This window comes from Capricornis sumatraensis, chromosome X (assembly GCF_032405125.1).
Source record: "Capricornis sumatraensis isolate serow.1 chromosome X, serow.2, whole genome shotgun sequence".
In the NCBI taxonomy this organism is placed as follows: Eukaryota; Metazoa; Chordata; class Mammalia; order Artiodactyla; family Bovidae; genus Capricornis; species Capricornis sumatraensis.
The window spans coordinates 18,724,882-18,796,970 of NC_091092.1; the positions used below are offsets into that span (position 1 = coordinate 18,724,882).

Sequence of the window (72,089 nt, forward strand, 5' to 3'; positions counted from 1 at the left end):
GCAGGTCATGTGGTCTGATATTCCCATCTCTTTAAGAATTTTCCACAGTTTATTGTGATCCACACAGTCAAAGGCTTTGGCATAGTCAATAAAGCAGAAATAGATGTTTTTCTAGAACTCTCTTGCTTTTTCCATGATCCAGCGGATGTTGACAATTTGATCTCTGATTCCTCTGCCTTTTCTAAAACCAGCTTGAACATCAGGGAGTTCGCAGTTCACCTGTTGCTAAAGCCTGGCTTGGAGAATTTTGAGCATTAGTTTACTAGCATGTGAGATGAGTGCAATTGTGCAGTAGTTTGAGCATTCTTTGGCATTGCCTTTCTTTGGGATTGGAAAGAAAACTGACCTTTTCCAGTCCTGTGGCCACTGCTGAGTTTTCCAAATTTGCTGGCATATTGAGTGCAGCACTTTCACAGCGTCAGCTTTCAGGATTTGAAATAGCTCAACTGGAATGCCATCACCTCCACTAGTTTTGTTCGTAGTGATGCTTTCTAAGGCCCACTTGACTTCACATTCCAGGATGTCTGGCTCTAGGTGAGTGATCACACCATCATGATTATATTGGTCGTGAAGCTCTTTTTTGTACAGTTTCTGTGTATTATTGCCACCTCTTCTTAATATCTTCTGCTTCTGTTAGGTCTATATCATTTCTGTCCTTTATCGAGCCTATCTTTGCATGAAATGTACCCTATCTCTAATTTTCTTGAAGAGATGTCTAGTCTTTCCCATTCTGTTGTTTTCCTCTATTTCTTTGCATTGATGGCTGAAGAAGGCTTTCTTATCTCTCCTTGCTATTCTTTGGAACTCTGCATTCAGATGCTTATATCTTTCCTTTTGTCCTTTGCTTTTTGCTTCTCCTCTTTTCACAGCTATTTGTAAGGCCTCCTCAGACAGCCATTTTTCTTTTTTGCATTTCTTTTCCATGGGGATGGTCTTGATCCCCGTCTCCTGTACAATGTCACCAACCTCCGCCCATAGTTCATCAGGCACTCTGTCTATCAGATCTAGTCCCTTAAATCTATTTCTCACTTCCACTGTATAATCATAAGGGATTTGATTTAGGTCATACCTGAATGGTCTAGTGGTTCCCCCACTTTCTTCAACTTAAGTCTGGATTTGGCAATAAGGAGTTCATGATCTGAGCCACAGTCAGCTCCTGGTCTTGTTTTTGTTGACTGTATAGAGCTTCTCCATCTTTGGCTGCAAAGAATATAATCAATCTGATTTCAGTGTTGACCATCTGGTGATGTCCATGTGTAGAGTCTTCTCTTGTGTTGTTGGAAGAGGATCTTTGCTACAACCAGTGGATTCTCTTTGCAAAACTCTATTAGCTTTTGGCCTGCTTCATTCTGTACTCCAAGGCCAAATTTGCCTGTACTCCAGGTGTTTCTTGACTTCCTACTTTTGCATTCCAGTCCCCTATAATAAAAAGGACATCTTTTTTGGGTGTTAGTTCTAAAAGGTCTTGTAGGTCTTCATTGAACCGTTCAACTTCAGCTTCTTCAGCGTTACTGGTTGGGGCATAGGCTTGGATTACTGTGATACTGAATGGTTTGCATTGGAAGCAAACAGAGATCATTCTGTCGTCTTTGAGATTGCATCCAAGTACTGCATTTTGGACTCTTTTGTTGACCATGATGGCTACTCCCTTTCTTCCAAGGGATTCCTGCCCACAGTAGTAGATATAATGGTCATCTGAGTTAAATTCACCCATTCCAGTCCATTTTAGTTCACTGATTCCTACAATGTCAATGTTCACTCTTGCCATCTCCTGTTTGACTACTTCCAATTTGCCTGGATTGGATGGATCTGACATCCCAGGTTCCTATGCAATATTGCTCTTTACAGCATTGGACCTTGCTTCTATCACCAGTCACATCCACAGCTGGGTATTGTTTTTGCCTTGGCTCCATCCCTTCATTCTTTCTGTAGTTATTCCTCCACTGATCTCCAGTAGCATATTGGGCACCTACCGACCCGGGGAGTTCCCCTTTCAGTATCCTATCATTTTGCCTTTTCATACTGTTCATGGGGTTCTCAAGGCAAGAATAATGAAGTGGCTTGCCGTTCTCTTCTCCAGTGGACCACATCCTGTCAGACCTCTCCACCATGACCCGTCTGTCTTGGGTGGCCCCACATGGCATGGCTTAGTTTCACTGAGTTAGACAAGGCTGTGGTACATGTGATTAGAGTGGCTAGTTTTCTGTGATTATGGTTTCAGTGTGTCTGCCTTCTGATGCCCTCTCGCAACTCCTACTGTCTTACTTGGGTTTTTCTTACTTTGGACGTGGGGTTTCTCTTCAAGGCTGCTCCAGCCAAGCACAGCTGCTGCTCCTTACCTTGGACAAGGGGTAAGGAGCAGCCACGGCTACCCCTCCTGACCTTGGATGTGAAGTAGCTCCTCTTGGCCCTCCAGTGCCCGCATAGCCACCGCTCCTTGGACGTGGGGTTGCTCCTCTTGGCCGCCTTCCCTGACCTCGAGCCTGTGGTAGCTCTTCTTGTCCACTGCCCTGAGCTCGGGCATGCAGTAGCTTGTCTCTGCTGCCACCCCTGACCTCCGGGATCGGGTAGCTTGTCTCGGCCGCTGCCACTGACCTCGGACATGTGGTAGCTCCTCTCGGCTGCTCCTGTGCCGACACAGCCTGGCACTCTCAGTCGCCGCCCTGACCTTGGGCGAGCAGTAGCTTCTCTTGGCCATGCTTCTGCACTGTCCATCACAGCTGGCACACTTCTGCACAGTCCGTCGTAGCAGGTTTGCCCAAGGCATATTGTTTATAGTAAGCAAACAATTTTTAAAAAAGAACAAATGTTCATCAGTAGAGTAATGGTTGAGTAGATTAAGGGATGTCATTTTGTAGAGTATTACCTAGTTATTGAAAAGAATGAGGCAAATCTCATATATTGAATAGAAAATATTACTGCAAAGAATTGTTAAATCCAAAATCAAAGTATACAATAAAATGTCCAGTATAATACCATTTTTGTTAAAGTTTCTTTTTTAAAAAAGGCAATAAAAGTAGAGAAGTGACATGATTAGATTTGCCTATTAGATCTAATCCTAAATGTGAAAATAATGTGGCATTTAAAAATCCAGTTTTGTACTGGATAACACAGGGGTGATCCACACATTTGGAAAGATCATTAGAGAAATTATTAATAGTTATTATTCCTCAGGCCTATGAATTTTGAAAAATGTATCCTAAATACATGAAAAAAAATGGAGCAATCTAGAATAACTTTGGATTCCCTCGTGGATCCCAAATATTCTTGCCTGAGAAATTCCATGGACAGAGGAACCTGGTGGGCTACAGTCCATGGGGGTCACAAGACTTGGACACAATTGAGTGACTAAACCACCACCAGAGTAACTTAGAATTATAGTCATACCAGAAAAGATGAATGTTCAAAAAAATGAATAGAAAAACAAAGGAATAATAGAATGATAGCAAACAGGCATATTCTCAATTTTTAAGTTAAGTGGCCTAAAAAAAAAAGCCAAATGCAATTGCTAATGATGGAAGTAGAGAGAAGGAGTAAAAACTTGTAAGATAATGCTTAGCTAGGAAATAAAAATGTTTAATAAATAAAGTTTAGAGCTGTTTGAGTTTCATGATAGTGCAGATCTTTGATATGAACAGATTCACTATATGACATATGTGAAAATAAATAAGTGGTTAGAAAACTGTTTTAGTGAGTAGATACAGTCACTGCAAAAACGGTGTTTTGTGAGTGAAATATGTTATAGAGGTATGCAATACTTTGGGGAGTTGTCAGTGTCTCAGGACTTCTTTCTTTTATATGTCAAAGGTCATCTATATACAGAAAGAAATAAAAATAAATATTAACTATAGTACACCAAATGGGTAATGATGATTTTTATTGATTAATATGAATACAAAATATTTTAACTTTTTCTTAATACTCTTCTGTTTTCCAACTGTATCTGCAAATGAAATGTAGTCCTTTTATAATCAGAAACAAAACAAAACAAAAAACATGAATTATTAGCTTCTATGCATCACTGGGGAGCTTTCCTCATAGCTCAGTCGGTAAAGAATCTGTCTGCAATGCAGGAGACCGGGGTTCGATTCCTGGGTAGGGAAGATCCCCTGGAGAGGAAATGGCAACCCACTCCAGTGTTCTTGCCTGGAGAATCCCATTGACAGAGGAGCCTGGCAGGTTATAGTCCATGGGGTTGCAAGAATCAGACACAACCTAGTGACTAAATCACCATCCATCACTAGAAAAGGATTTCCATTGTGTGGAAAAGGATTGTGTCAATGCAATGTTGGTGAGAGTGTAATGTAGAGGAACAAAACTTGCCACCCTAAAATGCTCTTCAGGCTGTAGATTATTTCAAGCTGAAAACAAGCAGGGCCCAAAAGACTCAGGAAGAACCTTAGACCTTCCTCCTAACTGCATAGAGAATGTGGAGAAAGCCAATTCCAAGAAGTGAGATATTATTAATACCATAGATAACTACAGTAAAACTACGTGGGCTAAACAGGGAGGAACCTAGAAAAGTCTGTTAAAATTCCTCTCTGGGTCTCATCATTTTTGTTGATGTGTTGTTCAGTCGACTCTTTGTGACCATTGTTTCTGTGATGGAGTAGCCATCATAGCCAACAAAAGAGTCTGAAATGCAGTACTTGGATGCAATCTCAAAAGTGACAGAATAATCTCTGCTCATTTTCAAGGCAAACCACTCAATATCACTATAATCCAAATCTATGCCCTGACCAGTAATGCTGAAGAAGTTGAAGTTGAACAGTTCTATGAAGACCTACAAGACATTCTAGAACTAACACCCAAAAAAGATGTCCTTTTCATTATAGGGGACTGGAATGCAAAAGTAGGAAGTCAAGAAATACCTGGAGTAGCAGGCAAATTTGGCCTTGGAGTACAGAATGAAGTAGGGTGAAGGCTAATAGAGTTTTGCCAAGAGAACACAATGGTCATTGTTTCTGTACGGCCCAGCAAACATTTGTTTACCAATCATTTGCTTTTTAATTTCCATGTCAATTGCCTTACTCTCCCTTGAAGTCTTAAACCACTACCCCCAACATCCTCTTTTGTTTTTAGCTGAAAATGGTATAAAGGTGAGGTTTTCAGCCTTTTTGGCAAGTTACTCAGTTTTCCTGGGTCTCTTCCATATATACATGTTATTAAACTTTTTTTCAATTTTCTCCTGTTGATCTGTCTCATGTCAATTTCATTTCTAGACCAGCCAGAAGAACCTTGAAATGTAGAGGAAATTTTTTTTTCCTTCTTGACAGTAAATAGGTGACCCCTTTTTAGAAGGCAATTAGCTGTATCAATAAAATGTTTTAGCTTAAAAATCTTCAATCCAGCAATTTCACTTTTCTGTGTGGATGTCAGTATATATAAGGACAATTATTGCAGTGTTATAATAGCAGAACTTTGAACAAACCATATTCATCAATGGGTTGTTGGTTAAATAATGTAAGCTATGTATCATTGGAAGGACTGATGCTGAAACTGAAACTCTACTTTGGACACCTGATGCAGAGAGCCAACTCATTAGAAAAGACCCTGATGCTGGTAAGATTGAGGGCAAAAGAAGGGGGCGACAAAGAATGAGACAGTTGGAGTCCATCACCACTGACCACCAACTCAATGGACTTGAGTTTGAGCAAACTCTGGGAGATAGTGAAGGACAGAGAAGCCTGGTGTGCTTCAGTCCATGGGGTCACAAAGAGCCAGACACAACTTAGCAACTGAACAACAACAACAACATACTAAGGAATAAAGGGAAGACAATTAAAAGAACAAGTAAACAATGACACGGAAGGCTGTCCATAGTATGTGGTTGAATTAAAACAAATTGCAGAATAATGTATTTGTAACCTTATTCACTATATGTGTACATGTACACAAACATACAAAGACATATTTGCATGAGCATAGAAAAAGTCTTGCCTGGAGAATCCCAGGGACGAGGGAGACTGGTAGGCTGCCATCGATGGGGTTGCACAGAGTCGGACACGACTGAAGTAACTTAGCAGCAGCAGCAGCAGCAGAAAAATCTAGAGATATAGAAATTAAACTGTTCTGTTAAAACAGTGGTTACTTCTGTAAAGGTTAGGGGAAGGGTGGAGAGTGAATATATATTCACTTTATATATTTATATATTGCTTAAGATTTTCTTTTTTAGTCATAAACATGTAAAATCTTGTTAAAAAAAGAAGAGTTTTATCCTGAAAAGGAAATCACTACACATGCACACACACACACACCACACACACACACACACAAAATCAGATAAACTCTTTCCCATCAAAGTGTTAGAAGTTGATTGGAACCATAAAATCTGACCTGAGGAATCAGATGCAATTTAGCTGAGGGTCTCCAGAGATGCAAAATCCTACCACCTAGGAATGAATGAATGAGTAAATGGCATTTTAGATTTGGCACAGTAGAAAAAAGAGGTGAATAGTTTTGGGTGAACTGAGGCAGAGGGTGTTCCTAGTGTTTCCACATTATATCACAACACATGAAAGACAACTAACATATTCTCTCAGAGGGTTTAGGGAATCATAGGCTATATTATATAATTTATCTTCAGGGCTAGTTCCAGGAAACCACTCTAAAGTCTTATGTACTGATTCCAGCCAGGTTTATAAAGGACTTCCAGGATGACCAGTAAAGTCTAATAACATGGCTAAATTTTCCATTGAATTGAACCTAAATATTTGAATAGATAGCCCTATAACAATATGGTTTTCAATATGTACATTCTTCATGGAACATTATGCTGTGAGTTCCTATTAATTAAATTTAACCTAGACAATACTTATCAGCCCACCACCTTCACTCTCCACTACCAAAAAAGAGAAAATAGAAAATAAAAAAAGATGGCTGTAATTTGCTCAGACATCCTGGTTTTGTTGAAATGATTTTAAATCCTTTGTTTCTTAATCGATACTTTCCCCTTAGTAATTAAAGCATGGCAATAAATAAGGATGAAGCCTTTTATATTACTTGACAATGACAGGGTCAGGCTCTCAGTCTCAAATTCATCAGCTTGAGATGAGAAGCAGCAGCACAACGGGGGAAACCCATCTGTCTTTATTAAGACTTGGCACCAATAGAGAAAAGCTCATTTAGTAAATGGCAGTTCCCATTCTGCAAAGCGACAGAAAATTTACTGCACTGTCAGCAGGAAAAAAATAATCCACTCAGAGAAAGTTGTTATATTCAGTTCATTCGCTCAGTTGTGTCTGACTCTTTGCGACCCCATGGACTGCAGCATGCCAGGCTTCCGTGTCCATCACCAACTCTTGGAGTTTACTCAAACTCGTGTCCATTGAGTTGGTGATGCCATCCAACCATCTCATCCTCTGTCGTCCCCTTTTCCTCCCACCTTCAATCTTTCCCAGCATCAGGGTCTTTTCCAATGAGACAGTTCTTCACATTAGGTGGCCAAAGTATTGGAGTTTCAGCCTCAGCATCAGTCCTTCCAATGAATATTCAGGACTGATTTCCTTTAGGATGGACTGGTTTGGATCTCCTTGCAGTCCAAGGGACTCTCAAGAGTCTTCTCCAACACCACAGTTCAAAAGCATCAATTTCTTCGGCCCTCAGCTTTCTTTATAGTCCAACTCTCACATCCATACATGACTACTAGAAAAACCATAGCTTTGACTAGGCAGAATTTTGTTGGCAAAGTAATGTCTCTGCTTTTGAATATGCTGTCTAGGTTGGTCATAATGTTTCTTCCAAGGAGCAAGCGTCTTTTAACTTCATGGCTGCAGTCACCATCTGCAGTGATTTTGGAGCCCAAAAAATAAAGTCTCTCACTGTTCCCATTGTTTTCCCATCTATTTGCCATGAAGTGATGGGACCAGATGCCATGATCTCAGTTTTCTGAATGTTGAGTTTTAAGCCAACTTTTTCGCTCTCCTCTTTCACTTTCATCAAGAGGCTCTTTAGTTCTTCACTTTCTGCCATAAGGGTGGTGTCATCTGCATATTTAAGGTTACTGATATTTCTCCTGGCAATCTTGATTCTAGCTTGTGCCTCCTCCAGCCCAGCATTTCCCATGATGTACTCTGCATATAAGTTAAATAAGCAGGGTGACAATATACAGGCTTGACATATTCTTTTCCTGATTTGGAACAAGTCCTTTGTTATATTAGGGAGATTTAAAGAGAAAGCATTTTAGTGATATTACAGAGGATAAAAATTTCTACCTAATAATACATGGCAAAGTAGAAAAAAATGAGTAAATAAAAAATTAGGTCATTGTTCATAGTGCCTTTCCCTTCCCTAACACACTTACCTTCTAGACCTATGCCTATCTTTTCCATCATTTATGGCCAGAAATAAACCCCAGATCTACCCAAAGCCCTCCATAATTTCAATCCAAACTGATTTCATCTTCCTGCCACCAGATTCTTCGAATGGGCATAATTTAGCACACTAAATTTACTATATATTTTCATCCTCTAATTATTCAAGTACTGGTTTGCTCTGCCCAACTAGGTTTCAAGTTCCTTGTGGAACATTTAAGATACCTTAGCACTTGGCAGGGTGCTAGGCAAATAATAAGTGTTCAACAAATGCTTGATAATGAAATTTTTTCTGCTCTAAATCTCATTATCCATGATGACCATCTTCATTGGACAAGAAACTGAAAAAAAAAAAAAACCCAATAGCTCAATTTCTTAAATAATTTACAAGTATTTACCAAAGTAATACACACCCAAGGTTAAAACATAATACAGTACAGGAGGGCTTAGTGCAAAGCAACAGATATCTGTTCCACCACATCACATCTCATATTTATGTACCCACCCCACCCCCCAGGAAAGCCCCCTCTATTTGTTTGGCTGTTTCTTCTTGTAGTTACCTCCTATAATTTTAAAAGATACATGCACCCCAATGTTCACTGCAGCACTGTTCATAGCTAAGTCATGGAAGCAATCTAAATGTCCATTGACAGAGGAATGAATAAAGAAGAAGTATACATTTACAATGGAATATTACTCAGCCATAAAGAGAATGAATTAATGCCATTTTCGGGAACATAGATGGACCTAGAGATTATCATACTAAGTGAAGTAAGCAAGACAGAGAAAAACAAGTATCATATAATGTTGCTTATATATGAAATCTAAAAAAAAACAAAGATACAAATGAATGTATATACAAAACAGAAATAGACCCAAAGACATAGAAAACAGACTTATGGTTATCAAAGGGGAAAGGGGTGGGGGCAGGATAATATTAGGAGGTTAACATATACACACTACTATATATAAAGTAGATAACCAATAAGGACCTACTGTATAGCACAGGGAACTAAACTCAGTATTTTATAATAACCTATATGGGAAAAGAGGCTTCCCACATAGCTCTGTCAGTGAAGAATCTGCCTGCAATACAGGAGACCCTGGTTTGATTCCTGGGTCAGGAAGATCCCCTGGAGAAGGAAATGGCAACCAGTATTCTTGCCTGGAGAATCCCATGGACAGAGGGGCCTGGCAGGCTATAGTCCATGGAGTCGCAAGTGTTGGACACGACTTAGTGACTAAACAACCAACCATATGGGAAAGGAGTCTGAAAAAGAATATATATACATAACTGAATCACTGTGTTATACACCTGAAAGTAACATGACATTGTAAATCAACTATACTTTAATTCAAATAAAGAACACCAAGGTCAATATCATTCTCAACATTTGTAGGTTACTATTTTCTCTCTGGAAGCTTTGAGGATATCTTTATACTTTTTACTCTGATATTTCATAATAATATACTCTAAAAATTTATTTGATAATTCTCTCTACTTTGTTCTCTCTTGAATTACTATTAGTCAAATGTTGAATCTCCCTAATTTTCCTTCTGTATATCATGTTATTTTCTATCTCATTTTTCTTCTTTTAGTCTTTCTGTGCTTTCTTTCATATTTCCTCAACTCTCCCAACTTCCCTTGAATTACATCTCAATAATCACATTGTTTTAATTTAATTTTTTAATTTGACCTCTTATTATTTATTTTCAGATATCCTATTCCTATTATATAAATGCAATGTTTCCTTGAATCTCTCTGAGTATACTAATTAGGGTGTTTTGCCTCTCTTCTCTTTTTTGTCTCTCAAGAGCCCTTAATTTTTTTTTTCTATCTGTACATCATTCTTATGTTGAAAGTTTTCCTTAAATATTTGGTGATCATTGATTCTTTTGTTCACATGGAAGAATGAGACAGTAAAAAAAAAGTGTTTGGGAACTTCATATACATGAATAGGGAGCTAGTCATTTTGTTGTTGGATTTTCTAAATGCAAAAAAAAAATGTGGAGGCCTTTTCTCTTGGACCTCTCAATCTCTTTAAAGAATAACGTATCAATTTTTGGAGCTCATGGAGGATATTTCTGACTACAAGGTATTCTGTTTACCAGACTAGGTAGGGGGGGCGGATAATGGAGAAATCTATAAAAATGACTTATTTAAAAAATCTATAATAATTTATCCCTTCCCCCACCCTTATGCCTTACATCTCACTCATTCTTTTTTCAAATGTAGCATTTATGCAGAGAAGGGTGACTTTCTCTTTCACTGTATTACCCCTCTGCAAGTATTGTAAATTGTAGCTTCTTCTATACGACTTTGTCAGTTCATACACCTCCATCTGCTTTCCAGCTTTTATCCAAGTTTCATCCACTAATGGCTCCTTTTCCATTCTCTTCATCATCATGAATTTATATCTTTTGCATTCTTTTGCTGTCTTGAGATGAAGAGGTAATATATGTATGTAATCAATCTGCTGTCTTTAACTTATTGAATTGCATAAAACTGTTTTTTGTTTTGTTTCTTTTTGGCCATGCCGCACAGCTTGCAGGATCTTAGGTCCCCATCCAGGGACTGAACCTGGACCCTTGGCAGTGAAAGTGCCAAGTTTTGACCACTGGACCACTGGGGAACTCCCTATAAACCTGTTTTGATTTAAGTTTGAGCTCTTACTTTGTTATTTACTTTGTTTCTTCTGGAAGTATCATATATATTGCTGTGATGACATTCAGTTGATTTAGTAATAAAAGCCCATTTTATAGGATACTGAAACATTAGAACAGTGAACTTCAATATAGTTCCTTCTTAAGCAGAATTTTATTTTTCAGCTTTGTTAAGATGTAAATAACATATACCTTTCATGTATCACAGGCTTGGCATGGTGAAGGGGCTTGAGTAACTCAAAGAAGCTATGCCATGCAGGGTCACCCACGATGTGCCAATGGGTCATAATGAAGACTTCTGAGGAGGCTTTACAAATAACTGATGAAAGAAGAGAAATAAAAGGCAAGGGGGAAAAGTAAAGATATACCCAACTGAATGCAGAGTTCCAAAGAATAGCAATGAGATATATGAAGGCCTTCTTAAGTGAACAATGCAAAGACATAGAAGAAATTAATAAAATCGGAAAGACTAGAGATCTCTTCAAGAAAACCAGAGATATCAAGGGAATATTTCATGTAAGGATGGGTACAATAAAGGACAGAAATGGTAAGGACCAAACAGAAATAGAAGAGATTAAGAAGTTTCAAGAATACACAGAAGAACTATACAAAAAAGGTCTTAATGACTTGGATAACCACGATGGTGTGGTCACTCACATAGAGCCAGATATTCTGGAAAGTGAGGTCAAATGGGTCTTAGGAAGCATTACTAAGGACAAAGCTAGTGGAGGTGATGTAATTCCAGTTGAGCTATTTCAAATCCTAAAAAATGATGCTGTTAAAGTGCTGCACTCAATATGTCAGCAAATTTGGAAACTCAGCAGTGGCCACAGGACTGGAAAAAGTCAGTCTTCATTCCAATCCCAAAGAAAGGCAATACCAAAGAATGCTCAAATGCTCAAAGTACAATCGTGCTTATTTCACATGATAGCAAAGTAATGCTCAAAATCCTTCAAGCTAGTCTTCAACAGTTATGTGAACCAAGAACTTCCAGATGTACAAGCTGGATTTCGAAGAGGCAGAGGAACCAGAGACCAAATTGCCAACATCTGTTGGATCTTGGAGAAAGTAAGGGAATTCCAGAAGAAAACATCTACTTCTGCTTCATTGATAATGCTAAAGCCTTTATATGAATCACAACAAACTGTGGAAAGTTCTTAAAGAGATGGGAGACCCCTTACCTGTCTCCTGAGAAAATTGTATGTGGGTCAAGAAATAACAGTTAGAACTGGACATGGGACCACTGGTTCAAAATTAGGAAAGGAGTACGACAAGGTTATATATTGCTACCCTGCTTATTTAACTTATATGCAGAGTACATCATGGGAAAACCTGGACTGGATGAATCACAAGCAGAAATCAAGATTCCTGGGAGAAGTATCGACAAGTTCGAATATGCAGATGATACCACTCTCATGGCAGGAAGTGAACAGGAACTAAACAGCCTCTTAATGAAAGTGAAAAAGGAGAGTAAAAAAGCTGGCTTAGCAGTCAGACAAGCGCAGAGACATTTCTGGAAATAACATCGTGATGGCTGGCCAAGGAGAACTCCAAGTTCAGTTCAAACTTGTTTTGGTTGGTGATGGTATTACTCGAAAAACTACATTTGTGAAACATCATCTGACTGGTGAATTAGAGAAGTATGTAGCTACTTTGGGTGTTGAGGTCCATCCTCTTGTGTTCCATACCAACAGAGGACTGATTAAGTTCAATGTATGGGATACAACTGGTCAGGAGAAATTTGGTGGACTGAGAGATGGCTATTATATACAAGCTCGGTGTGCCATTATAATGTTTGCTGTAACATCGAGGGTTACATACAAGAATGTGCCTAACTGGTATAGAGATCTAGTATGAGTGTGTGAGAACATCCTGATTGTGTTGTGTGGCAACAAAGTGGATATTATGGACAGAAAGGTTAAGGCAAAGTCAATTGTCTTCCACTGAAAGAAGAATCTTCAGTACTATGACATTTCTGCCAAAAGAAACTACAACTTCGAAAAGCCCTTCCTCTGACTTGCTAGAAAACTGATCGGAGACCATTACCTGGAGTTTGTCACCATGCCTGCTCTTGCCCTGCCAAAGTGGTCATGGACCCAGCCTTGGCAGCACAGTACAAGCATGATTTAGAGGTTGCTCAGACAACTGCTCTCCTGGATGAAGATGATGGCTTGTGAGAAAGTGAAGCTGGGGCCCAGCATCAGAAGTCTAGTTTTATATGCAACTGTTCTGTGATGTCAGTGGTGCAGCGTGTTTGATACTTTATTGCATAGCTAAACAGAACATGTGCTTAATCTTTGGACGCTGAAGGAGATGGATGGGCTTTGGAGTCAATGTGGCAGTTTAAAAAGAAACCTTCATTTTTTTGGACCTGCATATTAAGGTGTTTTGGAACACAGTTGTTTCCTCCTTGAGTTTCAAATATATGACTGCTATAGTCACATGACAATATTGAGAGGTAGAATCTTGTTTGTTACTGTCATTCCCATTCTTTTTTGTTTAGAATCAGAATAAAGTTGTATTTCAAATATCTAAAAAAAAAAAAAAAAAAGCTGGCTTAAAACTCAACATTCAAAAAATTAAGACCATAACATTCAGTCCCATCTCATCATGGCAAATAGATGGGGAAAAAGTGGATACAGGGACAGATTTGCTTTTCTTGGGCTTTTCTTGGACTGCATGAAGATCAAAATACTCAATCCTAAAGGAAATCAGCCCTTAATGTTCATTGGAAGGACTGATGCTGATGCTCCAGTACTTTGGCCACAATGCAAAGAGCCTACTCATTGGAAAAAACCCTGATGCTGGGAAAGACTGAGGGCAGGAGAAGGGGAGCAACAGAGGATGAGATAGTTAGATAGCAGCACCACTTGAACAAACTCCAGGAGATAATAGGGGAAGCCCGGTGTGCTACAGTCCATGAGGTTGCAAAGAGTTAGACATGATTTAGCGACTGAACAACAACAAACAGATATATAACATGTGACGTTTAAGGTGTACAATGTGAAATACATGTCTGCATGTGTGTTAGTCTCTCAGTTGTGTCCGACTCTTTGTGACTCCATGGACTGTAGCCTGCCAGGCTCTTCTGTCCATGGAATTCTCCAGGCAAGAATACAGGAGCAGGTAGCGATTTTCTTCTCCAGGGGATCTTCTAGGGATAGAACCCAGGTCTCCTGCATTGTAGGCAGATTCTTTACCATCTGAGCCACCAGGGAAGCCCCAATGTGTGTGTGTGTGTGTGTGTGTGTGTGTGTGTGTGTGTGTGTGTGTATGTATAAGCACAAATATATCGTTCAAAAAACAAAGATCATGACATCTGCTCCTATCACTTCATGGCAAATAGATGGGGGAAAACTGGAAACAGTCTCAGATTTCATTTTCTTGGGCTCAAAAATCAATGCAGATGGTGACTGCTGCCATGAAATTAAAAGACACTTGCTCCTTGGAAGCAAAGCTATGACAAACCTAGACAGTGTGTTAAAGAGCAGAGACATTACTTTGTTGACAAAGGTCTGTATAGTCAAAGCTTTGGTTTTTCCAGCAGTCATGTATGGCTGTGGGAGCTGGACCCTAAAGAAGGCTGAGCACTGAAGAATTGTTGCTTTCAAACTATGGTTTTGGAGAGGACTCTTGAGAGTCCCTTGGACTGCAAGGAGATCAAACCAGTCAATCCTAAAGGAAATCAACCCTGAATATTCATTGGAAGGACTGGTGCTGAAGCTGAAGCTCCAACACTTTGGCCATAATGCAAGGAGCCAATTCATTGGAAAAGACCCTGATGCTGGGAAAGATTGAGGGCAAGAGGAGGAGTCAACAGAGGATGAGATGGTTGGATGGCATCACTGACTCCAAGGACATGAGTTTGAGCAAACTCAGGGAGATAGTGAATACAGGAAAGCCTGGCATGCTATAGTTCATAGGGTCACAAAGAGTTGGACATGACTTAGCAACTGAAAAACAACAGCCATATAGATTTATAAATAAATATACATATATTTCATATATATATATATATATTTAAGGTGTGCCATGAGAGTATGATTTGAAATATACATGCATGGCAGACTTTAAGGTGAGCATTTCCGAGGGGTAGCTGCTACATGACTAACCTAGCTTTCCAAACCATGGGGAAAATAAAAATCCAGCACATAATCAATTGAAAACATTGACAGATTCAATCTATACTTAGTAAACTCATTTGGCCAAGGTCATCAATGTGAGTGGTGAAAATAGGAGCAGTACTTGGACCAATCACCACATGTAGTCCAAGTCAGAGAGTGCTATTATCTCATTATAAACATATAACAAGAAGGTAAGAAATTACATTATCACAGTGCTAGAGCTTAGCTACCGAGGCTGCTGAGGCTGGGGGTGGGGGGACCCTTCTTTTAAAAAAGGAAATAAGCAAGCTCTGAATTTGAATAGCGTGAGCTAGGTTTTACTGGGTTAAAGGGTTATTTTTAAAAGGGAGAATTAGAATTCTAATCATGACAATCCAACATTATGGATTCACTTTCTTATTTTTAAGGTCTTGCAAGCCCTTCTAGAACTTTGACATTTTTACCCCCAGGGGAATCAGAAGTGAGCCAGAAAGAGCTGCTGATTTGCAGAAAGTAAGAAGTGGATCTTAGATAGAAAGAGCTTTAGTACCAGGGCAGAAGTATGATACAGTGGTTAGGAGCATAGGTTTAGACTCAGGCACACCTGGGTTAAGATTTTAAGCTCCATCACTTACTAGTTGTGTGATCTTGAACAAATAATTTAACCTCTGTAAAATTCAGTTTTCCCTTCTGTAGTTTCTAAAGTGAACTAAGCTCTGTCAAGCTGTGGTGCCTCTGGACAGGCAACTCCCTCTGCCTTCAATACCACTCACCTCCTCTGCTGCTGCTGCTGCTAAGTCGCTTCAGTCGTGTCCGACTCTGCGTGACCCCAGAGATGGCAGTCCACCAGGCTCCTCCATCTCTGGGATTCTCCAGGCAAGAGTACTGGAGTGGGGTGCCATTGCCTTCTCTGACTCACCTCCTCTAACCCTGACCAATTCTTACTCATCCTTCAGATCTCTAACCAGGAAGTCACAATTCCCTAGAGTTACGTAATGCTCTCCTGTATCTCCTCCCCAAGGATCCTAAATACAACTTCAAATATAAGAAATGTATGATAATTGGTGGTTTTAAAAAATTTGTTTCTTCCACACATTAGGAGCCAGCAAACAAGGGCCTGTGGGCTAAATCTGACCCGTGACCTCTTTTTAGCTCCCAAGAATGGTTCTGCATTTTTATAGAATTGATTTTATAAAAAGAAGAATATGCAACAGAGATCTTAAGTGTCCCTCAAAGCCTAAAATATTTACTATTTGGCCCTTTACGGAAAAAGGTCAGCATTTGCTGACCCCTGCCATAGATCATAAACAATCTGAGGGTAAGGACTATTTTTCATTTCATAGTATGTCCTGTTCTTAGCACATAGGCACTCAGATATTCACTGAGGGAAGGAATGAATTAACGTTTATAACCAGCATTTTTTAAAAGTATAATTAATGATAGAATCAAAACACAACTTTATTTTGTCTCCCAATGTCCAATAAAATATACTCCTTTGGTATAAAATTTCTCTGACCTTGGATGGAAACATGGACAAGGCCTGTGACTTTTCTGTTCATTCCTTCAAGAATAAACAGTCCTAAAATCACTCAAAATCACAAAACACAGTCTTGATTCAGTAATCAGGATATATTCAGTCTAAGATATTAATCAAATTCTTCAAGTTTTACTAAGAAATAAGGTCTGCCCTCCTACCCCACACTGAGGCCTATAGGTGTTGGCCATCTGTCTTTGGAGAAGAGGGGGATGATAGCTTTTCTTCTTTCTCTCCCCACTTGCCAGTTCTGATTTGGACCCTCACCAATGTGGAAGCAGGAAGAAGGACAAGAGGTAAAGGGATTGGTCATCTCTTCCTCGGTAGAAGAAATGGCTTCCCACTCTCTAGGTCTCTGGATCTTCTTTGGGTTCTTTAAATGTCCTCATGACTGAGGATCCCTTAGCGATACTATTTGGGAGACCTGGGTTTATAATTTATATCCAGGTTGGTAGTTTACAGCTCTTTCCTCCACTCCTAGGAATCCAACAGTTATCTCCAGCCTTTTTTTTTTTTCTCTTGCTGGGGTCTCTACATCTAGGTGGTTCTATTAGACCGTGTCCAGTGTGACCCCACATTTGTTCTCCCTATCTCTAGCATGGCAGACTTTTGATTGATTCCCAGGAAATCCTCAAACATCCCTTGCCTGATAAATTCTTATTTGTAAAATGAGAATAATAATATCCAAACTACAGAGTTGTTGCAAGGATTAAATGAAATTCTCTACATTAAATGCTTGACATGGAGTAAGCACTGAAGAAATGTTAATCTGCTTCCTCTTGCCACAATATATAAAACATGTGCATGCGTGCTAAGTGGCTTCAGTCGTGTCTGACTCTGTGCAACCCTATCAACTGAAGCCTGCTAGGCTTCTCTGTCCATGGGATTCTTGAGGCAAGATTACTGGAGTAGGTTGCCATGCCCTCCTCCAAGGGAGGAGGAACATGGGAATCTCCAAGGCAACTTCGCAACCCAGGGATTGAACCCATATCTCTTATGTCTTCTGCATTGGCAGGCTGTTTCTTTATCACTAGTGCCACCTGGGAAGTCCCATATAAAACACAGTAATGGCACTTAAACTACAGTTGGATGAATTACTCATAATGGTACATATACCCGGGATAAATATGTCTTATTTAAATATATTCTACTTAAAGCTTAGACCGCCCCCCATTAGAAACTCAGACCTAGATTCCAAGACTGATGTTAAATCTCCACAAAAACTTCAAAATAATTCAGTTGGTGCCTAAAAAAAAAAAAAATTTCCCAAACCTGGGGAAATACATGTACACATACTGTTTATAAAGATGGAATTATTTAAATATCACTACATCCTCTCATGTTTGGTTTCAATTCTACACATATATTAATTACTATAAAACCTAAGATGAAAAAAGTCTTGAATTGAGCAGGAGATCTGATTTCCTTAAATGTCCTATGAAGAGGCTTTTACTAAAACAGGGAGTCTTCGCTAATCCTACAGATTCATGAGGAAACCTCGAAGGGGTTAAAGTGGAAGCTTAGACCAACTTTGCTTCTGAGCTTCTCTCTTATCTCCTCCCTCTGAGGCTCCCAGCCGCTAAGGCAAAGCAGAGCTGATTCACTACCTTCCCCGCACTCTCTAAACTGTTGCCTGCGAAAGAGGAACTGGGGACTTAACTATTCAGGCTGCTTCCAGTCAAGTGTTCCGGATGGTATATACACATCCAAAGGGACAATTCTCTTGGCAGTTCGGGGTTTACAAGGAGCAGGCATCTGAAACTACGCTCTGAAGCTGTAAGTGGCAACCGGCGTTTTAAGTCACTAATAGAGGGTGCTTTTCTCTTTTGCGCTGGGAAGATCTGACTCTTCAGGAGGATGAAGGAGAAAGCGTATTTTGCATGAACATAGTCCTGTTTCTCTGGCAAAACAAGGCTTTCTTTCTATTTTCCAGATATTCCAAAGATGTTCCTGAACAACTTGCCCGTCGGTGTAAGCTTCAAAAGGGATCCTTAAAAGGCAGCCCCATTCATCCCATGAGCCACGAGAAAGGTAAGAGAGACTTGGAAATATGATGATGTTATTTATGGTGAAAATGCGGTTACTTATCCGCAGGTGTGACAAACCGGCACTGTCTGCCGCGGAAGATAACAGCAGCTCTCACTTAAAACGCTTATTACTTAATGGCTTCAGCGATTGAAGAAGCGCTTGTGGCTGGAATTGTTTTTTCACAGGCTCCTATGGAACTAGATTCTCTAACAGTCCCCACCCCGACCCCCTTAGTTTTTCTCTCCCACACCGGGCAGGTAATACGAACAGAATGCGTTAATTCCTTAAAGCTATTGCAAGAGCCAAAACTCTCTTCTGAGTTGTTTCACTGATCATTTTCCTTAGCTATGTGGTGAGATTTCAGCTCTGAAATTCTATAAGCAGGTGTCATTTGGAAAAATATAGAATTGCCAATTATTTCAGAACTTTATCACATTAAAGACAAGCAAAAGGAACTATGGGGAGCTCCTTGAGGACCAAAACGAATCAGGTTACACATCTCTAAATCCCCAGCACTTCGTAGGGGGCCTGGTAATTGGTTTGCACTCAAAGGTTTGCTGAATGTGTCAGTCTGAATATATACAGAACTTTGTTTCTCTTATTAGAAATAAGTTTCACCCTAGGAATTCCTCTCCATGTTGATGGACGGGCAAAGCTTCACATTCTCTTCTCGTTTTAAGGAGCAAAATTCATGGTCTGGGTATGTATGTTATTTTGCTTTTGTGAGGTTATATATACTGTGCTGACACTGAACATAATCGGAGACTTGGCCGATTCAATGTTCATACCAAAATCATGATTTTTGGTTTTTTTTTTTTTTTTTGGCCAAGAGTTTTATGTACCAAGTTAATGACAAAACATACAATCAGAAAATCAGAGGTGCATTCACATTGCTTGTAGGTGTTTTGATTTACATTAGAAGTAAACCAGATGTCCAGGCTAATGTTGGACATTGGCCAGTTATTAAGTTAATCTCTTTCCATTTTCCCTTCCCCTAATCTCCCCTCCCACTTTCCTTTCTTCCTCTCTTTTCCAATGTTTTCCTCCTACCCTATCTTCATCTGTGCCTCTTAACCACTCATTTCCTCCTGCCTCTTATCAGCACTTCTCACGCCTTCTCACATTTTTCCTTCCTTCTCCCCTCCTTTCCTCCATCTCCCTTCTTTTCCTAATGCCTTTCCTATTTTCCTATTCCTCACTCTCCTTATCCCTTATCAGCTTTCCATTACTTTTACAAAGACTAGAGACTGATTTTCATTTTATTAGCTTTCCAGAAAAAAATGTAGGATACTATAATCTTACAAAGGTCTTTCCACAATAACTAGATTTTTAAGAATTAATAGAATTTTGGCTTCTTTTGAAATTGCATGGTTGTTTTTCTTTTCAAATGGTCCAGACCTTTTAATAGAGCAATCACATTGTCTGTGCAACTCATCAATTAGTTAGCTAAGAGAGCTATGGTGATCCTGTTTGGAAAGCTTTTATGAGAAGTTGTCACAGATAAAGGAACAGATTAAGAAAGAGGACCCCCTTCACCCATATCTAACTTTTCATCTACTCATTTCAAAATCCTTCAGATTTAAGGAATTGAACTGATAGACCTCTCTGAATTGAACAGGATGTTTGGTGTTCTGCAGACACAGAGGTTTTAAGAAATATATGGTTAGTTTTCAAAACCCTCAAATGAAATGTTTAAAGAAGTTGACAAACTGTTTATGAGAGTATTGTTATTTACAGATTCTTCAAGCTTCATAGAATTCTAATAAATATTTAATAAATCATTAGATCTTAAGGAAAATTCAGGGTTGATTGTGTTAGAGGTAGTATTATGAATTGTTAATGAAAAGCATCTATAGACACAACTGAACTGTCTAAAACTTCAGGTCATAAACCCACTCCATGTATAGTTTTCCTTTAAAATCATGGAACTGAAATAATTCAAGAGCAAAGTTTCTAACAAAGTGATTATTCCTTTTTTTTTTTTTTTTTTTTTGGCTGTTGCACACAGCTTGCAGGATCTTAGTTCCCTGTCCAGGGATTGAACCCAGTTCCACAGCAGTGAAAGTGCCAAGTCCAAACCACTAGACTGCCAGGGAACTCCCCAAAAGTGATTATTCCTTAATTCTAGGTTATACTCAGAAATTTAAGTCTTCTTTGCACAGTAAGAGATAGAAGAGTTGGGGAGGGAAATAAAAAGGGAGTTTCAGGCACTTCCCCAACCTTTATTATCTATTGAAACAGAGATAACACTGTGTTTCTCTCCAGATTGTCAGTGTTAAGTGCATTTCTTCAGTCATATCCATGCATTTATTCAGTAATTATTGAGCAGCTATTGTAAGCATGGTTATATAAGGGATCACGTGCATACATGTATGCTCAGTCAAGGCTGACTCTTTATGATCCCATGGACTGCAGCCTGCCAGGCTCCTCTGTCCATGGAATTTTCCAGGCAAGAATAGTGGAGTGGGTTTCTATTTTCTCCTCCAGGGGACCTTCCTGACCCAGGGATTGAACCTGTGTCTCCTGCATTGGCAGGCAGATTCTTTTGCCACTGAGCCACATGGGAAGCGAATGGAAGGTTGAAAAAGATCCTCAAGGAGTGTATAAATTACAACTTGGGAAAAAACACAGCAAATAGATACTTACAATATTAGGTGAATGTAACTTCTCTAGGAGGGATAGAGAGCCTGTGGAAATTAGGATTTGATAAGAAATCAAGGTCAGTTTCATGAGCTGAACTATGAAGAATGGTACCATTTCCCCAAGCAGATATATACAAAGATAGAAGGAACAGATCAAACAAAAAACATGAAGGCAGGGAAATAGGTGTCAATGAGCATTACAGCTTGATTGGAAAGTAAGGTAATGGAAGGAATTAAAGTCAGCCAGGACCAGGGCATGGACAACCTTGAATGCCAAGCTAAGGAGAATGGAATAAAGTTAAATGGTAATATGTGGGCTACCAAATATTTATTCCTTTTTCATCCTATAAGAATAGTTATAAATAAATCATATAGTGATGCAATGTACAGTAAAAAGCACAAAACAAAGAAGATATATAGCTTGACACTTTTTTTTATAAAGTTCAAAACAAAAATAAAAAACATAGTGTTTAGGCATGGGGTGTGTGTGTAAATAAAAGCAAGGTAATGATTAACAAAATTCAGAATATTGAATTTGATAGGGAGGAGCATAGGTAGGCATCATGTAAATTATTATTCTCAATCTTACAGTCAGTAGGTTCTTGTTCACAGGTGTTTGTTCATGGGTGTTACTAAGTAAACAAATAAAAGAGAACTTGGAGGCACCCATGACGACAGTGTGCCTAACCAGGGAGTCTGACTTAACCAAATATGTGTACTTGGAGGTCCATGGGAGACTAAAAAGACAGTAACCTACTATTGAGACTTTTCCCACTTGGACAGCACTAACAGTGAGTGTTGATTTTCCTACTGCTTGTGTTCTGGAGGCCAGGTGAAAAAAGTGTGCCTCCATGTGGGCTGCTGGGGACTGTCACAGTCCTGACTCTCAGGCGCTCCATTCTATTTGTAGAGTGGTGCTTCTCAGCCCTGGCTGCATATCAAAACCACGTGGACCTTTACATACTACAGCTGTTTGGGCCTCCCCCTACACAAACCTACTGCATCAGAACCTCTGAGGAAAGGCCCCAGATAGACATATTTTCAAAAAGTTTAGTAAGTGATCCTAAGGGCAGCAGGGACTGGAAACCATTCCTTGCAGAGTGTACTTAGAAACTCTGAATGGGTAGCTTGTCACAAATATAGATTTCAGGGTCCTATCCAGAGAGACTCTGATCTAGAGAGCAAGGGGAAAGGCCTAGAAATCTGCATTTGTAAGACAAATCTTCCAGGTGATTCTGATGAAGGAACATCCTTCAGAAACACTGCCCCAAAGGTTCCAAAATCCTAGGGCCTCAGGGAGATCACTCTGTGTATTCGTTCGTTTCCTAGGGCTGCCATAAACAAAGTACTACAGACTAGGTGGCTTAAAACAGAAATTTATTCTCTTAGATCTGAAGGCTAGAAGTCTGAAATCAAGGCATCAACAGGGCCATGCTCTCTCTGCACTCTGTAGAGTAAAATTCTTCCCTGACTCTTCTGGCTTCTGGTGTTTACTGGCAATCCTTGCCCCCCCCGTGGTTTGTAGGTGCATCATTCCAGTCTCTGCCTCTGTGTTCCCCCTGTATACCTTTGCTTTCTCTTCTTATGAGGACACCAGTCATACTGGATTTAGGGCCAACCTAATGACCTCGTTTGAACTTGACTACATGTGCAAAGACCTCCCCCCCTTTTTTTTTTTTTAACAAATAAGGTCACATTTGCAGGTACTGGGTGTTAGGACTTCAACATGACTTTTTTGGGGACACAATTCCATCTGTGGCACTCTTAAATAGTTTTTAAAAGTAGGGTCCCCAAACAACCAACAGAACAGTTTAGCTTTGTTCTTTAGCTGGGATATCTAGATAGAAAAACTGATAGTTAACTCTCAAAGCCCGATATGCAAAGGGTCACCTGAAAATCTTATGCTTAGAATACGTATTCCTGGGCCTTGATCCAAAATATTAGAACTCAGTAGGCCTGGTGAAGGGCCTAGAAGTCTACATTTTAAGTAACATAGGAGGTTCATGCATCACATTCTTGAGAAAAACTGGATTTAGGAGAATAAGGAAGGTCGAGAATCCAGTGGTCTGGGGAGAAAGAGCTCCCAAGAACAGACCTTGAAATCTGCATTTGTAACAAGCTACTCAGATGAACCACTGCCTTTGGGGCTGGTGTTTTTAGGGAACAAAAGGATACCTATGTAATTACCTTGTCCACTTGTTAGTGAATCAGAAATCAAAATAGATGTACATTTAAGTATTGCAAAAAATGTTTCCTAGCCTATAGTTCCAAAGACAGTAGAAAGATACCCTGTCCCTTTGCTCTTGTTTCTGTGAACCAGGTGGTTCTGCACAGGCGATAGAGGCCATAGGTAGGTAGGCTAAGAATCATGCAGATTACAGAAATTACAGTAGCATGAGCTAGTAAATATAAACTTTAAGCTGAAGTGCTCCCAGGCCAGGGGAAAATTCAAGATTATAGGAAGAGTAATGTGATTGTTGGAGCTATTTCTATTAACACTCCTTGGGCATGTTAACAAGTGACAGAACTGGGCTACCTTGTCAGCTCTTTGCCACTGTTGCACATGGAAGCTTAACAGGTGATGGTAGTTTATGTTTTGTTTTTTTTTTTAGTCACCTATATTCAAAATTCATGTTGGGAAAAACAAGCTAAATTATTTTGGAAGCCTTCAACAGCAAATAGTTGACCCTATTTACACACTGGAATGTTTTTGCCAATAAAGACAACAGTCCATCTTTACCATTAATGAAAGATGAAGTTACTTGCTCAGAACAAACACACCCTTTCAATTACTTCTGATCTACAAATACTGGGGAGTGGGGGTGTATTCTTACCCCACAGTCCTAAATGAGAGACAGAGAACACAAAAACAAAATTGGGGAAGCCTAAATTCCTGAAAATTTCATAATTTGTTAAAGTGACCCATGGCACTGGGACCTGGGGTTTGAAAAAACAAATCCTTAGATACAGATCTTCATTTCAGTGCTAGGCTTTCTCGGTTAAACTAAAGCAATGGTTTTCAGTCCTGGCTGTACTTTAGAGTCATTTGGGGAACTTTTTAACAATACCAGTGCTTGGACCCCACCTAAGACCAGTAAAATCTCAATCTCTAGAGTAGTGAGCAGGCCCAACTGTGGAGATTATGATTCAGAAAGTCTAGATTGGGGCCCAGGGTCTATATTTTAATAAGTACTTCAGAATTTTATGACCAGTTAGTTTAGAAAACACTGTCCTACTCTAGCCAAGTTATTAGCTGCTGTCCTCTGACTGGAATTTTTCTTTAACCTTGTAACAGGTATACTACTTAGGAAAAAAAAAAAGCATTCAAAATGATAAAAACTCAGGATACCATTCTAAAACTAAATTTCCCATCTAAAACCATTTTGCAATATATCAGTTAATTTTTATTTCAAAAGAAATCACCATCTCTGTTTCTTAGATACCCGAATCTTTTATTTTTGTTTTTGATTTTCAGGAAAATAAATCTATTGAGGAATTTGAAGAGTCAAATCTTCTGAGCCTAGACCTACTGCTGTCAGCATCTCTGAGACCTCCTCCATCTGAGAATTACCAGGTCTGACAACACTTTCCCTCCAGCCTACATTGAGGGAGGTCAACAAAACTGCAGAAAAGTTGCATTCTCTAGACTTCCAACCCTCAAGCTGTGGCAGTTGGGAAGACACCTTACAAGCTCCATCCTTATGGGGGATTCAGAAAGACAAGAAGGGCAAAAACTCAGATATGCTGAGCTGGAAATATACAAAAGCTTTTAGAAAATCTCCCCACAGAAGAATCCAATTAAATTCACATAATTAATGCACACATTAGATAAGCTGTAGATAAAATAGAATGCTTTCTCCCTCCACCAAAATATAGAAAAAGTCTGATTTAATACTCAGATATGCTTGTCCTCATACCAGTATTATAAAGCAGTTTTGCCATATTTATTTTAATCAGTATAGGAGTAGGACTGTGGAAAATAAAATATTTTATTTATATTTTAAGAAAGTGGTTAAGAAGTTCTGATAAAAAAAACTATTTGGGAGAGGGGTGCTGTGCTGGAAAATAGAGACGGTGTGGCAACTGCCAAATTAGAATATCATTTTCTTGCTTATGCAATACTGACTTGGCTCTGGTTGTGATTGTTTGATTGTGTTTGAGATTGTTAGAACACCTCCAGCATATTCAGAGACAGTCTAAGTGACTGTGGAATGCTTCAAGGGCAATAGAAATCAACTAGAAATAGGTACTAATTCAAGTCTTGAGTGATGACGGAGGTGCATTTCAAGTACCATGGAAATCTCACTGGACGGGCCCATTTCCCCACCCTGGCAACAGAGGTTGACACTACTTCAGATAAGTATTCCAACCTGTATATGTATGTGGGCTTATTCCTGAGCCTCTTGGCCATTCTCCTCATCCTGCTCTTCACGATGCTCCTTCGACTCAAACATGTCATCTCACCCATCACCTCTGAGAGCACAGAAAGTGTTCCTCAATTCACAGACGTAGAGATGCAGAGTCGGATTCCTACTCCTTAAAGCCAGGATGAAGGTGAGCTTTACTGGATCTCAGTGAACCCTTATATGTTGATGTCCAGGAAAGCTGACTTCATTTCATGTAGCTTCCTGTGTAAGGAATCAACAAGTTGTTCACTTAACAAGTTGTTCCTCCTTTCCTTGTGTTATTCTTTATCTTGACTCTGCTTGTGGGATATCTAAGAGGTTTGACTCCTTCCTTGCAAGGAATATAGGAAATGGCAGCTGCTTGGGAAGGTAGGTTTCCATGGTAACCAAAGAGAGGCTGGGCCTTGAGCAACCCTCAGATCACAGAAATTCATATGCAGCTGTTGTTTAAAAAACAAACAAATATGACCCTGGAAACTCCAAGAACAAGGAAAATTTGCCTTTGAAAGGATTGATTGTTCAAGGAGGTTACCCCAAGAAAGGAACAAGTTTTAATTTAGCAGTTAGACCCAAAAGAATCACCTCTGGTTACATGAACTTAACTCATGTTGGAGGTTAATGGAAGGGACCACAAAGTCAAAAGAGTAGTGATTTTATCAACTATGGCCATCAGGTTTGTCCCAGATGAAAGCAGTCTTTAAAGACACTGTTTCAATTTTAAAAGCAATTTGCAAAAGTAAGTTTCTAGTGAACAAACTCACCTAGAGAGGGAAAATGTGCATTTTATATCTGTGTTATTACTATTACTGGACTTTTAAAAATTCAAAAAATGGTAGATATATTACAAAAATCTGGAACAATGAGCTTTCCTCAAACCAAGGGAAAATTAAGTCAAAATATGCTTATGCTAATGAACATTATATGATACATGCACCTTCTTTGCCCTTTTCTCCTTCCCCATCATGCTCCAGGATTGAGTTGCACTCAAATTTAAGCTTTGTTTAAAGATGGCCTTGGCAAAGAAGACTCAACTGCACTTTAAAGCAGAAATGAAATAGTCTTGGTATTCTGTTGTTGAATGATTGTGGCTTTGTACAAAACACTCAAGACTGGGGTACCAGGTTTTTCTTTCTGAAAAATGATCTGAGAGCTATTCAGTCATCACTAGACTCCTCTTAGATCTGAGTGTAAGAAAAACAGAGACAAAAGAGGAAAGGACTAAATAATACCCTCCAACTAATCTTTATTGAGATCTGTGTCTTCAAATGTCACATTTGTCTTTCCCAGAAAATGTTCCTCCTTTCCTGATCCCTGCCAAAAGATGAAGTGTTTCACTTATTACCTATAAAATAAATATATTTTGAAAACTTGCATTCTCATAATCAGCCCTAGTGTGCCAGTAGTGGGAGACAATTTGATTTTTTAATAATTTACTTATTACAAATTAGAAATTAGAAGGCTGGTCATACTCTTGCCGCCAAAGAACTAAAATACCCATGTTAATTTCTACCTGCTTTTAAAAAAAATCAGTTCTCGCTTACACCTAAAATATGGTCATCAAATTTCCACCAGGTGCTCCCTTGGGAATTGTGACAGTGAGACAGAAGTGGAATGGATGTTAGGTTAATGGCACCTCTACCAGACATGCTCTCGAGTTTGTTGCCAATTTAGATTGGCTCCTTTACTTTTATCTAAATCTAGCATGATGGTGAAATTCCCAAGTGCTTTCTACTTTTATACACAGTCATTTGCCAATACTCCCCTCTCCAAGGGGCTACAAAGTGTGAAATCCCCACATGCAAAGCTAAACTTAGCAGCAAGCCTGCCTCTGGCACACCTGTTACAATAGCACACCATAAGAGATGGCAGCTGCATTCTGTACCATTTAGAAGAGATGAGCAGGTAGGCTAAGAATCGGATAGGACATGCACTTCCCCTTTTGGCATTGTCATTTCCAAAATGCAAAGTGATTCATATTATTTCCTTTGGGGGTTTAAATTGTCTTTAGTCACACCCAGACCCTATGTACCCTTTAAAATGATAGTTTTTGGCAGCCATACATGGACTTCATCAAAGGATGCCAATATACCCCAGAACTTTTTAAGGACACACATCTCTCCTCATTCCAGGCTCTGCCTTTTGTGCTCACAGTATTTGAATGCACTTTACAGTTAAGAAGTCAGTGACTGGATAAATGAAGGAACTGATTACATTTTCAACAGCAGTGAATAGCAAGATACCCAATGCCTTGTTGCTGAATCTGATGAAGAGACAAACTGCAAATCTAGTCCCTGCCCATCTGATCTCCCCAACCCAGATTTCAGGACTTTAAAACTGCTCCTTAATCACTGACTTGGATAAAGATTCCTAGTTTATGATTAGGTTACTCACCTGGAAAACAACCACCCTCTTTCATCACAACCACCCCATGGGATCCAGATCTTCACTGAGCATTAACCAAAGTACATGGCATGGATTGCACTAAAATAGCAGCATAACCTCTCACAATTTCCAGTGATAACATAAATGGAGATGTATGTATGCAGATGTGTCATTATGGTGACATACATGGTATTTAGTCTTTGGAAAAACAAACAATGTTTTCATCATAGCAAACCGTCTGTGAAGAAAATAACTTTTCCATTTATATTCATTTTTATTATATCCCCCAATGTATTAATTAACATATATTACTGCTGAAAGAGGCAGCTAGAGCAATCAATGGGCATAATTTGAATTTATCCATCTATGCAAAGTGCCGACTAGGCAATTCCCTCCCTCACCCCTACTCTCCAAAAAATTGCATGTTAGCCTAAATGTACATAAACAGATAGGTTATTTATATATAGATGTAGTTTGTTTTAAGGTAAAAGAATGAGTATTCACTTTTTATTACACTGAATCACATGAAATTGGCATTTATGTAAATAAACAATGCTGAAATATCAGCAATTTCATATAATTCAATGAAACAAAAGGACTCATTACTTGAAATCTTGAAATAGTAAACTCTCCTAATATGTTTAACATAACTCAATTTCAAAAGTGTACTTTGCATACATTTCAGAATCATGTGTTGTGTAAAACAAGGTTTATTGTAAAAGGTTTGTGTATTATGTATTATGTACTAGGCAGGAAATATTAAGATAAATCAAATAAAGACAGGTTCATTCAGCCTAACATTTCCATCTATGCCAAATCTGAAGCTTTGGACTCATAAATGAGTTTGACTGCTGCAGACCCCATCATGCTTACTAAGTAGGTAAAACAGGTTTATTTAATGCAATGATGTAGTTATATTTAATAATACATCTTATTCACCTGCATTTGTATAAAAGAAGTACTTTTTAAACAAAATGAGTTGTGTGGAAGAAAAATTGGATTTATTTAGTTTAAAACCATTAATATTTGAAATAGGCTTATATTGTATATATGAAATATAATATTTGCATGTCATTTTCAGTCCCTGCAAAATAAGTTCTGTTTGGCTTACTGATAACAAATATATATTGTCTGAACAATATAAAGAGTATTAGTCTCCCAATATAAACTGTAACAATTACAAATTTGTGGTATTTATAATTTTGAAGTGTCATTATTTTTTCTTATTCGCCAACCTTCCAATTTTTATCTTCTCCCTTCTTGCAACCTCATTGGTGTGTTCATTTCTTTAGTAGTGAGATGTGAAAAATAGGTAGTGACTACCAGGTGCCAGTGAAAGTGACCTGAGGGGAGAGTGAAATAAGGTATCTCAAGCAGCAATATCATGCAACATTCCCCACATTATGGGATATTTTTATTGATGTATCTTCCATTTCCTACTTTGTTTGTTTCTCAGAGCAACCCTGTGAATAATGAGTGGAGGTATTATGAAGTCTGTTTTACACAAGAGGACATTCTCACAGAGAGGTTGGTGAGACATTTTTGGTTACGCAGAGGCCAAGTCAAGAGTACACTGCCGGAAAAAAAAAAAAAAAAAAGTATACTGCTAATCTTTGGACTCCTAGTTAGTTTAATACTCACCTGAAAAAAGTGTCTTACTTTCTAGGCACTGAATAGATATTCCAAAGCTATTCATTCTATTACACTCCAAGTTCTACAGAAAATTACAGAGCTCTATAAGTGATTATCTACTCCCCGTGCCCAAATTCAGAACAAAGAAACAGAATTTTGCCATCTCATAAATCATTTTATAGCTGCAGCAACATGTATTTAACAGGCAGTAGAGAAGTTTATACAAAGTCAAACCCTGAAGTTCTACTTTACAGAGAAGAAGTAGAAATATAGATGGGTTATCTACCCACAATGCAAATCTTATTCCTCTGATCATTTGACTTAATGTTCACAGTCAATGCAGGCTCTTCATATACATGACTATGATCTTTCCCTTCCTAGAAATGAGAACATCTTCTCTTAGGAAAAATAATGTTCTTATAAAATTGTATACATGACTATGATCTTTCCCTTTCTAGAAATGAGAACATCTTCTCTTAGGAAAAATAATGTTCTTATAAAATTGTATAGTGTTTTAAGTGTATGCAGCTATTTCATTTGTGCTCTTTAATAAATGTGGTGGCATTAAAAGGGAGAGAATTACTGTGGAAATTCCTCTAGCCATAAAGAATGAATTGTACTTTTAGAAAAAAAAGAGACCAAAATGTGGAACATATGTAGAGTGGGAAAAGAAAATGCACATAATAAATATAGGCGAGGAGGTTTTGAAGAATAATTTGAGTAGTTCCAGGAATTTCAATTCATTTTTCACATCAAGTATCTATTGATTAAATCATACACACACCCCGTGGAGAATGAGAGAGACAGATTATACGGCATTCTAAGCTAGGGGATCTGAAGTTTGTAATCATAAAGTTTACAATCTGACAAAGATGATAAATACCTAAATTCATTCATCCATTCAACATTTATTCAGCACCTACTATATGTGCTAGCAGTGAAAACAGGAGACACTAGGTAGGCCCTTGTGCAAGTTGCAGCCTACTGGGATGGACATCTTGGATCAGATAATTACGACACTGCTGTGTTATAACGGAGAAGTATAGTGTGCTTGGATACATACAAAGTGAAGGGCATGCTGCCTAGCCTGGCCTGGAGTGTCAAGGAAACTTTACTGAGATGATATCTAAGCTAAAATCTAATGGGTGAGTAATAGAGCAAACATTCCATAGAGAGAACAGTGTGTGCAAAGATTCTGAGGTCAAATAAACTTGGCGTGCTTGAAGAAGCACAGTGAGTGAAGAGAAGTCTCCAGAAGGCTGGAAAGGTTGATAAGGACAAGAACATGGAAGGCCTTGTGAGCAATGTTGTGGATTTTTAACTTTATTTTAAGCACAGAGAAGATGAGAATTCTGATAGCAGTGTGGAGGATGGATTGAAGAGGGGCAAGAGTGGACACAGGGAGACCAGTTAAAAGGTCATGGCAGTGGTTCAGGAGAAAGATGGTGACATTTTATTTTATTTTATTTTATTTTTTAACCAGAGGTCAAAAGAACTTTATTCAGAATTTGATTTGAAAAAGTTTGTCAAATATCAGAAGGATTTTTAACATTTGGCTAACTAGGATCATAGTCACTGTGAAAAACCACTTAGTCATTCAACCAAAGCGACAATAAAATACTTCAAAGGTAAATACAGAAAATTACAACATACTGCATAAGAGTTAGTAAAGAAAGTTTACAAACATTTTAGACCTACCACCATCCCATCAAGTGGTAGTGGGAAAGGAAATAAAGGAAAGCAAGTAACTTTAGATAAATATAGGCAATAAAGGGCTTCCCAGGTAATGCTAGTGGTAAAGAACCTGCTTGCTAATGTAGGAGACATAAGAAACACGAGCTCCATCCCTGGATCAGGAAGATCCTTGGGAGGAGGGAATGGCAACTCACTCCAGTATTTTTGTCTGGAGAATCCCATGGACAGAGGAGCCTGGCGGGCTATGGTCCATAGAGTTGCAGAGTCAGACACCACTGAAGCAACTTAGCTTGCAGGTACACATAGGAGATAAAGTTAGCATTACTGGATGACTTGGATCAGTGGAATAAGTAAGAAGGGAGAATCTAATATGAATGACTGGATTCTAGTTTGAACAAAGGTCTAGTGGCTCTATTCATGGAGACAAAGAACACTGGAGGAAAATCAGATTGAGGGGGAGATGGATTTTGTTTCGCATATGTTTAGATTAATTTGTCTTTGAGACATCCAAGTGCAGATGTTGAATAGGCAATTGAATATACAGGTCTGGGGCTCACAAGAGAGGTCAGGGTTGGAGACATAAATTTAAGAGGTGTTAATGGATGAGATTGCCCAGGGAGGGGTTGTAGAGTAGACTGAATAAAGAATGACTGTAATGTATTATAGAATACACCCATGTATTTCTCCCTGTTTTGGGAGGGTCAGTCACTTGTCAATCAGGTTGGGAAAGATTAGGTTTAATGGTCCTCAAACTGAGGCAGATTGCCTGGAAATACTTGGTAGCAGGAGAAGAGTGAGTCAGAGACAAAGTCCTCTTGGGAGAGGGAAGACTCCAACCTGAGGAGACCAAATAAAAACATTAAGTAAAAAGGTTAGGAGTAGTACCATAAATAAGAGGAAATTAGGGCTAATAATTTGCAGCCAGAAGCCAATGAAACAGTGTTGGTACAGGACAAATAGGGTTCTAAGAGTTTGCAAGGAACAAGGATGGATTGCAAACATAGGTATGTGATTGTATTCATCATGCTCCTGGCAGGAAACAGATGGCATTCTCATAAAGGATGAGTAAAGAAATTCTAAAGAAGGGACTATCTACTAAGTGGTGGGTAGGATTAAGGGATTCAAAGAGACAGCAAAGCACCCATGGACTAGCAGCTGTAGGAAGCTACAGCCAGTCTTAGGCTGGAAGCGGTAAGGGGAGGGAACTGTTTTCAGAGTCTGGCATGTCCTGTAGTCATGAGAAAGAAATGAACAATCTATGACCTTAGCTAAATAAGCAAAACTGTAGGGGGATAGAGGATTAAATACTCCAAACACTTTCTCCTTCACCTTCATCTGCTAGTGCAGACTGAATCCACCTGTAAACGAGAGGACAAGCAAGCCAGGGGATGCAGTTTGTAGAGGCCAGCTTCTAGAGCAAAGAGCAGGGTGGAGAAAACGTGTGAGAATGGATTTGGAGAAGGCTATATAGCACAGAAGTAAGTAGGCAAGATGGGATGGCTTAAAGATCCAACTTGAGGTTTACTGAATACTATTTACCATAGAAAAGATAGAACATACTACAGATTTTCAAAGGAGGTGTATCATTCAGAGACCAATCAGAAAAAAAAAAAAAAGAACCACTCTAGCTATTTCAAATAGAGCACATTTATTGCAAGGACTTGATAATGCATGTGATAGAAGACAAATGGGGATAGTGAGACAACCTCAAGATCAGCAGAAGCAGAAAGCTATCACCAAACCTAGGGAAATGATGGGAAGAGGTAACGTTACCAGAAACCAGAAGTAGGACCCTTCTATGAAGGGGCCTGCCAGCAGGAGATGAGACCACAGTCAGGGTGGAATCTGGGACCTAAACAGAAAGGGTTCTTTGGCAGGAGCTACAACCACAAAGAAAGATGTAGAGCATGCTGTGATTGAGTAATGATATCTTTTGTGGTGAAGACAGTAATGGAGGCATACATGCCACGTATCTTTCATTATGGACCTAGATATATTTCCTTATATCATGACTGTGTAGCATGAAGATGTAAAGTGTTAATGTAAGATTTAGCTGGGGGCAGAATTTCTCTCAGAAAGAAAACTGTTTTTATCTGGCAAAATACTCTAAGAGTGCACCTTAATTGTGGAAATACAATCCTCGGGGCATAGCTGATTTGGGCTGGAAGCAAGCTGTAACATAAGAAAAGAACATATATTTGAAGGGCTGTTGGGTATGAACTACAGATGAGAAGTAAAGAATACAAAGTACACAGAGGACCTAGCAACATGGCAGGAGGTAACAACAAGCAGAAGAGGTAACCAGTCAAGATTCTTCCCTCAGAAGAACTTTGAAGAACAGCAATAGTTAATGTTCTAGACAATCCATGTAGTCTGAACATATTGATACTTTGGTAAGGGAAGAGGTTGTGATGGTATCTTGCATGGTGTTATGGTACAGAAAAGGGACTATATACACAGAAGGAACTTGGATCTAAAGGTAAGTAGAAACATATGGCTTTCTTTTACCCCAAACTTTAAATACTACAACTCATTAGATGCCTGGAGACTCACTAATTACATGTCTAAATCAAACCCTTCAAAATTTAACACTTCATGTGTTTGTTAGCCATCCGTATGTCTTCTTTGGAGAAATGTCTATTTAGTTCTTTGGCCCATTTTTTGATTGGGTCGTTTATTTTTCTGGAATTGAGCTGCATAAGTTGCTTGTATATTTTTGAGATTAGTTGTTTGTCAGTTGCTTCATTTGCTATTATTTTCTCCCATTCAGAAGGCTGTCTTTTCACCTTGCGTATATTTTCCTTTCTTGTGCAGAAGCTTTTAATTTTAATTAGATCCCATTTGTTTATTTTTGCTTTTATTTCCAGAATTCTGGGAGGTGGATCATAGAGGATCCTGCTATGATTTATGTCTGAGAGTGTTTTGCCTATGTTCTCCTCTATGAGTTTTATAGTTTCTGGTCTTACATTTAGATCTTTAATCCATTTTGAGTTTATTTTTGTGTGCGGTGTTAGAAAGTGATCTAGTTTCATTCTTTTACAAGTGGTTGACCAGTTTTCCCAGCACCACTTGTTAAAGAGATTGTCTTTACTCCATTGTATATTCTTGCCTCCTTTGTCAAAGATAAGGTGTCCATATGTGTGTGGATTTATCTCTGGGCTTTCTATTTTGTTCCATTGATCTATATGTCTGTCTTTGTGCCAGTACCATACTGTTTTGATGACTGTGGCTTTGTAGTAGAGCCTGAAGTCAGGCAAGTTGATTCCTCCAGTTCCATTCTTCTTTCTCAAGATTGCTTTGGCAATTCGAGGTTTTTTGTATTTCCATACAAATCTTGAAATTATTTGCAAATCAATACCACAATGAGGTACCACTTCACACCAGTCAGAATGGCTGCGATCCAAAACTCTGCAAGCAATAAATGCTGGAGAGGGTGTGGAGAAAAGGGAACCCTCCTACACTGTTGGTGGGAATGCAAACTAGTACAGCCACTATGGAGAACAGTGTGGAGATTCCTTAAAAAATTGCAAATAGAACTACCTTATGACCCAGCAATCCCACTGCTGGGCATACACACTGAGGAAACCAGAATAGAAAGAGACACATGTACCCCAATGTTCATCGCAGCACTGTTTATAATAGCCAGGACATGGAAACAACCTAGATGTCCATCAGCAGATGAATGGATAAGAAAGCTTTGGTACATGTACACAATGGAGTATTACTCAGCCGTTAAAAAGAATTCATTTGAATCAGTTCTGATGAGATGGATGAAACTGGAGCCGATTATAGAGAGTGAAGTAAGCCAGAAAGAAAAACACCAATACAGTATACTAACACATATATATGGAATTTAGAAAGATAGCAATGACGACCCTGTATGCAAGACAGGAAAAAAGACACAGCAGTGTATAACGGACTTTTGGACTCAGAGGGAGAGGGAGAGGGTGGGATGATTTTGGAGAATGGCATTCTATCATGTATACTATCATGTAAGAATTGAATCGCCAGTCTATGTCTGACGCAGGATACAGCATGCTTGGGGCTGGTGCATGGGGATGACCCACAGAGATGTTATGGGGAGGGAGGTGGGAGGGGGTTTCATGTTTGGGAACACATGTAAGAATTAAAGATTTTAAAATTAAATTTAAAAAATTAATTAAAAAAAAAACAAAATTTAACACTTCAAGCTAACAGAATATCCAATACTTATTCACCAGTCTAATATATTTGTAGGTGATGCTGAAATCTATCTTATTCTAACACTATTTATTCTCCAGAGGTCTGACTTGTGGATATAGAATGGTCTAGAGAATAAGAGATACTGATTTCTAACTTTTGAAGAATTTCCACATTGGAGGGATGGGAAAAATTTGCTTAGTTTGAAGACAGAACTTAGACCAACAAATAGAATTTAAAATGAGTAAGGTTTATAGGAAAATAACTTTGGCTCACTGTGTTTCTAGTAACAGAGTCTCCAAAATAGAACAGCTTTTCTTGTAGACTATGGTTGAACCACTTCAAGCAGAGGCTGATGACCATATCAGAGATAATGATAATATTAATAATAATAGCATATTTTGAAGACATTATGTATGCTATGTGTTAAACTCTCTAATTTTTTAAATGCATTTTTATTTAAGCTTAAAATTCTACAAAAAGTATTATTACTATCCTCACTTTGCCTACAAGAACATTAAAAGGTTAAATAACTTGCCCCAGGTCACACAGCTAATAAATGACACAGAAATGAGATTCTAAACCACAGCCGCTGACTCCAGAACCGATATGCTACCATTATGCTATGCTGCTGTGCTGTGCTCAATTGTGTCCAGCTCTACGACTCCATGGACTGTAGCCCACCAGGCTTCTCTGTCCATGGAATTTTTCAAGCAAGAATACTAGAATGGGTTGCCATTTCCTCCCCTAGGGGCTCTTCCTGACCCAGGAATTAAACCCGCGTCTCTTGCATCTCCTGCATTGGCAAACAGATTTTTAACCACTGCACCACCTGGGAAGCCCTGCATTATGCTATACTGCCTACGTAATGCTATAGAAGTGTCTATATGGTGCCTAGGAAGATGACCTGGGGAACTTCTAATTTTAAGATTGTATATGTGTATGTGAATAAATATGTATATACAATATATGATCTGTGTGTATATATGCATCTTCATACATATTAAAAAAGAGAAAGAAACTCTTTAATCCATGGAAAAAATGAGTAAAAGATGGCCCCCTCAATAGAAAAAATCAACATAAATTGAAATTGATACAAACTGAGAGGTGGTTTATAAAATTTTGGTTGCCAAGACATGGGAAGTGAACAAGTCCTATGAAGTTGACCAGGTTGGTAACTTGTTATAACTGGAATGTAATGAAACATCAACCACCTCAATCACAGTGTAACTGGACCATCTGTGATGTTGAATTAGAAAAAAAGAGGCCTACCTGGCATCTAAAAAAATGGAGACAAAGAGTTGGTCTTTGTTTATGAAGCAACAGTGCTATTTTTTAGGCATTATTAACTATTTTAAGCCTACAGAAAAATGCAAGGAAATGTTAGGAAAGATAAATTATTTTACCTGTAAACCTATTATCAAGTTTGGTGAGTCTTAACATATTGCTTCAGATTTTTTAAGGTAAATAAAATATTACAGGCAGAGTTGAAGCCACTGTGTACTTCTCCTTGATGCTATTCCTCTTGTTCAGTAACTAAGTCATGTCTGACACTTTGTGACTCCATGAACTGCAGCAAAACAGGCTTCCCTGTCCTTCACTATCCCTCGGAGTATGCTTAAATTCATGTCCATTGAGTCAGTGATGCCATCCAACCATCTCATCCTCTGTCGTCCCCTTCTCCTCCTGCCTTCAATCTTTCCCAGCATCAGGGTCTTTTCTAAAGAGTTGGCTCTTCACATCAGGTGGCCAAAGTATTGGAGCTTCAGTTTCAACATCAGTCCTTCTGATGAATATTCAGGGTTGATTTCCTTTAGGATTGATTGGTTTACTCTCCTTGCTGTCCAAGGGACTCTCAAGAGTCTTCCCAAACACCACAGTTCAAAAGTATCAATTCTTCAATGCAATGCCTTCTTTATGGCCCAACACTCACATCTGTACATGACTATTGGAAAAACCATAACTGTGACTCTGTGAACCTTTGTCTGCAAAGTAATGTCTCTGTTTTATAATACACTGTCTAGTTTTGTCACAGCTTTTCTTCCAAGGAGCAAGCGTCTTTTAGTTTCATGGCTGTAGTCACCATCCACATTGATTGTGGAGCCAAAGAAAATAAAATCTGCCCCTACTTCCACTTTCCCCCTCATCTATTTGCCATGAAGAGATGGGGCTGGATGTCGTGATCTTAATTTTTTGAATTTTGAGTTTTAAGCCAGCTTTTTCACTCTCCTCTTTCACCTTCATCAAGAGACTATTTAGTTCATCTTCACTTACTGCCATTAGAGTGGTATCATCTGTATATCTGAGGTTGTTTATATTTCTCCCAGCAATCTTTACTCCAGCTTGTGATTCATCTAGCACAGCATTTCTCATGATGTGCTCTATGTATAAGTTAAATAAACGAGGTGACAATATGCAGCCTTGACATACTCCTTTCCCAATTTTGAACCAGTCCATCGTTCTATGTCAGTTTCTAACTGTTGCTTCTTGATCTGCATAAAGATTTCTCAGGAGGCAGGTAGGGTGTTCTGGTATTCCCATCTCTTTAAGAATTTTCCACAGTTTGTTGTGATCCATATACTCAAAGGCTTTGGCATAGTCAATAAAGCAGAAGTAGATGATTTTCTGGAGTTCTCTTGCTTTTTTGATGATCCAACGGATGTTGGCAATTTGATCTCTGGTTCCTCTGTCTTTTCTAAATCCAGCTTGAACATCTGGAAGTTCTCGGTGTATGTACTGTTGAAGCCTAGCTTGCAGTGCTTAAAAGGCTGAAAATAATGAAATGACGAGGGACCATATTTGAAATATTCAAATGTTACAAACTATACAATACAAGCTTGAGAGTTTCCTATGCTGGTTGGCAGGCAACATTTCCTATTTTCTGATGGTGTGATTTTCTTTTATTAGTTCAGAGGCCAAAAAGCACAAGCCTCTGAAATCAGTAAGAAGCCTTTTTAAAGGTACATGCAAACTTCAGACTAATTGACAGTTAACGTCTAGTAGAAGATGTGGCAACCAAGCTATAGACAGTGACTTTAAAATTATAGAATAATGACCTATAGATTACAACCAAGTTTTAAATTGATTATCTAGTAATATCTAATATTATTCAGAACGGTTCTGCTCTGTGGTCAGAGTGGACATTTCCTGGGAACTTACTAGAAGAAATGTAGAATCTCAGACTCCAACCCAGACCTACTCTAGCAACCTGCACTTTAAACAATATCCCCACGTGATTCACTTGCACATTCAGTTTGAAAAACATTCATATATTACAATATTCTAGAATGAAAAGGCTAAAATAATATATTATTATAATATAATAATAATATTAGGCCATGGTCAGATTAACTACAACTTTGACTATCATTGGCACTGATCATCTGTCTCTAAAAGGAGAAAAAAGAGCTAAACTGAGATGTAAAATAGAATACCATCTTCTACTATCACTTGTAATCAATGATAGGATGCACCACCATTTCCTTAAGTAGACCTATACTTGTGAAACATTAACACCCCCATGGTAGGACTTCTACTGTGGTCTAGTGGTTAAGACTCTGTGTTTCCACTGCAGGGGGGTATGAGTTTGATCCCTGTTAGGGAACTAAAATCCTGCATGCCACACGATGTAGTCAAGTAATAATTACAAAATTTAAACTTAGAAAATGAAAAGCAGACTACAAAATTGAAAAAAAAAATTGTATCAACGAGCCCATGACTTGATACAATATGTTTGGCACATTACTCTCAAGTCAGAGCTTTCTAAAGTTGTTCTTAGTGTATTGAGGGATTTGGGGGAGGAAGGAGAAATGCAGAGGGGAGAGATCAAGGCTAGACAGGGAAATGGTAGGCAACCCCATCCTTGAAGGCTGAGTGGGTCGTGGGGACCTAGTATTTCCATTCCCTGGTTCAGGACATGCATTACAAGCTCTTCTAATCAAAGACTTATAGATTTACATCATAGTTTCTTTCAGATTTGGGGAGTATCATTTATTTTAGGCCCTTTCAGCTAACAGAACAAAGAGATATATGTACGCATACTCATGTACTATCTATTTACTTGTTCAAGTATACATGTGTAAAAGTATTAGGATTGTTAACCTGTACCCCTATGAAAAAGAACACTATCAACTAGATTACAATGCCTTCTTTTGCCTCAGTCTTGCAAACTCCATTCATTTCCAAAGTTACTTAAGTTGGGGATCTTAGTGAGGTGGTTTCATACATTTGTAATAAAATTAGATTGTTTAGTCAAATTCTCCATTCCATTCTTGATGTCAAAATGTTTTTTTTTAATATGCATACGATTCACTTTTTGTACTTTTGACAAATACGTAGTGTCATGTATTTACCATAACATCATACACAATAACATCACTCCCCTAAATAACCCTCTATGCCTGGAGAAAGAAATGGCAACCCATTCCAGTACTCTTGCCTGGGAAATCCCAGGGACAGAGGAGCCTGGTAGGCTACAGTCCATGGGGTCTCAAAGAGTCAGATGTGACTTAGTGACTGAGCACAGTCATTTTTTTCTAATATCTAATGAAGTTTTAAAAATTAATTAATTTATTTTAATTGGAGGATAATTTCTTCACAATATTGTGGTGGTTTTCGCTATACATCGACATGAATCACCCATGGGTGCACCTGTGTCTCCCCATACTGATCCCCTCCCACCTCCCTCCTGTGGGTTGTCTCACCAACTTTGAGTGCCCTGCCTCATGCATCAGACTTGCACTGGACATCTGTTTTACACATGGCAATATACATGTTTCAATGCTATTCTCTCAAATCATCCCATCCTCGTCTTCTCCCACATAGCCCAAAAGTCTGCTCTTTACATCTGTGTCTCTTTTGCTGCCATGCATGTAGGATCATCATTACCATCGTTCTAAATTCCATATATATATATATATATGTGTTAATATACTGTAGTGGTGTTTCTCTTTCTGACTTACTTCACTCCGTATAATAGGCTCCAGTTTCATCCACCTCTTTAGAAATGACTCAAATGTGTTCTTTTTTTTTTAATAGCTAAGCAATATTCCATGTACCACACTCTCTTATCCATTCCTTTGAGCACAGTCATTTTTAGGGACAGTGTAGGCCACACACAACACATCAGTGGCTCCTAGTTCGTGGCCTCTGGTTTAATATCTTTCTTTTCCACTTGGCTCTCTGCTCCACAGGGGCACAAGCCCACGGGTCTGCTGTGCTCACTTAGTGTCTGTATTCAACAAATGGAAAAATAAAAATAGAAGATGGACCCACCCTCCCAGCAGAGCACCAGGTTCAGAAAAAATACACTGGCAAGGAGATGGCATTCTGTCACTCCAGGACTGTTTTTCAATTGCCCGCTATAAATGTTGCCATGTCCCTTTAAGCCCTACTCCTGGTTGACCCCTGCAGGCCTCCTTACCCTCTGCCCTGAAGTCATCACAATGGCCACATGGTTTCTTGTGGGGCGGGGCCCTCTGCGACATCACCAAGGGCCCAGCCTTGCCTGGTCCTCAGTCTCCAGATGCCAAGAGCAAACCAGCACACCAGGAGCCATTTCCTCTCGGCTCACCATATGGTCCCTCAAATGGTTCCTGTGCTTTTTCATGGGTGTTACCTGTGTCTATGCCTTAATGTTTACTTCTCTTGAGAGAAAGCTGAAGAACTCCAGGGGAAGGTGCTCTGCTGAGAGCACTTTCTAATTTGGCAGAATCTACCAGAGCATGCCCAAGACTGTCTTGAGATCATGTTGCTTTGGCTTTTCTTCATTGTGCTGATGTACGTAACAGTGAAGTTGGCAGGAGAGCGTGGCGAGAATAATGTTAAGACTCCTTCTGCCCATCCAGGTGGTTCATTAGGGTCTCCAGGAAAGAGAAAGGAAAAGGCTTCCTCCAACAAAGACTGTATGTTCAATAACTTAACCCTGCTCAAGATGGACCTTGTGAAATTTGTGTCCAGTGTGCAGAATCTGAAACTCGCCATGGCAACTGACAGTAACTTCAACCTTCCCAATGTTGAGGTTGAGGTTCCTATGGATGCACACAATAACATTACAGTATATGAGCTCTCGGGCAACAAAGACTCCGATTGAGTGGATTTGTGCGTCCAAGTAGAGGAGAAATAGTTGAGTGTTGACAAACTCTATCCAGACTAATAAAACTGTTCTGAAGCAAAAGATCTTTTTTTTGTACAGTTCTTCCTTGTATTCTTGCCACCTCTTCTTAATATCTTCTGCTTCTGTTAGGTCCAGACCATTTCTGTCCTTTATTGAGCCCATCTTTGCATGAAATGTACCCTTGATATCTCTAATTTTCTTGAAGAGATCTCTAGTCTTTCCCATTCTGTTGTTTTCCTCTATTTCTTTGCATTGATCACTGAAGAAGGCTTTCTTATCTCTTCTTGCTATTCTTTGGAACTCTGCATTCAGAGGCTTATATCTTTCCTTTTCTCCTTTGCTTTTCACCTCTCTTCTTTTCACAGTTATTTGTAAGGCCTCCCCAGACAGCCATTTTTCTTTTTTGCATTTCTTTTCCATGGGGATGGTCTTGATCCCTGTCTCCTGTACAATGTCATGAACCTCATTCCATAGTTCATCAGGCACTCTATCTATCAGATCGAGACTCTTAAATCTATTTCTCACTTCCACTGTATAATCATAAGGGATTTGATTTAGGTCATACCTGAATGGTCTAGCGGTTTTCCCTACTTTCTTCAATTTAAGTCTGAATTTGGCAATAAGGAGTTCATGATCTGAGCCACAGTCAGCTCCTGGTCTTGTTTTTGCTGACTGTATAGAGCTTCTCCATCTTTGGCTGCAAAGAATATAATCAATCTGATTTCAGTGTTGACCATCTGGTGATGTCCATGTGTAGAGTCTTCTCTTGTGCTGTTGGAAGAGGGTGTTTGCTATGACCAGTGCATTCTCTTGGCAAAACTCTATTAGCCTTTGCCCTGCTTCATTCTGTACTCCAAGGCCAAATTTGCCTGTACTCCAGGTGTTTCTTGACTTCCTACTTTTGCATTCCAGTCCCCTATAATGAAAAGGACATCTTTTTTGGGTGTTAGTTCTAAAAGATCTTGTAGGTCTTCATAAAACCGTTCAACTTCAGTTTCTTCAGCATTACTGGTTGGGGCATAGACTTGGATAGCTGTGATATTGAATGGTTTGCCTTGGAGATGAACAGAGATCATTCTGTCGTTTTTGAGACTGCATCCAAGTACTGCATTTCGGACTCTTCTGTTGACCATCATGGCTACTCCATTTCTTCTGAGGGATTCCTGCCCGCAGTAGTAGATGTAATGGTCATCTGAGTTAAATTCACCTATTCCAGTCCATTTTAGTTCGCTGATTCCTAGAATGTTGATGTTCACACTTGCCATCGCCTGTTTGACCGCTCCCAGTGTGCCTTGATTCATGGACCTGACACTCCAGGTTCCTATGCAATATTGCTCTTTACAGCATCGGATCTTGCTTCTATCACCAGTCACATCCACAACTGGGTATTGTTTTTGCTTTGGCACCATCCCTTCATTCTTTCTGGAGTTATTTCTCCACTGATCTCCAGTAGCATATTGGGCACGTAATGACCTGGGGAGTTCCTCTTTTGGTATCCTATCATTTTGCCTTTTCCTACTGTTCATGGGGTTCTCAACGCAAGAATACTGAAGTGGCTTGCCATTCCCTTCTCCAGTGGACCACATTCTGTCAGACATCTTGGAATGTGAAGTCACGTGGGCCTTACAAAGCATCACTACGAACAAAGCTAGTGGAGGTGATGGAATTCCAGTTGAGCTGTTTGAAATCCTGAAAGATGATGCTGTGAAAGTGCTGCACACAATATGCTAGCAAGTTTGGAAAACTCAGCAGTGGCCACAGGACTGGAAAACATCAGTTTTCATTCCAATTCCAAAGAAAGGCAATGCAAAACAATGCTCAAACTACCACACAATTGCACTCATCTCACATGCTAGTAAAGTAATGCTCAAAATTCGCCAAGCCAGACTTCAGCAACATGTGAACCATGAACTCCCTGATGTTCAAGCTGGCATCTGGTCCCATCACTTCATGGGAAAAAGATGGGGAAACTGTAGAAACCAGTGTCAGACTTTTTTTGGGGGGGGCTCCAAAGTCACTGCAGATGGTGACTGCAGCCATGAAATTAAAAGACGCTTACTCCTTGGAAGAAAAGTTATGACCAACCTAGACAGTATATTCAAAAGCAGAGACATTACTTTGCCTTCTAAGGTCCGTCTAGTTAAGGCTATGGTTTTTCCTGTGGTCATGTATGGATGTGAGAGTTGGACTGTGAAGAAGGCTGAGTGCCGAAGAATTGATGCGTTTGAACTGTGGTGTTGGAGAAGACTCTTGAGAGTCCCTTGGACTGCAAGGAGATGCAACCAGTCCATTCTGAAGGAGATCAACCCTGGAATTTCTTTGGAAGGAATGATGCTAAAGCTGAAGCTCCAGTACTTTGGCCACCTCATGCGAAGAGTTGACTCATTGGAAAAGACTCTGATGCTGTGAGAGATTGGGGGCAGGAGGAGAAGGGGACGACCCAGGATGAGATGGCTGGATGTCACACGGACTCGACGGATGTGAGTCTGAGTGAACTCCGGGAGATGGTGATGGACAGGGAGGCCTGGCGTGCTGCGATTCATGGGGTCGCAAAGAGTGGGACACAACTGAGCGACTGAACTGAACTGAACTGAAGCAAAAGAAAAAGCCTCTGATATTTTTTATTAGCTCTAAATTTTACCTTTTCCATAATGTAGTATAACTGGCATCATGCAGCATATAACCTTTTCTGAACTAGCTTATTTTACTTAATAACATTCATTCAGGTTTCATCCATTTCTTTTTGTGATTTGATAGCTCATTTCTTTTTATTCTTGAATAATATCCATTCGTCTATTAAAGGACACTTTGGTTGCTCCCAATTTGTGTGTGTGTGTGTGAGAGAGAGAGAGTATGAATTAAGCTATTATAAATTTCATGTGCATGTTTTTGTGTGGGCATTAGCTATCAAATAATTTGGTTAACTATCTAGGAGCATAATTGCTAGGTCATATGGTATGACAATGTTTAGCTATGTTAAGAGATTGCTTCCAAAGTGTGTACCATTTTGCATTCCCGCTAACAATGAATGAGAGTTTCTGTTGTTCCTCATCTTTACCAGCAATTGATTTTGTCAGATTTTTGTTTTAACCATTCCTATGAGTGTGTAGTGGTATCTCATTGTTTTAACTTCACAGGTCTACTCTAAAAAGTTATCTTATTTCCATATTTCCATTGTGTTTTATTATCATAAATTCTTCAGGCATTTTATCTTTAATCTGAGGTTTAAATCTTCTTCTCAGGAAAACTTCTGCTGCTGTTTATATCATCAGTTATTATATTGGTTAATTAGTCCTATAATAATTTTTTCTTGAAAGACTGACAACTTGAAATCATATATATTGGAAAGAATTCATTTTTAATTGAACAACACTGACCACATTTTCTTTTCTTGAGTATTGCTTTGTCCATAAATGTTTAGTGCCTCCACACAAAAGTTTAAGTTCAGCATGAACTTCTCCCCTTTTTTCTGGTTTGTTTTGATTTTCTTATATACTTACTAGATTTTAACCAAATCTGTACTAGTACAAGTCACAGTTTCAGTTGTACATTTACCCTGAAGTTTTATTACAAGCATATATGTATTTTATCAGAATCTTGACTTTATTATGAGTCTTCATATGGTTTTAAAAGCCTATTTGCTCATTATTCAAGTCTTTAATAGTCTGTGCCTTTTCTCCATTGAGATTCAAATGAGTCTATTTATATAATGTTAGAAACAGAGAGCAACATAAAATATGTTGATACAGTTATTGAAGAAAAGATATTTTAAAAAGAACAGTAACTAAACTATTTGCTATTTTTTTGCAAAATTAATTTTCTCTCAGTGTATTTTATAATTATGAAAGTCCAAATGTTCTTGCATATAGTCTATAAACAGAGAAGATAAATAAGCAAGCACCTCAACTGAACATAGATTTATAGAAAATCTAATGTTCAGTTTTAACTATTTTAACTTACAGTCTTCTTATAGTTTAGTTATCAACATTCTTGTTTTTCTGTCAGTAAAGAGCATGCGCTAGTGCTCTTGGGGGAAAGACTATTTTAATCAATATTTTTCCTATGCTTTTGATTTTCAATAGAACAGAAATCTTAAACAAGACACTTGTTTTTGAGTGTCTGGTACTGTGCCTAATGAATATTTTTCTAATTAATATGTTATCATTGGTAAAATGTACTTTCTGTTTACTTCCAACACTGATTTAAAGTGACTTATGATAAAAGATATATTAAATTAAATATGTTTGAATTGACATGTACACACTGCTATATTTAAAATGATGACCAACAAGGACCACAGGGACCAATGATGACCACAGGGAACTCTGCTGAATACTCTGTAATAACCTAAATGGGAAAATGTAGGGAACAAGGTATAAAGAAGGTTGAGAAGTGCTTGCAAACGAGACTCTCAACCAGGGCTGAACATTCTTGCAAACGAGATGTTCAGCTAAGAATCCTGTTTGTTCCCGTGGGAAAAGAACATTTCTTGCACACAAGGATGTTTCTCTGATTCCTCAAAAGGAACAGACCCTAGGACAAAACGGATTCTAAGTTGATAAGGAAGTTCCCCAAAACAAAGTCTTAGCTGCAGTAAATAAGTCAAGGTAAAGGTTATTTCGCCCTGCGCCTGCGCACTGTATAGTCTCTGAATCATAGTGCTTGGCAGCTTGCCCTGTAGGTTGTTGTGCAAGGGATATAAAATAAAGTAGCGGTAAGAAGCAAGTGTTAAAATATAAAGATTTAAACCACTCTGCAGTGTTGGTGTTTCATTCCGTCGCCGACAGGAAAAGAATTTGAAAAAGAATAGATATATGTGTAACTGAATCACTTTGCTGTATACCTGAAACTAACACATTGTTAACCAATTATACTCCAATATAAAATAAAAAATTAAAAAAATAAACTTTCACAAAGAGAAAGATAGCAATATAAACTAAGCAACATTGAGAATGAGGCAAAATATTATTGTGCTTCACAGTACACTAGCTTTATCAATATAAATAGTAGTCACTGTTTGAAATGGAAGGAAATTAACTCAGCACTGCTCTTTCATATGAAGGCATATAAACACAGATACAGATACAAACATGTAACGGTATTTCTATCCATCATTTATCTCCTTTTATGTCCTTCCATTATAATAGGATCTGTGTTTATTATCTCTCTATTAATATAATGGTATCATTCACTTTCATACATCAAATTTTGTTAAGCATCTGGAGATACAATGGTAAAAAAAAAATCCTTGTCCTCATTGAATTTATATTTTATTCCCAAGTTAGGTAGAGATATTTAATAAGCAAAGAAGTCAAATAATACCATATAATCACTAAGAACTATGGAGAAAAAACAGGCAGAGAAAGAACTCAATTAACTAAAGACACATGGAATCAGAAAGAACACATACCTGTTCCATGTTTTTCATTTTTGTCACTAATATAAGAAATCTGAGACTGTGGAACTGACACTGAGAAAGTCATGCCTTGAATTATATCTTGTTATTAGTCACTGCAGTGTTTAAAGTGACATGGTGACTTTTTTAGCCACATACTCAAAATAAACATGCTTTTATTTATTTTAAGTACAATCTTCTTTTTTCAAGTTGAAGTACAGTCCATAGGGTTGCAAAGAGTCTGACATGACTGAGCACAGCATGTAGTTGGCTTACAATGTTTCTTTCTTTTTTACTTTTTTGCTTTTTTAACTTTTTATGTGCAATCTTATGGGAAACAGTGGAAACAGTGTCAGACTTTATTGTTTTGGGCTCCAAAATCACTGCAGATGGTGACTGCAGCCATGAAATTAAAAGACGCTTACTCCTTGGAAGAAAAGTTATGACCAACCTAGATAGTATATTCAAAAGCAGAGACATTACTTTGCCAACTAAGGTCTGTCTAGTCAAGGCTATGGTTTTTCCTGTGGTCATGTATGGATGTGAGAGTTGGACTGTGAAGAAGGCTGAGTGCCGAAGAATTGATGCGTTTGAACTGTGGTGTTGGAGAAGACTCTTGAGAGTCCCTTGGACTGCAAGGAGATGCAACCAGTCCATTCTGAAGGAGATCAGCCCTGGGATTTCTTTGGAGGGAATGATGCTGAAGCTGAAACTCCAGTACTTTGGCCACCTCATGCAAAGAGTTGGCTCATTGGAAAAGACTCTGATGCTGGGAGGGATTGGGGGCAGGAGGAGAAGGGGACGACAGAGGATTAGATGGCTGGATGGCATCACGGACTCGATGGACGTGAGTCTGAGTGAACTCCGGGAGTTGCTGATGGACAGGGAGGCCTGGCGTGCTGCGATTCATGGGGTCGCATAGAGTCGGACACGACTGAGCGACTGAACTGAACTGAATTTAGCCATGCTATTGAAGACAGATTTCTTTTGCCCTGATGGCTATCTCTTGGTAGAATCTTAATAAGTTTGAGATTAGAAACACTTTCCTGAGATGCATGTGGTCTTAGTTCTTTGGTGTATTTCTTATTGGATGTTTTAAGTTATAGAAAAAAAAGCACAGTAATCTTTGAAATGCCAATATATCTTATTCAGAATTAGCTCTGAAACTTCACAAAAGAAGCCTATTTTCCCACTTTTAATTTTGCATGCCATAAAGCTCATATCATTAGTCATTTCTCTGGATTATATCCTTGCAATTCTTAACTGAACTGAGCCTATGAATTTGGTAATTTTCTAGTAGAAAATAAGATCCTAAGGGAATAAGACACCAAGAAAATGTGGGTTTGGAAATAGTTTTGAGTATAGGTATCGGCCTAGGAGTCAAGATGTTCCATAGTATTTCAAAAACATGTGGGAAATACCAGTTTTGGAAGGACAAGCCTTGTGTACTTCTTAAGTTTGTCTAGTGATTGCTCATTCCTTGCTATGCAGTGAAAGTGCCAGTCATTCAGTTGTGTCTGACTCTTTGTGACCCCATAGACTGTAGCTCACCAGGCTCCTCTGTCCATGGAATTCTCCAGGCAAGAATACTGGAGTGGGTTGCCATTTCCTTCTCCAGGGGATCTTCCTGACCCAGGGATTGAACATGGCTCTCCCATATTGCAGGCAGACTTTTTACTGACTGAACCGCCAGGGAAGCCCTTGCTATGCAGAAGAACCATTAAAACTTCATCCCTAAAAAAAAATAAAAAGATAAGAACAGGCTCATTTCTTCAGTTTCCAGAATGTGAGACTTTAAAAACATAATCTTTAAAGATTAGCTCCATTATTCGCACTCATTTCTTCAGTTTCCAGAATGTGAGACTTTAAAAACATAATCTTTAAAGATTAGCTCCATTATTCGCACTGAGATGTTTATTGAAGACCAACTTTCACTCACTACAGCATTGTATGATATAAACATTTGACTTATTGAGAGTTAAGAGATACATGTGAAAATCCCATGAACAGAGAAGCCTGGTAGGCTGCAGTCCATGGGGTCACTAAGAGTCAGATACGACTGAGCGACTTCACTTTCACTTTTCACTTTCATGTATTGGGGAAGGGAATGGCAACCCACTCCAGTGTTCTTGCCTGGAGAATCCCAGGAACGAGGGGAGCCTGGTGGGCTGTCATCTATGGGGTCACACAGAGTTGGACACGACTGAAGTGACCTAGCAGCAGCAGCAAGGTGTGTTTATCTTATTCCTTAGTATTTTACCATTGTGTTATTTTGAAAAATTCACAAGAACAAATTTGAAACAAAATCATATAGGAAAATAAGAATGCAGGAGCAGGGGGGAGACTTCCCTGGTGGTCCAATGGCTAAGACTCCATGCGCCCAATGCCTGGGTTCAAACCCTGGTCCAGGAACTAGATCCCACATGCCTCAACTTAGAGCTTGAATGCCAAAACTGAAAGATGCCATAACTAAGACCTGGCACAGCCAAATAAATATTTTAAAAAGAAAATAGAATGGGGCTTTAGGTAGTTATTTAAGCAAAATGAAGAGCTGCCACAGTCCAGTGAAGTAGTTTTTATTTTTTAAAAATGTTAGATATGAGTCCTATCAAACTGATTTTTTTCCTAAACGTTGAATAAATTTTGAGAACATTGTTGTCTTCAAATAGGCATTCGATTACTAAAATCCTCAACTAGTAGGAAATTTTCTGGATTCTATTATCAGATTTTCTTTTTCTTATTAAAAAACAAAGTTCAGAAACTTCCCTGGCCGTCCAGTGGTTGCAACTCTGCTCTTCCACTGTGAGGTTGGATCCCTGGTCAGGGAACTAAGGTCCCTAATACTGGACGGTGAAGCCAAAAAGAAAAACAAAGTTCAACCAATTAAATTGATGATCTAATTGGCTTTATTAGGTGATTCATGAATCAGACTGCATCCCACCTAACAACTACAAGAGTGCTCTGAGTGGTTGAACAAAATAGGTTTTTATAGAAAGAAGGATAGGACAAGGACACTATTAGCAAAAGAAAAAAAAAATGATTATTTTTAGGCCAAGATATCTACTTTTTTGAGAAGGGAAGGGAAAGGAAGGAGTTTTATCATGCAGACTGCCTCTTCTTCCTCTGAGGGGATATAGAGGGCCCATGTGGCAGGCGACCTCATTGGTGCTGACCAAAAAATTCCAGACTGGCTGATTAAGATTACATTTCTGGTGAAGGTTAAAACTGCAATTAGGTTAGTTGTTTAATTTACATTTGGTATCATGGGCATTAGCACAAGTTGTGCCATTTTAGACCTGTGGTTTTCTCTTTAACATTCCTCAATCCAAGATGAGAGTGCTACATATAGAAAATTCAAGGGATGGGTCAGAGTCTAATCTGTGATGTATTCGTAAAACAATGTGGTTTTGAGAGTGGCACTGAGTCACAGAGATATTCTCAAATCTGGAAGATGAGATTCTAGTTTTGTTTTTCTTTTTAATTGTATCTGGGATGAAAGTATTCACCATGAATGAGGTTGTTTGGCTTTAAAATAAGCTGTGGGGAAGATTAGTAAGAAACAAAAAGTTTTAAAAACATTCATAATCTAAATGTGTGCTTCCTATTTCATGAAAAGGTGGGAAGCATGCAGTGCTTCAGTTCAGTTCAGTTCAGTTGCTCAGTCATGTCTGACTGCGACCCCATGGACTGCAACATGCCAGGCTTCCCTGTCCATCACCAACTCCCAGAGCTTGCTCAAATTCATGTCCATTGAGTCAGTAATGCCATCCAACCATCTCATCCTCTGTCTTCCCCTTCTCTGCCTGCCTTCAACCTTTCCCAGCATTAGGGTCTTTTCTAATGAGTTGGCTCTTTTACATATATATTTTTTCTTTTTTTGGATAAATGTCTATTCAAGTCCTTTGCCTTAATCAGTATATTGACTTGTACTTAATGACACTTTTAAACTGCTGAATCAATCAACTCTGACGCTTGCTCTGTGCACTCCCAGTTATGTAATCCAGTAAATTACCTGCGGTAGATAGAATATGGCCCTTAAAAGTTATGCATGTTCGAATCCCTGAAATCTATGAATCTGTTATCTCAGGTACTTTGCAGATGTGATTAGGTTCAGTTCAGTTCAGTCACTCAGTCGTGTCTGACCCTTTGCAACACCATGAACTGCAACACGTCAGGCTTCCCTGTCCATCACCAACTCCCAGAGCTTGCTCAAACTCATGTGCCTTGAGTCAGTGATGCTATCCAACCATCTTATCCTTTGATGTCCCCTTCTCCTCCTGCCTTCAATCTTTCCCAGCATCAGGGTCTTTTCCAATGAGTCAGTTCTTTGCACCAGGTGACCAAATTATTGGAGCTTCAGCTTCAGCATCCAATAAATCAGCTTCAGTCCTTCCAATGAATATTCAGGACTGATTTCCTTTAGGATTGACTAGTTTGATCTCCTTGCTGTACAAGGGACTTTCAAGAGTATTTTCCAGCACCATAGGGTTAACTGCCAGATAGACAGATATGATGCCAGGAGATGAGCACCCCAGTTTAGAAGGTGTTCAATATGCTACTGGGGAAGCCCTGTGCATGCTAAGTCATTTCTGACTCTTTGCAACCTTATGGATTGTAGGCTGCCAGGCTCGTCTGTCCATGGGATTTTCCAGGCAAGAATACTAGAGTGGGTTTCCATTTCCTTCTCCAGGGGATCTTTCTAATCCAGTGATCAAACCTGCATCTCCTGTGGCTGCTGCACTAGCAGGCAGATTCTTCATCACTGAGCCACCTGGGAAGCCCAAGTGGCCAAGGTTAACTACTGAAAACCAAAACCATCAACCTCTACTCTCAGTTGGGACACTAAGGACAGAAATTACCTACCCTCCTCCACATATACATCACTCTCTACATTAACAAGCATAGCCATGCAAATGGCTTAATTCTTCTTTATAACAATTTCCTGAAACATTCATCAACTTTTCAATGAAAAGTATCAACAGTTTTTGTCCTAAGACTCTGAATATCTCTCCTCAAAACTCTCCCATTACTGTTTTCACCAGTACTGGACAGTTATATAATGATCCTTATCCAGTTATAAACAAGTCCCCACATTAGAAGACCCATTTTTAACCAAAGTTCCAATTCACAACAAATTCTGACTTTGCCCTCTCCCTGTGAAATAATACCAAAGCTTTGGGGAGGTGGTTTTCTACCTGTCCAGGCTAAATAAGCAAATAAACTCAAGTTGTCATCATAATATATGTATCAGTACTGCTATGTAACATCATTTTGTAATGCATGCTTTTAAATTTAATATGAATATAAATATATCATAAGTGTACATATCTGCTGAAAACTTGTTTATGATGATGGTATGTACTAGGTTTGTGATATTTAACATTAATTTTCACTGTTGCATTCCATTGTATTCCAAAACTGAACCAGGAAGAAATAGAAAATCTTAACAAACCCATCACAAGCACAGAAATTGAAACTGTAATCAGAAATCTTCCAGCAAACAAAAGCCCAGGTCCAGACGGCTTCACAGCTGAATTCTACCAAAAATTTCGAGAATAGCTAACACCTATCCTACTCAAACTCTTCCAGAAAATTGCAGAGGAAGGTAAACTTCCAAACTCATTCTATGAGGCCACCATCACCCTAATACCAAAACCTGACAAAGATGTCACAAAAAAAGAAAACTACAGGCCAATATCACTGATGAACATAGATGCAAAAATCCTCAACAAAATTCTAGTTATCAGAATCCAACAACGCATTAAAAAGATCATACACCATGACCAAGTGGGCTTTATCCCAGGGATGCAAGGATTCTTCAATATCTGCAAATCAATCAATGTAATTCACCATATTAACAAATTGAAAAATAAAAACCATATGATTATCTCAATAGATGCAGAGAAGGCCTTTGACAAAATTCAACATCCATTTATGATAAAAACTCTCCAGAAAGCAGGAATAGAAGGAACATACCTCAACATAATAAAAGCTATATATGACAAACCCACAGCAAACATTATCCTCAATGGTGAAAAACTGAAACCATTTCCCCTAAAGTCAGGAACAAGACAAGGGTGTCCACTTTCACCGCTACTATTCAACATAGTTCTAGAAGTTTTGGCCACAGCAATCAGAGCAGAAAAAGAAATAAAAGGAATCCAAATTGGAAAAGAAGAAGTAAAACTCTCACTGTTTGCAGATGACATGATCCTCTACATGGAAAATCCTAAAGACTCCACCAGAAAATTACTAGAGCTAATCAATGAATATAGTAAAGTTGCAGGATATAAAATCAACACACAGAAATCCCTTGCATTCCTATACACTAATAATGAGAAAGTAGAAAAAGAAATTAAGGAAACAATTCCATTCACCACTGCAACGAAAAGAATAAAATACTTAGGAATATATCTACCTAAAGAAACTAAAGACCTATATATAGAAAACTATAAAACACTGATGAAAGAAATCAAAGAGGACACTAATAGATGGAGAAATATACCATGTTCATGGATCGAAAGAATCAATATAGTGAAAATGAGTATACTACCCAAAGCAATTTACAAATTCAGTGCAATCCCTATCAAGCTACCTGCCATATTTTTCACAGAACTAGAACAAATAATTTCAAGATTTGTATGGAAATACAAAAAAACCTCGAATTGCCAAAGCAATCTTGAGAAAGAAGAATGGAACTGGAGGAATCAACTTGCCTGACTTCAGGCTCTACTACAAAGCCACAGTCATCAAAACAGTATGGTACTGGCACAAAGACAGACATATAGATCAATGGAACAAAATAGAAAGCCCAGAGATAAATCCACACACATATGGACACCTTATCTTTGACAAAGGAGGCAAGAATATACAATGGAGTAAAGACAATCTCTTTAACAAGTGGTGCTGGGAAAACTGGTCAACCACTTGTAAAAGAATGAAACTAGATCACTTTCTAACACCGCACACAAAAATAAACTCAAAATGGATTAAAGATCTAAATGTAAGACCAGAAACTATAAAACTCCTAGAGGAGAACATAGGCAAAACACTCTCAGACATAAATCACAGCAGGATCCTCTATGATCCACCTCCCAGAATTCTGGAAATAAAAGCAAAAATAAACAAATGGGATCTAATTAAAATTAAAAGCTTATGCACAACAAAGGAAACTATAAGCAAGGTGAAAAGACAACCTTCTGAATGGGAGAAAATAATAGCAAATGAAGCAACTGACAAACAACTAATCTCAAAAATATATAAGCAACTTATGCAGCTCAATTCCAGAAAAATAAATGACCCAATCAAAAAATGGGCCAAAGAACTAAATAGACATTTCTCCCAAGAAGACATATGGATGGCTAACAAACACATGAAAAGATGCTCAACATCACTCATTATTAGAGAAATGCAAATCAAAACCACAATGAGGTACCACTTCACACCAGTCAGAATGGCTGCGATCCAAAAATCTGCAAGCAATAAATGCTGGAGAGGGTGTGGAGAGAAGGGAACCCTCTTACACTGTTGGTGGGAATGAAAACTAGTACAGCCACTATGGAGAACAGTGTGGAGATTCCTTAAAAAATTGCAAATAGAACTACCGTATGACCCAGCAATCCCACTGCTGGGCATACACACTGAGGAAACCAGAATTGAAAGAGACACATGTATCCCAATGTTCATCGCAGCACTGTTTATAATAGCCAGGACATGGAAACAACCTAGATGTCCATCAGCAGATGAATGGATAAGAAAGCTTTGGTACATATACACAATGGAGTATTACTCAGCCGTTAAAAAGAATTCATTTGAATCAGTTCTGATGAGATGGATGAAACTGGAGCCGATTATACAGAGTGAAGTAAGCCAGAAAGAAAAACACCAATACAGTATACTAACACATATATATGGAATTTAGAAAGATAGCAATGACGACCCTGTATGCAAGACAGGAAAAAAGACACAGATGTGTATAATGGACTTTGGACTCAGAGGGAGAGGGAGAGGGTGGGATGATTTGGGAGAATGGCATTCTAACATGTATACTGTCATGTAAAACAAACAAACAAAAAAAAACATACTGATAAATCTTTAAAAAAAATACACAGCAATTGTTTTATTCACTTTTCTGGATGAATGTTTTGTCTGATATTAATAGAGCTATACTAACTTTCTTTTCGTTACTATTTACCCGACATATATTTTTTCTATTTTTTTTTTTTAGTTAAAGTAATATGTTCTTATATTTTAGACATGTGTCTTATAAGTACAGTATTAGTTGGGTTTCACATTTTTATTGAATTTTAAATCTGTATGTTTTAAGTGGTATGTTCAGCCCATTTATATTTATTGGAATTACCAATATATTTGGACTTATTATCATTTTATTTTGTTATTTCACTTGGTTTTTATTTTCTTTTTTTCCCCTTTCCTATATTTCACTCAGTTGCTTAAAATTTTAATTCCCTTTTATTTCCTCTACTGATTTGGAAATTAGGTATTCTACTTCTATTCTTTTAGTGATTAACCCTAAAATATTAACAAATCTTATAATCCTTAATGTAAAGGATAAAGTTCATCATCAGGACTAGCCTCCTCTCTCATAATACAAGGACTGAATGGTAAAATCCTTTACATGCAATTTCTTTCTCTCATCCTCTATATTACTCTTGTGGAGCATTTTATTTTCCTTTTGTTTTATTTCAAAGTTTTTATTAAATGATGCATGAACTAATCTTAAAATTCTTAAAACATCATGCTGACTTAAAAAGCCTTAGACAAAGGAAAATTATTTTGTGATGACATTCATATTAAATTCTAGAACTCACTGTCCAACATGGTAGTTAATAGCTACAAATGGCTGTTGAGCACTTGATATAAGATTAGTCCAAATTGTGATGTACTATAAGTGTAAATTGCACACTAGATTTCAAAGACATAACATGAAAAGATGTAATATATCTCACTCATAATTTTTATACTGATTAGGGTGTAGATTGACTAGAATGTTAGGAATAAATTTCCTGTGGTAATAACTATATTTTATAACTTGATGGAAGTTAGCATTACACAGGTTACTAATTTGTCAAAATTAAAAATATTAAAAACTCTAATTATTCATATGCATGCTGAAGTATTTAGGGTGAACTAAGAATACATAGAAGAACTGTACAAAAAAGATCTTCATGACCTGGAAAATCACGATGGTGTTATCACTCATCTAGAGCCAGACTTCCTGGAATGTGAAGTCAAGTGGGCCTTAGAAAGCATCACTGCAAACAAAGCTAGTGGAGGTGATGGAATTCCAGTGGAGCTATTTCAAATCCTGAAAGATGATGCTGTGAAAGTGTTGCACTCAATATGCCAGCAAGTTTGGAAAACTCAGCAGTGGCCACAGGACTGGAAAAGGTCAGTTTTCATTCCAATCCTGAAGAAAGGCAATGTTAAAGAATGCTCAAACTACCAAACAACTGCACTCATGTCACACGCTAGTAAAGTAATGCTCAAAACTCTCCAAGCCAGGCTTCAACAGTTTGTGAACTATGAACTTCCAGATGTTCAGGCCAGATTTAGAAAAGGCAGAGGAACCAGAATTCAATTTGTCAACAAATGGTGGATCATGGAAAAAGCAAGAGAGTTCCAGAAAAGCATCTATTTCTGCTTTATTGACTATGCCAAAGCCTTTGACTGTGTGGATCACAATAAACTGTGGAAAATTCTGAGAGAGATGGGAATACCAGACCACCTGACCTGCCTCTGGAGAAATCTGTATGCAGGTCAGGAAGCAACAGTTAGAACTGGACATGGAACAACAGACTGGTTCCAAATAGGAAAAGGACTGCGTCAAGGCTGTATATTGTCACCCTGCTTATTTAACTTATATGCAGAGTACATCATGAGAAATGCTGGGCTGGAAGAAACACAAGCTGGAGTCAAGATTGCCGGGAGAAATATCAATAACCTCAGATATGCAGATGACACCACCCTTATGGCAGAAAGTGAAGAGGAACTCAAAAGCCTCTTGATGAAAGTGAAAGAGGAGAGTGAAAAAGTTGGCTTAAAGCTCAACATTCAGAAAACAAAGATCATGGCATCCGGTCCCATCACTTAATGGAAAATAGATGGGGAAACAGTGGAAACAGTGTCAGACTTTATTTTTTGGGCTCCAAAATCACTGCAGATGGTGACTGCAGCCACGAAATTAAAAGACGCTTACTCCTTGAAAGAAAAGTTATGACCAACCTAGATAGCATATTCAAAAGCAGAGACTTTACTTTGCCAACAAAGGTCCGTCTAGTCAAGGCTATGGTTTTTCCTGTGGTCATGTATGGATGTGAGAGTTGGACTGTGGAGAAGGCTGAGTGCTGAAGAATTGATGCTTTTGAACTGTGGTGTTGGAGAAGACTCTTGAGAGTCCCTTGGACTTCAAGGAGATCAGCCCTGGGATTTCTTTGGAAGGAATGATGCTAAAGCTGAAGCTCCAGTACTTTGGCTACCTCATGCAAAGAGTTGACTCATTGGAAAAGACTCTGATGCTGGGAGGGATTGGGGGCAGGTGGAGAAGGGGACAACCAAGGATGAGATGGCTGGATGGCATCACTGACTCGATGGATGTGAGTCTGAGTGAACTCCGGCAGTTGGTGATGGACAGGGAGGCCTGGCATGCTGCAATTCATGGGGTCGCAAAGAGTCAGACACAGCTGAGCGACTGAACTGAACTGATATTGACATTTTCAATTTATTTTGAAATGTATCAAAAATTAAGATGGTTTGATGGGTGAATAAAGAGCTGAATACATATATAGTTGTATGATAAAGCAACTATTGTAAACTGTTAATTGTAGAATCTAGGGGGTGGATATACATACAATTATACACTAAATAATGCTTTTATTTTTGTATGTTTGCAAATGTCCATTATAAAATAATGAATAAAATCATCCATATAGATAATTTTAAAAGTTAAATACATGAAACAATGGTTTTAAAGGCAGTGGCCATCAGGCAACAAAGGACACTAATTTGTTGATGTGAGAAACAAATAAGGTGACCTCTATGATTGCTCTAGCTATTTTCCAGGTCATGACATAAGGAGGAGTTATTGAGGTAAAGACTAGTGAATTCTATCGATGTTATGGAGATAATAGTCTGGGGAGATCAATGCAGCTAGACTTTATGAGAAAGAAACAGAATACTAGAGAACTTCAGAGATCCCCCTCAAGTATTCAGCAGAATAACTATTGTGCACCTTGTGAAAAATATACCTGAGGCCAGAGAAAGAACAAGAAAGGACTAGATTGGAATAAATGACACCCAACACAGAGGGCCAGAAATAGGGCCTATTCCCACCAGTCAGACTGGGAAAACTCATAATTCACAGGATGTTGGAGGGTACCCAGGAAGGTCTGGCCTCAGTTATGGGAAAAATTAGCCATAGACTGAGCTCTCTGTTGAACTTATGTAAACCATAAAAATAAGACTTGAAAGGATTGAACCATTTCCATGTAACTTAACTTTACCTAAGAACAAAGCAAACAGAGATTTATAGGAATACAAGTATATCCAGCACCTGACAAATTAAAATGTATAATGTCTCACATCTGATCAAAGGTATATAAAGAAACAGGTACACAAACTTATAATGAAGAGGAAAAACATCAATCAAAATTGACCCAAAACTGACAGAGATATTAGAATTAGCAGATAAGGACATTAAAATGGTTATTTTAACTGTATTTCATATGTCAATAAGCTAAGTAGACATATGAAGAAGACCTAAATTGAACTTCTAGAGATAAAAACTACAGTTTCTGAGAAGAAAAATTCACTGAGTGGAAGTAAGGCAGACTAGTCACTACAGAAGAAAAGATAAGTGAACTTGAATGTGTAGCAATAGAAAAACTATACAAAATGAAGCATATGGAGAAAAAAGAATGATAAAAAATGAAAGAGCACTACTGAACTATATAACAACTATGAATGACTTCATATATGAGCAATTGGAATACTGGGGAGTGTTGGGGACAGGAAAAACAATTTAAGAAGTTGGAAGAAGTTTTCCAACATTAGTGAAAAATATAAATTCACAGGTCGAAAAAGCTCAATGAACCCCAAATAGAAATATAAAGAAAACTATAGTGAGACACATCATAATGAAATTGATCAAAACCCATGATAAGGAGAAAATCTTAAAAGGAAACAGATCTGTTATACATAGCAGAATGAAAATAATGACATCATTGCCAGAAACAATGCTATGGAAAAGAGTTGAGACCTTTAAAGTGTGTGTGTGCATGTGTGTTAGTCGCTCAGTCGTGTCTGGATCTTTGCAACCATAAGGCCTGTAGCCTGCTAAGCTCCTCTGTTCATGGCATTCTCCAGGCAAGAGTACTGAAGTGGTTTCCATTCCCTTCTACAGGGGATCTTCCCAACCCAGGGATCGAACCCAGGTCTCCTGCATTGTAGGTGGATCCTTTACCATCTGAGCCACTAAGAAAGCCCCTTTAAAGTACTGAGAGAGGGGGGAAAAAAAACCCCTTTCAAACCAAATAGAATTCTATATATGGCAATATATATTTCCAAAAAATCAAGTCATTTTCAAACATATAAGAATTTAAAGAAGTCATCACTAGCAGACTTGCACTACTACTTCTGGAGAATCCCATGGACAGAGGAGCCCAGTGTGCTACACTCCATAAGGTTGCAAAGAATTGGACATAATTGAAATGACTTACACACATGCACATTGGATTTTCTACACAATCATGTTGCCTGAAAATAAAGTTTCATTTCTTCCTTTCCAATTGGAATGCCTTTTATGTTTGTATTTTATCTTGTCTGATTGCACTGATTAGAATGTTGCGTAGAAGTGGCAGAGTAGACATTTCTGCCTTGTTCCTGATCTTAGGAGTGAATCATTCAGTCTTTTACCATTAAATACTAGGTTAGCAGTAGATATTTTGTAGATAACCTTTATCAGTTTAAGAAAGTTCCCTTCTATTCCTAGTTTGTTGAATGCTTTTATCATAAAAAAGAAAAAACTATTGGGTTTTGTCAAATCCTTTTCCTGTGTCTATTGAAATGATTATATTTTTTCACTGTTTTAGTTTGTTAATATGATACATTGACTGGTTTTGAATGTTAATCTAACCTTGCATTCCTGGGATAACCCACTAAGTCATGACATGTTTTATTTCTCTATATTGCTAGGTTCAATTTACTAAAATTTTGTTATGAATTTTACATGTATTTTCATGAGTGTTAGCCTATAGTTTTCTTCTCTTGTAATATTTTTGTGTGATTTTGGTATTAGGGTAATGATGTCCTTGTAGTATGAATTGGGAAGTATTCTCTTAAATTTTTGGAAAGATTTTATATGAAGTTGTCATCATTTATTTTTTAAAGGTGTGGTACATGTGTGCATGAGTGCTCAGTGGTGTCCAACTCTTTGGTACCCCATGGACTGTAGCCCTCCAGGCTCCTCTGTCCATGGGATTCTCCAGGCAAGAATACTGGAGGGGGTTGTCATTTCTTCCTCCAGAATTTAAAGGTGTGGTAGAATTCACCAGTGAAGCCATATGGGCCTGGGAGTTTCTTTGTAGGAAGGTTTTAAATTATACTTTCAATTTCATATATGTCTCACTCTTCAGTTTATCTGTTTCTCCTTGAGTGAACTTCAGTAATTTGTGTCTTTCAAGGATTTGTCCATTTCACCTAATTCATCAGATTTGTGGGAATATTTGCTCAAGTTATTCCTTCATTATTCATTTATATCTGTATAATCTGTCATGATGTCACTTCTCTTGTTTTAGATATTTTTAATTTTCATCTTATCTCTTTTTTACTCATTAATCTGGCTAGTGATTTACTAATTTTATTGATCCTTTCACAGAACCAGATTTTTATGTTTATTTCATTGATTTTTCTGTTATTATTCTGTTTTTGAATGTCATGGATTTCTGCTTTGACCTTTATTATTTCCTTTCTTCTACTTACTCTAGGTTTAATTTCTTCATCTTTCTTTTTTAAGTTTCTCAAGGTGGAATAATGTGTTATTACTCTGAGATGACTTTTCTTTTCTATATAGCCATCTTGTGTTATAAATAGAGCCTGGTAGGCTGTAGTCCATGGGGTCACTAAGAGTCCGACATGACTGAGCAACTTCACTTTCACTTTTCACTTTCATGCATTGGAGAAGGAAATGGCAACCCACTCTAGTGTTCTTGCCTGGAGAATCCCAGGGATGGCGGAGCCTGGTGGGCTGCCATCTATGAGGTCACACAGAGTCAGACACGACTAAAGTGACTTAGCAGCAGCAGCACAGCTTTAGTAGCATCTTACCATTTTTAATGTGTTGTGCTTAAATTTTCATTTAGTTAAAATTACTTCTAATTTTCCTTTTGATCTCTTGTTGATACATACATATTTAAAAGTGTTGTTTCATTTGAAAATATTGTGGAAAATTCAAAAGATCATTTTGTTATTGATTCCTAAAATTTTATTGTGGTCAAAGGACAAACTTTTCTTGACTTGAATCTTAAATTTATTGAGACTTGTTTTATGTCCCAGACTATGGTCTATCTTGGTAAATAGACCCTGAGCACTTGAGAAAAAACTACACTCTGATGTTGTTGGGTGCATGCATGTATGCTAAGTTACTTCAGTCATGTCCAACTCTGCAACCCCTTGGACTGTAACCCACCAGGTTCCTCTGTCCATGGGATTCTCCAGGTGAGAATATTGGAGTGGGTTGCCATTTCCTTCTCCAGGGAATCTTCCCAACCTAGGGATCAAACCCATGTCTCTGACATCTCCTGCACTGGCAGGCAGGTTCTGTACCACTAGTGCCACCTGGAAAGCCCCATTGTTTGGTGATGTGTTCTGTAAATGTCAGTGAGGTCAAGTTGGTTGATAGTGGTGTTTGAGTCTACTAAATATATGCTAATTTTCTACCCATTTATTTTATTCATTGTTTAGAGAGGGATATAGAGGTTCCTAGATTATAGTTGTGGGTTTGTCTGTTTTTCCTTGCAATTCTATCAACTTTTGTCTCATAAACTTTGAAGTCCTGTTATTTGATGCATAAACAATTTAGGATTGTTATGTCTTCTTGTTTAATTGACCTCATTATCATTATTAAATAAATTACTTTATCTCTGGTAATATTTTTCTCTGAAATCAACTTTGTCTGATAGTCATATAACCACTCCAGCTTTCTTTTGATTAGTGTTAGCATGCTATATCTTTTTCTATTCTTTTATTTTAAACCTATTTGTGTCTTTAAAGGGTATTCCCCTATTGTATGGCACATGGAACTCTGCTCAATGTTATGTGCCAGCCTGGATGGAAGGGGGGTTTGGGGGAGAATGGATACATGTATATGTATGGTTGAGTCCTTACGATGTTCACCTGAAACTATCACAACATTGTTAATCAGCTTTAAAGTGAAAGTCCCTCAGTCTTTTCCTACTCTTTGTGACCCCATGGACCATACAGTCCATGCAATTCTCCAGGCCAGAATACTGGAGTGGGTAGCCTTTCCCTTCTCCAGGGGATCTTCCCAACCCAGGGATTGAACCCAAGTCTCTCGAATTGTAGGTGGATTCTTTACCAGCTGAGCCACCAGGGAAGCCCCAAATACAAAAAAAAGAAAAATAATAATAATAAAGTTTTGGGGGAAAAGTGTGCTTCCTGCAGGCAGAATATAGTTGTGTGAATATAGTTGTGTCTTAACTTTTATCCCATATGACAATCACTGCCTTTTAATTTGGATGTTTTCACCATTTGGTTTAGGTTTGAGTGTATCATAAAATTACTTGTTTCTATTTGTTGCATCTTTTTTGTTCACTCTTCTCTCTTTCTGCCTTCTTTTGGATTAATTATTTTTTATGATCCCATTTTATCTCATTTGTTGACTTGTTAGCTATAACATTTTGTTTTGTTATTTAGTGATTGCTTTAAGGTTTTTATATATGCACATTTAACTTGTTACAGTATACCTTTAAGTGATATTACTCCACTTCACATATAATAAAAGAACCTTACAATTACATATTTTCATTTCTCCCCTCACAACGTTCATGCTATTTTTGTAATATTTTTCTAGTTTTGTATATGCTCTAAATCACACAATACATTGTTTTTGTTTTTGTTTAAACAATTGTTTTTAAAGAAACTGAAATAAAAAGTCTTGTATGGTTACCAATTCCAGTGTTCTTCTTGCTTTTTGTTTAAATCAATACTTCCATCTGGTATCTGCTTGAAGAATATCCTTTAGTAAAATAGGGATAATTTTAGGATAAAACTAATGCTTCCTTCTAGCATATACTCCTTGTAGCATTTTATAATCTTTTTCATTTGCTAGTAGGAATTTGGGCTTCCCACATGGCTCAGTGATAAAGAACCCACCTGCTAATGCAAGAGATGTAAGAGACACAGGTTCAATCCTTGAGTTGGGAAGATCCCCTGGAGAAGGGCATGGCAATCCACTCCATTTAGGTTTGAATGTCGCCACTTATTTTTAATCAGAATTTTTCATTTTGTTTGATCATTTATTAAACTGTATATGTGCTACTGCTGTCAGAGTGGGTTGGCAGGAACACTGGAGTGGGCTGCCATTTCCTTATCCTGGGGATCTTCCCAATCCAGGGATCAAACCTGAGTCTCTTATGTCTCCTGCACTGGTAGGCAGGTTCTTTACCACTAGCGCCACCTGGGAAGCCCATAGAAATAGTAGTGATGTCACAAAGTCAGTATTGTGACACAATTTTGAGGTAGAAAACATGAACATGTACATAATAAAGAAAAAGTCTTGTCTCCATTCAAATACATATGATAATTAAAAAACATATGAAACGTTTTCTTTTTTTTCTTTTTTTTTAATTTTATTTTTTTTTAATTTAAAAATCTTTAAAGCAAATTTTAAATATGCTGATGACTATTTCTTTAAAACTTAATGGAAGTAAACCGTTTCTCATGACAGTTATGCTCATTCATATTGGATTTATGTATATAATCAATCAAAAACAAAGTAGTTACCCAGTAATGACTAATATAATAATGATGAGATTCTGAAACAGGCAATTGAATATGCATCACTTGCTTTTCACATGTAAATTCCATTACTAAGAGAGCATTACTGTTCCCTTGTATTTCTATATAACACTGTAGCTAACAGGAGTATCATGATAGAATAAGGAGAGGAAAGGTCTTTATGTTGCATTTGCATGTTTATAAGAAGCAAAAAAAATCTAGATTTAAATCACAGCAGAAGCTCTTCCTTACCTGGGCACTTAACAAATAGTTTAGGATGAGAATGCAACTAACTGATTTGTATCTAATCTACAATTCAGCTGTAAATTCTCTTGTGGGCATTGGTCTGTCTCTTTTTCTTCAGGAGCAAAATGTATAAAACATTTTTTTCAACTTTAGATTCAAATCAATGTAAATAGCTGAATTCTTTCAGACTTAAAGCATCTAGCTTTTGCCTAGAATGACTAATGCCTGAGCATTTGCCTAGAATGACTACATCTATAAACAAGTCAATTTATCTCTTGAAGAAAAATGTAGATTTTCCAAGTGTTCTGCATTTCTTTTACTTAAGTATCAAGAGGGTAGGGAAAGGAACAGAACAGAGACCTCTCAATTAGAAACTGCCTGCTGGCCTAGCATCAGAACCACTTTTTCCCCCAATTTAGTTAGCAGAATAAATAAATATTCACTTAAGTCTGTGCTGAGTATACAACCCTCTAATAAGCATAGTGGAAGGAAAATTTGATAAGGTTCCATCCTTATCCTCAAGTAACATATATATGTCATCTGGATAAGTAGACATGATTTAATGAAGGAGCATAGGGCATCCATAAATGCTTTCTTCATCTTATTAATGGCTTCACCATTTGCTCAGGAAAGACTTTGGTGATACTAACCATTTGCTCAGGAAAGACTTTGGTGATACTACATTCTTGATTACTTTTTCACTCCCACATCCAACTCATCAATGAATCCTGTTCACTCTGTCTTCCAAACATGTCCAGAATCTACTACTTCTTACCACTTCCATAGCTACTATCCTGATTCAGACCACTGTCATCTGTAGGGGAGGAAAAAATTGTCCTCTATCCTCTTAGAGTGTCCAGCTGGGCCTAAGAATTAAACTGACATAAAACAGATTGACAGAAGAAAAGTATACAAGTTTTAACTTTTTTTTACGTGTGCTTGGGAGTCTTCATGAGAAAAATGAAGATCCAAAGAAGCAATTAGAGTCGAACACTTATTTACTGAACTAGAGGAACTTTTCAGGTGGCGCTAGCTATATAGAACCCACCTGCCAATATAGGAGATGTAAGTGACATGGTTTTGATCCCTGGATTGGGAAGATCCCTTGGAGGAGGGCATGGCAACCCACTCCAGTATTCTTACCTAGAGAATCCCATGGAGAGAGGAGCCTGGCAGGTTACAGTCCATAGTGTTGCAAAGAGTCAGACATGACTGAAGCGACTTAGTATGCACAGACTGAATTGGACAAAGGGTAGTAAATTGTGAAAATGTGACAAGGCAAAGGGGCTTGGGCCATGGTATTTAATTGGGTGGAGAAGTGACTAGGAAGATAAACATTAGTTTAACAAGGTTTGTTTATACAGATTTCTCTTAGCCTCAACTTCCCATCCTTGGATATAGAATGTCTCTTCCTTTCTGGTATAGGGAGGACACTGTCAGGGAGGAAGAAAATTTCCTCTCTCCTTCTAGGGTTTTTCTGCCTGCTCTAAGAATTAAATTAACATGAAACAGATTGGGACTTCCCTGGGGGTCTAGTGATTAGGACTCTCTACTTCCACTGCAGGGGGCCCTGGTCTCGGAACACAGATACCATACCGCATGAATTGTGGCACACTCTCTCCCCAATAAAACAAAGAAAAACACGAAACAGATTAACATGATAAAATCAACAAAATTTATAACATGTATACATGGGAAAGACCTAGATTTTGGACACAGTGTGAATGCTGCTCACTAGGCCCTGATAAATTCTACCCACCACACCTAGCCCATACTCTTTGTAGATATCTCTGGTGACAACCCTATTCCAGGTCCTTTAAATTCTTTTAGGCAGTTAGGGAGGCAGTAACAAGAAAAACTTTCTGAGTCTTATATTTCTTCAAGATAATCAGCCAACTTAATCCTCATACCAAAGAGACACATTTTGGGGTGGCAAAATTTGTTCCCCTACACCATTGCTTCCATGGTAGCTCAGCTGACAAAGAATCCACCTGCAATGCAGGAGACCCCTGTTTGATTCCTGGGTCGGGAAGATCCCCTGGAGAAGGGATAGGCTGCCACTCTAGTATTCTTGGACTTCCCTGGTGGCTCAGCTGGTAAAGAATTCACCTGCAATGTGGGAGACCTGGTTGATCCTTGGGTTGGGAAGATCCCCTGGAGGAGGGCCTGGCAACCCATTCCGGTATTCTTGTCTGTAGAATCCTCATGGACAGAGGAGCCTGTCAGGCTACAGTCCATTTGGTTGCTATGAGTCGGACATGACTGAGTGACTAAGCACAACACACATCATTGCTTACATGGAAATTTCATCTCTTTTTAAAAGAAAGGAAAAAGGTCAGTCAGAGTGTCCTTCTAACATCTGTTGTTTTTCAAGTGCCTTTAACTCAAAGTAGGTGATATGCTAGAGTGGTATATTTTGTGAGGCATGCTCTGAACTCCTTCACTTCTCTCACTTAAACTATGGCAATAGCCTCCTTGGTGGCCTCTCTGTTTCTACTCTTGTCTGTCTAATCCCTTTTCAGCCAAAGCAACCTTTTAAAACTATAAATCAGCTCACCTCACTCCCTTGTTGAGAATACTCTAAAGGGTTCCTATCACAATGGAGTCAAATCAAATTAATCACCATGGATTTCAAGGCTCTACCAGACCTATTCCCCACCAGTCTGTCTAACTTCATCTCCTAGCACTTTATGCTCCTTCCCTCCACTCCAGCCACACTACCCTTTCTGGGGTTTTTCAAACGCCATGCTTGAGAGACTGAATATGCAAACAGATCATGGCCAGACAAAATATAAAAATAGAACTCTGACCCACAATTGGTAGAAAGCACTCAAGAAACCAACTTACTTTCTACAAGTCTGACTTGTAGGAAGTCAGACTACTATCTCTAGTAAACCAATCCAGCAAACCAAACAATTCTCCATGTTATCATCAGCCCAAAACATTCAGGACTTGATTAATAATTGACAGCTCCCCTAATTTTTGTCCCAGCTTCCAACTTAGGAGCCACCAAACAAAGCCAAATGTGCATCAATCACATAGGATTCCCTGCTTCTAGTTAGCCTGCCCACAGTTTCTCCATGCCAACAGCCTCCAATCAAGGCATACCTGAAGCTATCCTTTTTTTTTTTTCATGATAAAGTGTCACTCCTCACCTTCCTAAGGAAATGAAGACCCCAAAGAAACAGTTAAACCTGAGTATTTTTATGCTAGGTTTGATGAAGAATGGAAAGTCCCAGAAAATGTGGTAGGACAAAAGGGTATGAGCTAAAGATATGTGTCTGTTTAGCTCCTCAGTCATGTCCAATTCTTTGCAACCCCATGGACTGTTGCCTACCAGGCTCCTCTGTCCATGGGATTTTTTTCAGGCAAGGATACTGGAGTGGGTTGCCATTTCCTCCTCCAGGGGATCATTCTGACCTGTGGATTGAACCCATGTCTTCTGCATTTCCTGCACTGGCAGATGGAGTCTTTACCACTAAGCCACCCGGGGTGCCCCTATGAGCTAAAGATAGTAAACAGAAGACTTAGGAAGGCTTGTTCAGTCAAGTTCCATCTATCTACAGAGATAAGGATATTCCTTTCCTTTAGGTATAAGGTAGGCATAAGGATCTTATGATCTGCTTCAGGGAAAGCTCAGAGAGTCCTTCTTGCACCTACCATTTCTTAAATTCCTTCAGCTCAAAATTTTCAATTTGCCAGGGCACCACATTCTGGTGGTAATGTGTTCTGAAACCAGTCATTAGAAATAGTTAAGAATTTCTCCCACTACTTTATATTCAGACTAATCTCAAATGACCATTCTGTTCTCATATTTTCCCAGATAAGACCCATCTTCATCCTTCTTTATGACTCCCATATGCCTCACAGATAACTCCCTTGTTTACCTGCCTCTATAAAATCTCAAACTCCCTTCCTTTCCTTTGAGATATTCATCATTAATGAGCACTTGCCCTATTGGAAGAGTCTGAATAAAATAATGTCTTTAATTGTCTGGTGTATTTTGTCTTTCATTGCTTACATCTGGAACTCTGGAACTCCTTTCTTATCTGTACCCAACCTACCCACCCACCACACACATACATACTCTAGTAAGAAAGAATTCTGTACTATAAGCCAAATAGGTCAGCTAAGCCTTCCATCCTCAAAAAGTTGGAACACTGATTTTTCCAAGCTTATCATAACAGAGTATAAGACTTTTTTGCCCTTGGAGCTTCCCTGGTGGCTCAGGTGGTAAAGAATCTGCCTGCAATGCAGGAGACCCAGGTTCAATCCCTGGGTTAGAAAGATCCCCTGGAGAAGGAAATGGCAACCCACTCTAGTATTCTTGTCTGGAGAGTCCCGTGGACAGAGGAGCCTGGCAGGCTACAGTCCATGGGGTCACAAAGAGTCAGACACAACTGAGCAACTTTCACTCACTAATAAATGTATGTGCAGGGTAATTCAGTTTAAGATCTCTATTCATTGTAACATGCCATGCAGTAGCAAAGTTGTGCATTTGAAGACCTATAGTCTTCAACTTATAGATATTCAAACCTAACACATATGAAGGCCCAAATTGGTGTAAGTCAGATTACACAAAAGATATGATAATAAATAGAATTAAATTGTTCAAAATTCACTATTAATTTAATGTACAAACATCTTTTAATTCCTTTCTTATTTTCATTTTATTGTCTTCTTTCTATGAGGCCATCTACACCTACATAGCTTTCTGCCTACGTTAACATGAGTTTACTTTTCCACTACCTTTATCAGCACAATTTTACTATTCTAGGAAAGTCTTTCCCAGAAAGATAAAAGTTGCAAATAAACTTATTTTAAATTCCAAGAACTTCCTGAAAGAATAATTGAGAGAGTCCTGAAGATCCATTGGTGGACTTCACACATCTTAAACTATTATATCATAATATTTACCCAGTCATATCCAAGCCCCTGGAGACATGGTCCACTGGAGAATGGAATGGCAAACCACTTCAGTATTCCTTCCTTGAGGACCCCATGAACAGTATGAAAAGGCAAAAAGACAGGATACTGAAAGATGAACTCCCCAGGTCGGTAGGTGCCCAATATGCTACTGGAGAGGAGTGGAGGAATAACTGCAGAAAGAACGAAGAGGCTGAGCTAAAGTGAAAACAACCCTCAGTTGTGGATGTGTCTGGTGCTGGAAGTAAAGTCTGATGCTATAAAGAACAATATTGCATAGGAACCTGGAATGTTAGGTCCATTAAACAAGGTAAATTGGAAGTGGTCAAACAGGAGATGGCAAGAGTGAACATCGACATATTAGCAATCAGTGAACTAAAATGGACTGGAATGGGTGAATTTAGCTCAGATGACCATTTTATCTACTACTGTGGGCAAGAATCCCTTAGAAGAAATGGAGTAGCCATCAAAGTCAACAAAAGAGTCTGAAATGCAGTACTTGGATGCAATCTCAAAAATGACAGAATGATCTCTGTTCATTTCCAAGGCAAACCATTCACTATCACAGTAATCAAAGTCTATGCCCTAACCAGTAATTCCAAAGAAGCTGAAGTTGAATGGTTCTATGAAGACATACAAGACCTTCTAGAACTAGCACCAAAAAAGATGTCCTTTTCATTAGAGGCGACTGGAAAGCAAAAGTAAGAAGTCAAGAGATACCTGGAGTAACAGGCACGTTTGGCCTTGGAGTACAAAATTAATCAGGGCAAAGGCTAACAGAGTTTAGCCAAGAGGGTGCACTGGTCATAGCAAACACCCTCTTCCAACAACACAAGAGATGACGCTACACATGGACATCATCAGATGGTCAATACTGAAATCAGATTGATTATATTCTTTGCAGCCAAAGTTGGAGAAGCTCTATGCAGTCAGCAAAAATAAGACTAAGAGCTGACTGTGGCTCAGATCATGAACTCCTTATTGCAAAATTCACACTTAAATTGAAGAAAGTAGGGAAAGCCACTAGACCATTCAGGTATGACCTAAATAAAATGCATTATGATTATACAGTGGAAGTGATAAATAGATTCAAGGGATTAGATCTGATAGATGGAGTGCCTAAGGAACTATGGACAGAGGTTCATAACGTCATACAGGAGGCAGTGATCAAAACCATCCCCAAGGAGAAGAAATGCAAAAAGGCAAAATGGTTGTCTGAGGAGGCTTTACAAATATCTGAGAAGATAAAAGAAGCGAAAAGCAAAGGATAAAATGAATGATATATCCAATCTGAATGCAGAGTTCCAAAGAATAGCAAGGAGAGATAAAAAAGCATTCCTCAGTGATCAGTGCAAAGAAATAGAGGAAAACAATAGAATGGGAAAGACTAGAGATTTCTTCAAGAAAATTAGAGATACCATGGGAACATTCATGCAAAGTTGGGCACAATAAAGAACAGAACTGGCATGGACCTAACAGAAGCAGAAGAGATTAAGAAGAAGTGGCAAGAATACACAGAAGAACTATACAAAAAAGATCTTAATGACCCAGATAACCACTCACCTAGAGCCAGACACACAGGAGTGCGAAGTCAAGTGGGCCTTAGGAGGCATTACTATGAACAAAGCTAGTGGAGGTGATGGAATTCCAGCTAAGCTATTTCAAATCCTAAAAGATGATGCTGTGAAAGTGCTGCACTCAATATCCCAGCAAATTTGGAAAACTCATCAGTGTCCACGGGACTAGAAAAGGTCAGTCTTCATTTCAATCCCAAAGAAAGGCAATGGCAAAGAATGTTAAAACTACTGCACAATGGCACTCATCTCACAGGCTAGTAGAGTAATGCTCAAAATTCTCCATGCCAGGCTTCAAAAATATGTTATACCAAGAACTTCCAGATGTTCAAGCTGGATTTAGAAAAGGCAAAGGAGTCAGAGATCAAATTGCGAACATCCATTGGATCATAGAAAAAGCAAGAGAATTCCAGAAAAACATCTGCTTCTGCTTCATTGACTATGCTGAAGCGTTTGACTGTGGATCACAACAAACTGGAAAATTCTGAAAGAGATGGGAGTACCAGACCACCTTATGTGCCTCCTGATAAATCTGTATGCAGGTCGAGAAGCAGCAGTTAGAAACGGACATGGAACAATGAACTGGTTCCAAATTGGGAAAGGAGTATGTCAGGGCTGTATATTGTCACCCTGCTTATTTAACTTATATGCAGAACACATCATGAAAAACACTGGGCTGGATGAAGCACAGCTGCAATGAAGATTGCAGGGAGAAATATCAATAACCTCAGACATGCAGATGGCATCATCCTTATGGCAGAAAGCAAAGAAGAACTAAAGAGCCTCTTGAGGAAAATGAAAGAGGAGAGTGAAAAAGTTGGCTTAAAACTCAACATTCAAAAAACTAAGATCATGGCATCAAGTCCCATCACTTCATGGCAAATAGATGGGAAAACAAAGGAAATAGTAACAGATTTTTTTGGGGGGGTCTCCAAAATCATTGCAGATGGTGACTGCAGCCATGAAATTAAAAGAGGCTTGCTCCTTGGAAGAAAAGCTATGACCAACCTAGACAGCATATTACAAGGCAGAGATATTACTTTGTCAACAAAGGTCTGTCTAGTCAAAGCTATGGTTTTTCCAGTAGTCATGTATGTATGTGTTGGACCATAAAGAAAGCTGAGCACCAAAAATTTGATGCTTTTGAACTGTGATGTTGGAGAAGACTTTTGAGAGTCTTGAAACTCTTGACAGCAAGGAGATCAAACCAGTCAATCCTAAA

At 38.5% G+C, this 72,089-nt stretch overlaps 2 protein-coding genes and 1 pseudogene across 2 annotated transcripts; all 3 read left to right on the forward strand.

Moving 5' to 3' along the window:
* Positions 1 to 12,506: 12,506 nt before the first annotated feature.
* On the forward strand, positions 12,507 to 13,153 carry LOC138071327 (GTP-binding nuclear protein Ran-like; annotated as a pseudogene).
* A 12,398-nt stretch (positions 13,154 to 25,551) lies between these two features.
* SERTM2 (serine rich and transmembrane domain containing 2) lies at positions 25,552 to 25,824 on the forward strand. The gene has a single exon (XM_068961969.1). The coding sequence runs from the start codon at positions 25,552 to 25,554 to the stop codon at positions 25,822 to 25,824; it is 273 nt and encodes a 90-aa protein (XP_068818070.1).
* A 15,499-nt stretch (positions 25,825 to 41,323) lies between these two features.
* Positions 41,324 to 41,668, forward strand: LOC138071569 (protein FAM209-like). Its single transcript, XM_068963092.1, has one exon. The coding sequence runs from the start codon at positions 41,324 to 41,326 to the stop codon at positions 41,666 to 41,668; it is 345 nt and encodes a 114-aa protein (XP_068819193.1).
* The last annotated feature ends 30,421 nt before the right edge of the window (positions 41,669 to 72,089 follow it).

Bases quoted from the DNA above. Each gene is read 5' to 3' on its own strand.
- SERTM2 (XM_068961969.1), top strand. From the start codon at position 25,552: ATGACGGAGGTGCATTTCAAGTACCATGGAAATCTCACTGGACGGGCC.
- LOC138071569 (XM_068963092.1), top strand. From the start codon at position 41,324: ATGTTGCTTTGGCTTTTCTTCATTGTGCTGATGTACGTAACAGTGAAG.